The sequence below is a fragment of the Lontra canadensis genome, unplaced genomic scaffold, assembly GCF_010015895.1.
Source record: "Lontra canadensis isolate GAN:19392208 unplaced genomic scaffold, GSC_riverotter_1.0 scaffold17, whole genome shotgun sequence".
In the NCBI taxonomy this organism is placed as follows: domain Eukaryota; kingdom Metazoa; phylum Chordata; class Mammalia; order Carnivora; family Mustelidae; genus Lontra; species Lontra canadensis.
Window position 1 is genome coordinate 20,458,568 of NW_022631011.1, and position 72,089 is coordinate 20,530,656.

The following is a 72,089-nucleotide window of genomic DNA, read 5'->3' on the forward strand; positions in this document are numbered from 1 at the left end:
TTACATTTCAGATTCTACTCAAAAGGCTACCTCTTCATGCCACAGAGAGTCTGCTACTAAATGTTCAACGTGTACCTTGAATCAGACCCAGCTAACCTTCCTCTTTTCATGTCTTTTCCTCTGATCTTATAAATCCGTAGTAAAGAGCGAGTTATGAACTTCTACTGGTCAGTTCTGGAATACGTATTTCCATGGTGAAAGTTGGCACATGGTGTCTTTCGTAGCTTCCCTCCTTATTGTTCTGTTTGAGCAGTAGCTAAAGAGATTTTTATCAAACCAGGATCAGTATGTAAGACAATACTCCATGCAGGTGCTAAACGTTCTGAGTTGTGAAAAACAAACCACATAGACATTTTAAGTTGCCATTCAACTCTGGCTCCAAACCTTTTGTGCCACATATTTTTGGCTGAGCTCCTACAAGCCCACTTATTAAAAGAAGTGCCCCAGATGACAAGCAGAGTGGCCATTTCCACTTTCCCAGTCTAGGATTAACCAATACTTTCTGCATTCTGATTCCAGGTTTGCTTTGCAGCGTTTCTGCCTTAGGCCTCTCTGCAGAAGATGGTGGCTCCCCAAACATAACATCACGTCTCATCTTCACCCTTTTCTCCAAATTCCAAACCTCTGGAATGCTTCTCCTTTGCTCTATGTTTGGAGTTTTTTTGCACCTTTCCAAATACGATTCAGATCCTCCTCCCTCTCCCTGTCCACTTTCCCCAAACCCGAATGGCTGAGATGTTGACTCTGCCCATGAGTTTTGGGAAACTTTTCCCCTTTAGTGGCCCACATTGTGTATAAACTCTTTTTTGGGTGATCTCAAGTATTTTTATTTGATAATATTTGAGATCCCAAATATTTTAACCCTTCCTCTATCTCTGCTTATCTTCTCACCAGATTATAAATGCCTTAAAGGTGGGACATTCATCTGAGACTTCCCTGTCTCTCCCTACAGCAGCAGGTACACCTCAATAAAGGTTCCTTTATCTTATTATTACTGAATAAGAAGGGTTTCCATAAGAGATGGCCACCGCGGGTTACAAGGATGTCCAACTCTTCTTCAACTCTGAGATCATTTTTGCTCAACATAGCCAGTCACCCACCTTGGATGACCTCTGCTGCCAGAAGCCCAGAGCTGTGGGGCTAGCCTCAGCCCCTCAGCCCGCGAGGCGCAGGCGCAGTAGCACGCGGTCCAAGCCAGGTGGAGGGCTGTAAGGAGCTGTGTGAGATCCAGAGCTGGACCGCTCTATCAAACTTGGTGATTTCACCCCCTTGGGTTTCCAGGCCCTCCTCTGCAAGACTAGATAACATGAGTACCCACTCATGAGGATTAAATGACTTACTTAATAACCATAAACATTGTAAACTGTGAACCTTACCTGGCTCATAGGAAGTGCTCAGTAAATACTCGTTAGCATTATTATTACTTTTTTTTTTTTTTTCTTAAAGACTGGGTCTAACTCTGCATTTATGTGACCACTCTGTCCTTTAGTTTTCTCTCCCCAAATGCCTCTTTGGTGGCACTTATCCACTTCTGGGGCTCTTCCCCCACCCCCCACCTGTCCCGATGGTGGCGTACTGTGTGCAGACTCTGAATGATGACCAGAGATGGAGCCAAACCTCAGGTGGGCTGACGAGACAAATTGCTTGGCCTCCCCCATTTGCTGGCCCCATATGAAAGGTTTGCCCCTTTGGCATAAAAAAATTTTTCTAATAATAAATGTGAGTTTTCTACAAGAAAGTCACTATAAAAGCGTGTTGGTGAAGTCAGATGGAGAATTTTCATGGAGCAAGTGACTTCAAAGACTGGAATACACTTGCTGTGGTTTTTTAGAAATTCCAAGCCTTCAACCATTACTTGTTTCTCAGGGTGCTTGTTAACATTGAATCTAACCCAGGAGTCCCCAGATTTCAGCAAATGGGTCTTGTCGGCTCCCCCTCACTCCATGATGTGGGGTGGACAGGCTGTTTCTGCAAGAAACCTGTACCTTGACAATTGTAAGCATTGAGATTTATACAATGAGAAACCTTTTTCTCCTGGGGATGAGATTTATATATTGAACAATTCTCCCCCTGGGGCCTGTGAGCTGCCCTGCACACTTTGTACTCAATCAGGGAAGAGGGGAGGCTGCTGAGGGCTTTGATCGGTCCGTCTGTGGGCTGGAGTCCTGTCACCAGGAGCCACTCTCACTCGACTTTCACAGTAACTGTCAGTGTAAGAGGACAGCAATGACAAGAGAAAATAGCCAGGTACTCAAAAGTCCCAGCATTCATCCGGGAGTCTTGAGAACCATTTGCTACCAGAATGATCAATTATTTGTTCAGCTGCCTGAGAAACTTATAACTGGGAGGTTGAGGGAGGAGGGGAGAGTGAGATGGAGACAGAGAGAGAGACAGAGACAGATAGACAGACAGACAGACAGACACACACACACACACAGAGGATCTGAAGAACTCAAGGAGAAATAAAACAGTAGGAGCCCTCCGAGACCCCATACATCAGTGACAAGCCACACCGCCACCGTTGTGGGGACAGGTTTTGATGGCTTCATTCACAAGCCACACGGCAGACCCAGAGCCCAGGGTCCGGGCGCACAGCAGCTGCACTCTGCCTCTACCTGCCATATCCAAGATATGTCCGTAAGGTGTCCTGGAGACCACATTTTCATGAACTGCCTGGGCAATTGATAAGCCGTCAGTTGGGAAGCTGAGACATTCACAGGTTCAGACCTGAAGCCTGGTCCTTAAAATGAATTGGAAGCATCTGGCTGTTTTGCTGTCGGTAGGTAATGATGCAGCCGCGTCACACACCCAGATGTGATTCTACATTTCTGCAGCTGTTCTGGTGGGAGTTTCAACACCCAAAACATCTGCTGCTGGGACTCTGTAGTACAATTCTCACTCCATCTCTCTGGGTTCTTATTCTTTTCCTAGAAAATGTACTTTCTTTCTCCTCGGTATTTTCCTTTTTTCCGAAGGTGTTATTCCCAGCAAGGGGATACCCACCGAATTCCATGTAATGGGGAAGAGAAATCCGTATCTTCAAAATTCACAGCCAAACTGAGGGGGTGTGACGCTAATGCATTTTATGAGGTCTGATGAGATAAAACATTATGGCCAGGCAAAGAATTTCATACTTTATGACACACGTAGAAGGAATGGCTATAATGAAGTCACTTTTGTATGTTAAACACAATTGGCAGGGGAACACGTTGAAAGTCCAAAATGTTTATCTCCGGGATATTTGTGAGTATCATCAAACTGCACACATAAAGAGCTCTCGGTACTGCCTATTCAGTAGGAAAAAAGACCCTTTTAAAGCATGAGACCGCCAATATTTTAGGCGATATTACAAACTGACGTAACAGTTTTGAAGAGCAACAGGAAATATCGAGTCATAAAATACTCCTGCACTTTGATCCTGGGAAGTTATCCTAAAGAAATTATCTTATATATAGAAAAGTCTTATTATAAAGACACTTATCCTGGGATTTACTATAGTGAAAAATGGGTTTGATCTATTGCCCCCAAATATGGAAATAGTTAAATAAATATGATGTCTCTATTTCTATAGGAGACATGGAAAAATCAGTTGGAGGCACTGAAAAGTTCCAGCTGCTCAGGCAGCACTTAAAAAGATATTTACTGAAGTAATAATACTGAAATGCTTCTGACGTACGTGAAGTGGAAAAGCAAAATACAAAGTTGTTTGTATGTTATGCTTAAGATCATATCAAAACGTGGCATTTGAAAATGACCCAAAGTAATTGTCCCCAAACAATAATAGCTATTGTGCTTACGTGGGAGAATTAGGGGCAATTTTCTTCTTCTCTCTATTTTCCGAATTATTTCTGGAGGGGTTCTATTACTTGAGTCAACAAAGAGACAGATGTAGAGAAAGAAAAGGATGTATCCTTAAATGTAATGGATCCTTACACTAGGACCAAGACAGGAAGCCTGCCAAGGCAAGTGAATCTGAAGAAAAACACCACTGAAGGAGCCTGAGGCATGTTTTGAAAAGGAATCTGGACTAACAGACTTGAGATGGAGACCAGTTTCTCTGTCGCAAGCTCAGCTTTTGGCCCCTTTCCTCCAGAGTTTTAAGGAATCCAGAAGGAAACTAACCCAAGATTCTGACTCTCACAGGACAAGAGTTGGAAACGCAGGGACAGACCAAGAGAAAGCCAATCCTGCACCATATGAATGTTCGCGAATAAGCTCAAATGGAGAGACTTGTTTTCCTTCGTTTTAGGGATTGGAAAAATTTGGAAGGAGACTCCTATCTGGTTCTACCAGGTAACTTCTCCAAGCTCGTGAAACTTGGGAAGAGTGAATATAGCACTTCTGTCTCTCCACACCCACGTCTTTGCCAACCTCATATTAAGCCTGAAGGAGAAAAACAGATTCATCTAACAGTACTTGGGGCCTACTCTTTTTTTCTTTTTTAAAATACTCCACTCAAATTTTAAAATAGTATATTGATTTTTTAATATCCCCAAATAAATTGCTATTTCTTAGCCTTTAGGGGGACAGCTTTAATTTAGGAGTGAAGAGGGATGATTGAGTGATAATAAACTGATTAGTTTCAGGATTTCTCGAGGAAATGCTGACCTAGCATCATGGCCCTCACGCATGCCATTATAATTCTTTGATTTTCTGTCACGGCAGACAGTTCAAAAACGGAAAGTAAATAGGAGACATGGAAAATCAATGTGAGGTGCTGAATTGTTCCAGCTGCCGCGGTCTGTTAATTACATCATATTTTTATGGAGACATTCGGCTCAGACTTGCCAAGTGCCCACATCTGGAGGCCGTCGTCTGCCATCCTGTTGGGGCAGCTCTTCTCCCCCGGCATCTTGGTTAACTGCAAAAGGACAAGCTACCCAGGAAAGCCGGCTTGTACAGACCAACTCTCTGAGGCAAGATCCGGCCGATCGGCATGTCTTCTGTTACCATAGAGATGAGAGGTGCGGGGAGCTGGAGAGGGGCCACCGGAGTGGCAGGAAGCGGGTTAGTCAGTATGCACGGTGTGAACCTGAGGAAAATGAAAGTCTGTTCTACTTGGATAGACAGGCCTTGGTGGGCTAAGTGGGAGAGAGCCGAGAAGAGATGAGAGACCACAGGGAGCAGGCAGAGAGAAACACGGCGAGGGAGTGAAGAGCAGGGCTTAAAGCTGTGTGAAGAGCCAAGTCACTCAGGAGCCACAGTGGATTTCCAAGACAAAGTCCTTTGAGCACCTCCTCTCTTGCCAGGGCAATAAATGCAAGCTCATAGGACGAGCACAAACTTCATGGATTGTTTCAATAAAGGTCCTTCCACATTGCTTTATAATGTGGACCTTTCCAAAGTCCTTTCTGGTTTCCCTTCCTCCTCTCCATCCTGTAGCCTTTCTTTTTTCTTTCTCACATCCTTCCAGAAGGTTCTGAGCCCCCCCACCCCCATTTTGCACCTTCATGCATGGTAGGACTGGCTTTTTCCATCCAGACATCTCTAACTCATCACAACCCATTCTCCTTCCCTCTCTTTGTTTTTCTATGCTTTCCCTCATTGACTTCTTGCTATTTTTCCCAATTATAGCTTCATACACAAAAAGCTGGATGAAAGAAAAATCCAGTGCTTATCAAAGATGCTGTAAGACATTTCCTAATGTCCAGTCCCTGCTGTCCACTCCCCAACCCCCGCCTCGGTGACGGAGTCTGTCACATTCGAAGTCTTGGCCCAGGCCTCTGCTCCTTAGAGAGGCTCCGAGGGTTCCACACATATTTTATTTATAGCTCATTATTTAAATATGCATTTCAAATGTGTGACACCTATCTGATACTCCCTCTGTCCCCCTCAAAAAGTTGCACACTTTAATGTAAGTGAAATTTAAATGCACATACATGTATGTACGTGGAGGGACTAAATGTAAATGTGTATTGCATCACGTCTTTATGGAAATTCGATGCAAGTTTACAAACTTACAGACTTCAGCACATTGTGAATGGTGCAGACTGGAAAGAGAGATGCTTCTGTGGTTCCTAGCAACTGGGTCACTGAGTCGAACATCGTACGGCCACCCTGGTATTTTTCTCCGTTCGGGCCCTGGCATGGCTGTGTGTAAACTGTGTATGTCTGCCCCCCGGGCACATGTGTGAAGAGGCCGGTTCAATGCCAAGCAAGGCTCCCACACCATTTCAGGACATCCTCTCCTTGCAAGGCAATTGCACTGGTGCAATAGCAAAGCCAACCTGTCCTGTGTCAATGATGGTCTAACTCTTGATTTAATGTCCTGGTTGCTTTCTGAGTGGCTTTTCTATGAGAGGAATTTGAGTACACACTAAGCATCATCAGTGATCCGACTTGAAAATATAAATTTCCTGCTACTCCACATGTAAGAACCCAGATCGGTTTGATTAAGCGCTCCTAAAATTGCAAAGCCGGTTGTCAACAAGCTTATAATTTGCAAGTATTTATCTGATTCCAAAAGCTGATCTAACACTGGAACCGTCGTCTATAATTCCCCAATTCCTAATGCTCGTGTTCATTCAAATGCTTTCATTTTTGTAATTCACTGAAATTTGAAACAAAACAAATGTGTATTAATAAATCATCATTTAATTGCCTTTCTGTATCCAGGCTTCCATTTCCATTTCATCTGAAAAGAAATGCTTTGCTACCAAAAAAAAAAAAAAAAAAGTGAGAACGCCTCATTTTACCCACTGCCTCCTCATGCCCTCCTCCTTCTGGCACCCCCAGCAATCTTTGCTTGTCCAGGTTATTCTCTGTTCCCTAGGCTCTTCCTTTCAGACTTCATCCTATGACTCTGACTGTTGACTGTCCTGCTCTACCCTGATAGACTCATGCTGAGGTGGCTTATCTATGGCATAAGGGGTTCCTCGTATGTGGGAGGAGACTTGCATTTTGCCCTGAACGCTCAGGTCCTAGGGAACCAACGTAAGGGAGCAGGTCATCCACAGTGAAATTCCCGGCACTTTGGGAAGAGTCTGTCAGAAGCAACTCCTCGTTATTCTCATCCCTTTCCGTATCTCTCAGCCCACTGGCAGAGGATAGCTTGCCTCGAAACACCTTGTGAAGTGTTTAGGGGAAAGGCAGACTCCGGGTGCCTAACCCCCACTACCTGGAGACTAGAAACTGAAGCTGCCTTTTTAGCAACCTCCTCAAATAATTCTGCACTTTGAAGTTCAAGGGGGACCACCCTTAATCGTCCGCACACTGCTGCAGGAGGCAAGGGTTGAGTGGGGCTGCTGCCTGCCCTCCCTTTGCCTGAACTGAGAGATGCAGACTAAGAGGCAGCCCAGGGAGGCATCCAAGCAAAGAGAAGTAAGCAAGCAAGACGACAAATGCAGAGAGAGAGAGAGAGAGAGAGAAAGTATAAAACCCAGGGAGCAATTTTGAACAGAAAAAGAAAAATAATTCCAATTTCCTTTTCTCCAGCTCCAAGTTCATCGGTCAGCAGCGGCACAGCAAAAGTAGACTGGGGACAGTCTGCACGATGGAGGGAGCCCAGCTCCCGGCACATCCTGGAGGAAATGGTATCAGGGACATACAGCACCATGCGGTACAGTAAATACAGACGCAGCCCCGGGGACAGCTCCGTCTGCCCGCGCGGAAAGAGCTCAACACTTCTCCCAGAATTCCTGAAAGGCCCAGGTTGGCAAGCCCTTGAGCAGAACAAGCCCGCTCCCTGCCCTGGCCCCTCCTCGGGCTGTCATCCGTACCTCTGTTCTTCCTTCATAAAAATCCACTGTGCACTCCAAAAGAGTAACTAGGACACTTCGTTTTTATTCCGCATGCATCTCATTTGTCTTCAGTAGGTTATTCCATAATCTCATCATTATTGCTATGGCCCTCAGAGGACAGCTGACTTGCATTAATCAGCCAAGCCCCTCATCGCTCACCAGATTCTTTACACTTTTACCATGCCCTGGGGCATCCTAACTTACTTGAAAAATTAATAAACCTCCCCCTCTTATCTTACCTTATTAATGTCTGTCTTTGTAACCCATTATCCCCGCATATCATCAGAGATCACTGGAGGGCGCAGTGGTCACCGGCTTGCTTCCCTAATTCTATCCTGAAGCCAGAACGCCCCCGCCCCCTTGAATGGCCAGGAAGAAAATGGCCTTCATGGGCCAGCAGGGTATTTTTTTACCAGCTCGATGGCACAGTGGATGGAAAGCAAGAATTCTTCGGCTGCAGCTCAAGGCCATTAAAGTCCATTAAGTTGTTCTCTCCTCCCCACCCCCTCTCCCCCTCTTTTGTGCACCCTAGTAAATCTGACTCATTAGCTTTGGATGTTTTGAAATACTGGTACATTAATCACTTGTGTTTGCACACTGTTTATGTGGGTTGTTGGTCATGGTCTGTAGTTATACTGGCTGTCTCCCTTGCTTACTTAAAGGTACAATCCAATTGAAAATAAAGATTTTTGCAGGTTTGCTCATTACACACAGGGTTGACAGCTGGTGAGTGTCTTTTGCAATTCATCAGAGGCCTCCCAGACCACCTGCTCTCGGCATCCTGCAAACAGCTGGTTCTGGCTAAGTACCATAAGCTATTACCTTATACAACAAATAAATAAATAAATGGAGAGGGATGGGTAGACAAATAAATAAATACATTGAATTGTCAGCCTTGAAGCATTGTTTCTTGAAGGGAAAAGTCTATACCGAAAAGGGAAAAACACCTCTTCTTGGTGTCATTTAAATGAAAAAAAGGGGGGGGAGGGTGGTGATACCCCCAAAACTTCAAGTGGGAATATTTTGTCATTTGAGCACCAGGGCAGTCAAGAAAAGGTCTCTACAACGGGCTGGCTGTGTGCTTTGGTTTGGTACAAAGCACGAGAGGTGGGCGTGAGGGGGTTGAGCTGAAATCACTGTCGGGTTCTTCTTTTTCTTTCCTGAAAAAGTCATAAGGAAGCTTTGTGGAGCCTGAGCAAAGGCCGCCAGATGCCCTGGGATTAAGAAATCAATCCCCATTTCCCAGATTATCACCACTTTAGATTTTTGTGAACTTGACCCCAGTTTTTGGCCCTGAGAATGACCTGGGCGTCCATGGCCTGCTCCTGTCCTGACCCGGCAGCCCAAGGAAAGTCTATGGACCGTCAGAGCAGGAGCCCCGTGGCCAGGCACCTGCAAGGACGCAGGACAGCAAGTCCCTGGCTGCATGTTGCAGAGCTCGGCAACACAAAACTAGAATCTGTCTGGGCCCTGGGGGATGGGCATTCAGCAGGGTGTTATTTTGGGAGTCTTCTAAGGTTTATCACACATAGCACGAGACTTTCCTCAAGACTACTTGGAAACCTTTTATAATCTGGGCTGGATCTTGCAAACATTGCTCAATACAGCTACAATCCCCCAAATCATTTACTCTGGTTTCCAGGGGTCAGTCAGGACGCAGCTGCATCCTTTGCCTTGTCCTTGCAAAACTGGACGGGCATCCTGGCAGGGACCTCTCTGACTCACTGCTTACGAGCTTTGCCAATCAAATGCTTGAATGAACCTATTAGAAATCATTACTTTTATCTTACGGTGGGTTAAATTCCAATAATTAAGCTTTATCAGATTAACTTTATTAGGTTTATTAGCAGCCTTATTTTTTGTTACTTTTTATTTTTCTGCCAAGAGTATTTATGGGTTGAATCCATTTTACCAAATTTAAGATGAAGATACATCTACAGTCCTAAGTTTTTCTTCCTTGAATCCCCCAAGAACTATTAAGAAAGTAGCTGCTCCAGGCATTGGAAAACCAAGAGTATCAGCATCAACCAAGGGGCTTATGAGAAATCCAGACTGCATGGATCCGAATGGGGAGTTTAACACTTAAGATCCCCAAGTGACTTGTTTGCACATGGAAGTTGACAAGCACTGTTCTCCTAGGTCCTCGATTCTTTCTGGTCAGAAGGGTCTGACAGAGACTGCCACAAGCCATATCAATCCTAAGGTGATCCTAAAAATTTGAATAAGAAACTGCAAACCAAACAACTTCTTCCTCTACTACAGGGACTAAAACATCCCGTTCTTTAGCAAGGGAGTTCGATGGAGTAGGAGTCCGAAAAATCTGGGTTCATTTTCCGACTCTGCCTCTTAGTAGAATCCTGACTTTGGGCCAGTCACTCTTCTAAGGCTCCATTTCCTCACTGAGACTGAAGGGAACAGCAACTCAACTGCCCCCCTGCAGGACAGTTTCCAGAATAAAGGAGATCCTCCATGGACAATCACATGGTAAGTTCCAAAAGTCTTCCTGTACGTGTGTGATTAAACCATAGTCATCACAGCACTAAGTAGGAGGAATGTTGGACATGGGACAGCTGGACCAACCAAGGGGATGAGAATGAGGACCCTAACCTAGGTGGGTGGGGAGAGACAGAACTTGGAGGGCTGCAGGGCAACGACTGCTAGCATTTTCTCTAGGGAAACAAGTGGACAGGCTATGGCAGCATCTCTGGCCCTTGAAGAGTTAGAGGAGAATGTTAAATACAAGGGATCGAGTAGTCATGGCTGAGGGCCTTTGATTTACCAAAGAAAGGTTATGACAAGCTCAGGATGATGATTCAACAATTCAAGCAGTTCAAGCAAACTTACAGAAGCCTGAGGGTCCTCTAGGCAATGTTTAGGAAAATGCTGACCTCTTATAGCCAGTGGACCAGCAGAAAGAATGGTCAGAACTTAATCACCAAAGGGACAGAGTTTCAAAGAAAGTTAAGATCTCCTCCTGGGAGGTTTCCCCTGCTGAGATCAGGACCCTCAAAGGGAAAGTGTCAGACTCTGGGAGTCCAAATGGAGATCTCTGAGTAAGGCAGTTGAGAATTTTTAGCTCTCAGACCCCCCATTTTCCCCTGGGCCTACAGACAAGGCCCGCACTCCCACGGACAATGGCACTCCCACTTGTTAGAAGATCCCTCACAGGTTTCAAATGAAGCAGATGTCTCTACTAGTGTGTCAGGGGTCCCCAAGGCCACCCCAAGCTGGAAGATCTGCGAGGAGGACTCATAGACTCAGCATATCATTGTACTCTGTTACTGTTTACTATAGCAAAATGTGGCAGAGCACAGTCAACAGGGGAAAAGGCACATGAGGTAAAATCCTGAGGAAACCAGGTGCATCCTTGGAAGGGTCCCCTCCCAGAGGGGTCACACAGAATGCACTTGATTTTCCCAACAAAATGTTGTGACAACACGTGTGAAGTGTTACCGACCCAGGAAGCTCATCAGAGACTCAATACCCAGAGTTCTTGGGGATTGGGGGTGGGGGGTGGGTCATATCAGCAGCTTCTGCCTGGCACATACCCAAATTCCAGATTCCCAAAAGGAAACCAGGTGTTCAGCATAAGCCGTGTGTACAAATAGTCTACACACAGCCACTCTTTTCCATTCTAGAAATGGCAGGAAGCCGTCCAGAAGCCAAGACCTCAGCTGTCAAGCAAGGGCCAACCTTGTAAGCAAGACTTTCAAAGGATAGCAGGCATCCTTTGTGAGCCTGGAGCCACTTCTCCCTTCTCCAATGGTGCAGTATCTCTGCCAATAGAGGGCCCCAGAGAGACATCACCATAGCCACCGGAAAGGACTTCTCTTCCTGATTCCTTTGTGCCATTTTTCTTCGCCTCAGCTGCCAGCGGAGCAGCATGCAGGAAGCCAGCCCTCAAGGACGACCTCCAGCTTCTCCGATGCACATGCCGGCAATCGCCCCACCCCCAGACCGGCTCCAGCCATGCCACCTCGTAAGCGTCTTCACCACAGCTGGCTGTGACAACCACACCCTCTCCATGGAGGTCCGGGTCTCAGCCTTGTGGGAAGAGAACAGAGGACATGTTTCTTCTAAGTTCTCAGTCCTTCTTTATTCATGCTTCCTCGGCCCGGCAAGTATAGCTGCTTTCCACATGTACTATTTCTATGCTCCTCAGAGTCCTCTTTTATTCCTTTTTGTAGTTAAATATCTTTCACTAATTAATAATTCCTTAAATGAAGTTTTCTCTGTTTAAATTACTTGTGTGGTTTCCGACTCCTGACTGGACACTGACTGATGCTGTGCCTTGAAAGACAATGCTTGTCCCCACTGCCCCTCCTGAGAACAAGACCGATAATGAGGTTAGACCTCAGCAACCCCTAACTGGAATGTGCTGAGCCAGCTAAGGGAGAACAGGGACTCTACATCAAAGGCGTTGCAAGATCCAGCCCGTATGAGCCAGCAGGTGTGGGAAAGCTAAGTGTGGGAACGAATACTGGGAGGTGGGGGCACGGAACGTGAGATTGAATATGGTTGAGTTTATCAGCAGGGACCACTCTCCCGTGATATACAAATCTAGGCAAATACCATGCTGGGCTGCTAGGATGGCCTTTACAAGCTTAGAAAATGTGATGACCCATGTGAATGGCCCAGTGAATTAGAAATACCAAAACTGATATGTCAAGTGGCCCGGAAAGGCATCTCAAGGTTCAGAGAAGTGGGTATGCTAAAGGGGATATACCCCCATCAGCCAAGAGTGCCCCCACAGGACAATAGGAGCCCCCACAGGACACCCTTTTACCAAAGAAAAGGAATGTGCTTGTGAGAGGGTCAGCAGCATCATTCAGAAGCTCACTGGTGCCTCTCCTCCATAGCCAAGGCTGAGAGTAGGAAACGCAATCACAGAACTGAACTCAGTGAAAACAATGGGGATCTTGAAATGATAGAGGATTGGGGGGTAGCCCCTCACCATCAAAGCAAGGTCAGAGTAGCAGCCAGCGAACTGCAGAGAGCTAGGGATATGGTAAACAGAACATGGTGCTCCTATGAGCAGCCAGCAAGGGTATGACACAAATTATCCAACTAAAAGAAATCAAGAATGAGCCGTTAAGAATCTGTAGGCAGCTGTCCAAATAAAAGGTCATGGTTGCTTACAGCTTCTGTATCTGAGCCAGTTTTTATTTCTAGAACAACTGAAAGAAAAGTCAGGTCCCCATGAAAAAGACATTGGAACACCATAGCAAGTATATGCCGTAGTAATTCTCCCAGTTGTTCCCCAAAGCGACCTCTAGGCTTTTACTCACATAACCATCCAGAAGGAAAATGGGATCTTACAAGGATTGCTGGATCCATAGCCTGGGTTGACTTAGATTCCCAGGGACTCAGTGCACCCTTGTACCATCCATTATAATTAAGGAATATGGTCAGGTGCAGCTCACTGGGTGCATAAGACCCATCTAGCCATCATTTTCCTGCACCCAAATATGGAACTAGATATAACTAGAATTCTATAACTAGAATATAGAATATATAGAATATAGAAGATAACTAGAATGAGTATACATGAGAAATGGAAGAACTTGTATCAGATTCTTAATCTGTGGGATAAGATCCTATTGCAGTGAGGAGAGCCAAGTGGAAACCTCTGAAATGTCCCCCCACTGTCCCCCCACAATAGCAAATGTGAAAAAATACTATAGGCCAAGGGGAGGGGTAAAAATTAGTGCCACCATTGTAATTTTAAAGAATTCAGGAATGATGATCCCCATGATGTCCCCATTAATTTGTCTCTCTAGCCCCTACAAAAACTGTATGAATCATGGCAGACGACAGTGGACTACCACCAGCGGTGTGCTGATCAGTGTTCAGCAACTGGCTTTCCAAGGTTTGGGGAAGGTTTGTAGCCTTTGCCAAGTTCCATGGTATAATGCTTAACAACCAGCTCACAAGGGTCCTGAAAATGTAACAGTCGTGCTAACAGGTCAATATGGGGCTGCTTCGACACACAGATTAGCATAGACTCGACCCAGTACAAGTCTCAGTTGCAGCCGCTGTGCCTCATGTGTTATCTTTAACATGATCTTCAGCATGTCCATAGCTGTTAAACTGGTTAACTTCTTTTTCAATCCCTATGGGAAAGATCAGAAGCAGTTGTATTCCCATGGGATGGATGATAGTATATATTATCATTTTCCCTCAGGGCCTTGTTAGCTCTCTGTTAACACCTCAGGGTCTCTGTCATAATACAGTCCCAAGGGTCTAGGACGTTCTGGAGATTTCCCAGAACATCACATTGGTCTGCAATATCCATGATGGCATGTTAATCAACTGGATTTGCAGAAAGTGGAAAGTGTTTTGGAGTATCTTGGTAAGAGACATGAACTCCAAATGAAGATATAAGCTCTAAGAAGATTCAGGAAGCCACTATCTCAAAGAAGCGTTTTTAGGAGCCAGGCAGACTGGGGAACATTGGAGAATCACCCTTCCAAACTAAAAAACAGATTATTATACCTTAGACCTTTTAAAATTATTATTATGTAGGTACAATCAGCAGAGCTACATGGCCAGATGATCCCACAGAGTATTTGAGGCAAGAAAGAAAACACCATGCACTACGTTTGTGATGTGATATCCTGCCTTGTCTGAGGTCACGCTCCCCTCCACTGGGGTCAGCCCATAGTCAATGACCAGCTGATGGAGGAATATAAAGTCTTAGGCCTTGCTTCAATCTGGGACAATTCTGAAGAGTTTTGTTCCACCCAAATTCCCCAGACAGCTCCCAGGAGAATCAACTGGGGCCTCAGATGCAAATGGCCCAGAGGGCCAGTCTCTCCCTCTGCCTGCTTCTGCCATTCTCACTTCTTTGCAGCTGCATTTCTCAAAAACCTTGGGAGGATATGCAACTCTCCATCTCAGAGTCTGAGTCTAGGGAACCCAATCTAAAAAAAGCTTCCGGTGGAATTCTGAATCCCACTCTCTATCTGGAGATGTTCTGCTTTTTAATCTTTCTTTCTTGTTATGTTATTGTTACTGTTCGATGCATTCTGGTAAGATTTCCTCTGAAGGAAAAAAAAAAATGGCAAAAGTAGAATCAGCCAATGGCTCACACTTGACGGGACACCTTGGGTTTACTGCCTTGTAACAAACCATTGCCTGCTAAAGCTTGATCTGGAGTTTGGACTTCGCTACAAAGTACAGGATAGAAAATATGTCGTCTTTCCACATGCCACTGGCAAAGCCTTCCAGCAAAATTTCAAAAAGTATTCTGAGGTCATATTCACAGAAAAATGTACATAATCAATTAATCCTAATTAATCAACTTAATCAGTTTAGTTCATTAAACTTAATGAAGTCAACCTTGAGTCAGAGGTAAGCATATGTGACACATATTTGCAGAACTGTTTTAGAAATTGTGTTAGGCTAAGTACCAGAAACCGACATGAGCCGCAGAAAACACTGGGGTAGAACCCAGAACTGCTACAGAATCAGATGTTCCAGGAGAAGCCTGGGCTGCTTTCCTAGAGCAGAACTCCTGAATTAGAAACAGGCAGAACAGGTCTTCCCATGAAAGAGCTACAAGTATCAAACCCATGTGGCCATCGGAATAGAACAGCATGGTCCCCCTTGACCTTGAGGACACTGAACAGGTTGTTCTCGAATCCAGACATAACTAGGAGTACCAAATGCACGCTTCCTTCTGCGGCCATGCTGACCTAAGACTTCCCAGGAGCAGGAAAGCTCACAGGATGGGCCAAAGGACTCAAAATGAGACAAAAATCAGTCCTACTTATGACCCAAAGGAGTCAACTAAAAAACTGAAAGGTTTAGGACTACTTGAGAACCCAAAACAGTGACTATTCCAAAATAAATAAGTAAATAAATGTACAAGTGACAGTCCCAAATATACTACAAAATATTATAGGAAAATACATCTCATACTCAATGTGTATGTGGGTATGCACATGTGAGTGTGTAGCTATTTAGTTTGGAATATAATTTAGCAAATATATATATACACACACAGAATCTCTATGGCACAAAACCTATGTCAGTCCTGACCTGCTGCCCTCAAGCCTTTACTTCCCTGCTCTGGTCTTTGCTATAGAGTGGCTGACAGCTCCGGCATACATCATCCAGGTTCCTGTGTCAGCTTTCTCCAGCAGGATTGGGCCAATGGGAAGCACTGCTGGGAGATTAAAAGGATAAGAGAAGAAAGAATTTGGAGTCATTCACCCCCTCCTTCTGGGCCTCCGGAGACAGCTCAGCAGGGATGGTGCTTCTCCATTGTTCCAGCTCCCACTGCCTTCAAGCAGCCAGCTTCTGCAGGTGACCCTAGCCGCAGGCTCCAGGAACTTTGCGTCCAGCCTCTGCCTCTCCAGCCTGGGGGAGGCGGGGCAGGGGGGTTACTCCCTCTGTGGCCAACCTCCGGGTTGCCTCGCTATCCTCTTTGCCTTCTGAGCTCTTTCAACACCTGTTTAACTAACCCCCAGCCTTTAAGCTCCAGGTTTAAATACCTAAATGATTTTTCTGTCCTGCTTAGACACCAACTATTCAGAAAACTTTAAAATGTACTGAGGGTAAAAAGGAGATTCAATTATTAGAGAGATTGTTTTCTGGCCGCAGCTGCTCACACCCCAATTTCATCTAAGCCCTCCTCAGGCAGCTCAGCAGCTAAACAGAATATGTAAACACTGACATTCCAGGCTCCAGATCAGGGTGGACAGGAAGGATTCAAACAATTACTGAGTAAAGACTACAGTGAAACTATACAGAAGCTGTTTAGAATAAACAGTGATTCAGGAGAGAAATGTCCCATTCAGAAGAACCAACATGGTACCTAAGCAATAATTCTCCCAACCACAATGAAAAAGAGGGACTGGAAACTAGTACATAATGAATAAAGAACAGTTTAGATGATTATTTAATCTGGGAAATCAAAGAAGTTTTTAGACAGCAACTACTTTGCATTCCCAAGGCAATCAAAGAAATGGAATGAGAGATGATGGAACAAGATAAACTCGGATGGAAAGGCAATTAGAAGAGTTAAGTGAATATGTCTGAGACCAATAATAGCGTAGAATTCTAAGATGCTGTTAGAAGGAATATTAAGTCTATAGAATGATGATGATAGCATAGAGCATAGTTTTGTGAAAATCGCCCAGAATGGATGGGAAAAGAATTTAAAAAATTAAAGTGCTTGGATGGAATATGGTTTATGTGGCAGACCAATAATGGAGATCCAATATATGAATAACTTCTATACCTGGAGGAAATAACAACAACAACAAAAGCGACAATATTAAAATTCACAATAGAAGAATATCTTGATGAAATAAAAGATTTGTATGGAGAGTGCAGAAAGCTCACTCCATTCCAGCTAAAATCATAATAATAAACTCACAGCAAACCAAATCTGGTAAGTTGTTGAATTTCAAATATGAAGAAAGTATCCAATAAGCATTCAGACAGAAGTAAGTTAGTTATTGGCATAAGAAAGAAATTAGATAACTCTCAGACTTCCCTTGAGAAACATGAATGGCATTAAGTAGTGGAGTGCAGAATATGCAAGGGCTAAGGGGTGGACCTGACATGTACAAAGTTATACATATATAATATCTATACACACTTTGAATATATAATATGTACATGTAATATATATATAATATGTATATACGTGTATTTATATGCACATGATATATATATAAATACACATATATACATATATTATATACATATGTGTATATCTATACAAATATAATATACATATATAATATGTATCTACTTATAAACATGTATTTTATATATGCATAATTTATATATGTATACAAAAAGTAAATAATCCATGTTTAAAAGAAAGACCTTTAAAGGAAGATGTAATACACTAAGAAATTTAAGTTTAAATATATTATTTATGAAAAGAAGCAACAACTTAGAGTATATACACCTTTGATGTTACCAAGAACAAAAATCAAGCTAAAAAAGTAGAAAAGCTAAAATTAGATATTAGTCACCTTTTTCAAAGATTTACTTTTAATGAGTTTCTAAGTTACAGAAAAGTTGAAAGAATAACATAGGGAATTCCTACATATCCTCTGCCCAGATATCTACTGAAGCTTCACAATTGTCCCAATAATGCTCTTCAGAGCAAAGAATCAAACCCAAGACCACACGTTCTACCCAGACATGCTGAGTCTCTGGTTCCTTTTAATCTGGAACAATTCCTATGTGTTCTTAACTTTCATGAACTTGACACTTTTCAAAGATTACAGGCCAGTCATTTTGTAGAACATCTCTCAATTTGGATTTGTCCCATGTCTCATGATCAGACCCAGATTTTGCATGTTGCCTGGAATTGTACAGGTAATGTGTTCTTTTTGCCACACCCTGCTGAGTGGCACACAATATCCATTTGTGCCCTTACTGGCGGTGCTGGCTTTGATGACTTCATTAAGTTGGTATCTGTCTGCTACCTCCTGCAAATATACCTTTTCCCTTTACTTACTTACTGATGAATATTCTTATGGGAGGTACTTTGGAATTATGTAAATTTGTCTTCCTCAGTACACATCACACACTGATTTTAGCCACATTGATATTTCTGGTGTCCATTATTATGATGAAAACTGCTGTATGGTGATTTCTCTATTACCATCATTCCTTCTACCACAAAGAATAACTTTCTTTTCTTCCAATTTATTTGTTCATCTATTTATTTAGTAAATGTGAACTTAAGAATTTCTATTTTATTCAATGGTTTGTAATCAGTTGCTATTTTATTTATTTTGGTGCCTAAATGTCCTTGAGTTGGTCATTGGGAGTTATGTCAAGCTGGCTTCTGTGCTCCCCAGTATTCACTGAGGACTTCCCTACAGTCTGGCACAATAAATTGTTCTGTCCTTTTCCACCTTGTCCTTTTCCTGCCCCAGCCCTGGAGTAAGCCATTTCTCCCAGAAGCCCTGGTAAAGGAGCCAGGATTCTTGGGAACATTTGGAAACCAAGATCTGGACACTAAGTGTGCTCATGGCCAATACAGTGTCATTGTCCCCAAACCCTCTGAGTGGACAGAGCTAGAAAATATACATGTGAATACATCACCCACACATGCATACCATATTTACATCTATATTTACTTCTATATTTATCTCTCTATATTAAAAACCATGAGTTCACATTGCTTCTTCTACATTATGGTCCAACATTACAGGGTTTATTCTAGCTAAAGTTGCCAAATAAAATACAGGATGCCTAGTTCAATTTGAATTTCAGATAAATAAAATTTTAGAATAAAAATCACCCAAATGGTACCCTGTATTTTTATTTGCTAAATCTGGCAACCCTAATTCTAGTGGTCTCTATTTCCTTATATATGTTCTCCTTTTCCAATAGCAAGCTTGCTGACTTTCGTTATCCTGAACACATTGCTCAATGTCCTTACACATGGCTAATCTCTTAGCCCCACAGAGCCCCCATCCATACCTTGCACGCAGGCCCTGATCCCCTCTTGGAAGGCCTACCTCATTCTAGTCTCCTAATGGTTCTTTGATGATGAAGAGATAGAAGAGAAGGAAGAAAAGTTTTCAAGAATGGATGGGAAGGGTAACCTGGGTGGCTCAGTCATTAAGCATCTGCCTTTGGCTCAGGTCATGATCCCAGGGTCCTGGCATCAAATCCCAAATGGGGCTTCTCCAAGAGAGAAGTCTACTTCTCCCTCTCCCACTCCCCCTGCTTGTGTTCCCTCTCTCGCTATTTCTCTCTCTGTCAAATAAATACATAAAATCTTCAAAAAAAAATAGATAGAGAAGGGGAAAGGAAGTGCAGTGATGAACAACCCAAAATCTCAGTGGGTTATTACAATAAGCATGTCTTTCTTGCCTGCAGGTTCCCATGCTGGCAAAGCTCCTGGGCACAACCAACTCTCTTGGGCCCCCTGTGTCTTTTTATTCTCTATCCCAAGATGAAGAGGCACCACTCCCTGGGCTTCTTATACAAGTGGACAGAGCTTAAGCGACAAGCCAAACTCAAGGTGCTTCTTAAAACCCCTGCTCAAAACTGGCTGCCCTCACCTCTATCCACACCACATTGGTCAGAGCAAGCCCATGGCAAAGCCCAAAGTCAAGGAGGCAGGAAGGAGAGTACAGGACACTGCCTACTAGGAAGCATGGCTAAAAGGGTGGATGAATGACTGAAAACAAGTACCACCATCCACCACCAATGCAAATTAAGTCAGAATAAACCCAACCAACAGAACCACCATACAGAAAGGCTAAATCCATCAATGGGAGAAATACTCATTCTGAATCAAAACACCAAACTTAACTGCATTCTGAACCTAAGCGATATCTCTAAAATAAGTAACTCAGCACCGTCAAAAGGAAAACAAATAATTCTTTTTTTTAAAAGGTGATGAAGTTGCATATTATGATTATCTGAAAATTTGCTCCCAAAACTTGGTGCAAAACTCTCTAATAAAATAATGGTGATGACTATAGTTAACATTGCTGCATGGTACATTTGAAAATGGCTAAGAGAATAGATTCTAAAACTCCTTATTATAAGAAAAAAAATTTATAACTATCCGAGGTATTGGATGTCTGTTAAACATGGTAACCATTTCACAACATATATGTGTGTGTGTATGTGTTAAGTCATTCTGCTGTACACCTTAAACTCCTACAGTGTCCTATGTCAACTGTATCTCAATAAAACTGGAAAAACAGGCGCTCTCCAGCAAATCAAGCAATTACTTAATCTGCAGGTCAAAAAGGACTCCTTCCCCAACAAAGGAGGTTTCAGAACACAAAGCCCTCTTCTTGAAAAAGCATAAACACACACTTAACAATGACAGAAATTACAGATGTGAGAGGAGAGCGAGAGGTGGATACTATATAGAGATTGTGTCTTCTTGTCAACGTCTACAAAATAGGAAATGTACCAAAATAGAACCATAGTACATTACAGAGAAAGCCTTAATGAATTCCAACCGGTTCAGATCATACTCACTGACCACAGCAAAGTGAGACCAGATATAAATAGATGAATATCACAGAAAGAAACAATAAATGAAGCTCACTCCTCAGAGACTTGGCCATTTTCAATTATGCTGGTTAAGGAAAAAAAAGTCAAAACTGCAATTGTAGAATATTTTGGAGAAAAACAATAATGGGAACACCCCTTATATTTGCTACAGCTGGCATTTCTTATTAAAGGGAAAAAGATGTTGGAACAATTAGCTAGCCTTCTGGGGGGAAAAAGTAAGTTTGGATCCTTACTGCATAACTCCTCATGCCAGATGAATTCCAGATGGATTAAAAACTAAAATACAAAAAGGGAATTTGTTCTCAGCCATAGATTTATTTTCTCGTTCAGCGGTGGCCAAAGCCTTTCTTACCTTAAGCCAAAGGCAGAAACTAAAAAGATAATATTGGTATATTAGACTCCATTAAAATGTAAAGTTCTGAAGAGAATCAAATGGCCAAAAGAAATTAAATTCTGGAGGAGATATTGCTAAAATTTTTAAATAAAATATTTAATATCCTTAAGTATGTTAAAACGATCCTATAAATCCATATGAAAAATTGAAACCCAACCAGAAAAAAAATGCAAATTGCATGAACAAGCCCTTCAGAAATGAACATTTCAAATGTCTAGAAAGCATATAAAGAGATGTTCAGCCTTCCTGGGAACAAGTGTATGTGTACATGAGCATGTGTGTCTGTGCACAGGAAAATGTCTGAAGAGACGTGTTAGCAATGACTTTCCCTGGGCAATGGGATATCTTCTCCCTCTTTTCAAATAGCCTTGATCATTTTAAATTAGCATATGTTAATTGTACATGTTTTATGGTGAAATTACTCGGCCTCCTAAAAATAGACAAATAAAAACAGATGGTTTTTCTTTTGGTTTTTTTTTTTTAACAATAATTCTTAAAATCTGTTTTTAATTACATGGTAGAACAATGCTACTGACAAGTGCTAGAGACTGAATGTTCATGTTCCTCCAAAATTCATGTGTTGAAACCCCATCCCCAATATGATGGTATTAGGAGGTGGGGGGGTGGGCTTTGGAAGGTGATTAGGTCATGAAGGTGGAGGCCACAGGATGGGATTAGTGCCCTGTTGAAAGGAAGCCCAGAATGCTCCCTTGCTCATTCAGTCAGGTGAGGACCCAGTGGAAGAACAGAGAGCTAGGGACCAGCAAGCAGACAGCCTCACCTTGATCCTGAACTTCCCAGCCTCCAGACCCACGAGAAATAAATGTTAAGCCACCCAGTCTATGATATCTCATTACGACAGCCTGAACCCTCCACAATACGCAGGAAAATGTTCACTTTGTATTAGAAGATAAGGAAATAGGTACAAAATCATGATTTAATTTTTGTCTAATAAAGGAGATATACTACATTTTGGCGATTTTCTCCAAGGAAGGACGTGTGGGTCACTGTATGTTCTTTTTGTTTTCCAGTTATCTACAATAAACTATTTAGAAGAAAGCCAACAGTTTTTAAATAAGAAAAGTTTATCGGCTAGGGATCCCAGACTATAAGGCCCTTATCATCATTGCGAACAGCTGGGCTTCCTGGTTTTCCTCATCAGGAATGAAGCAAGGCCTATCAGAGATGTGGAGTATTAAGGGATCCATAGTGTTGATTCTTAGGTAGAAATTTCTGCCTAGTCATTCCAGAGACGGCAGTTGGGAATGAGCTGCTCCTCCAGCTGCTAAGCCAGGCCCTTATGGGGCACCTACCAGGACCAGGAATGAGGGGAGAGAAAGCTACATCAGACAGAGGCTCTTTCTCCATGGAGCCCACAGACTCACAGAGGAGACTGAGCCCAAGGTGTGAAGTGTGTGGTAACAGATTTGCAGCTTCAGGAAGGAGAGGGTCATGGGGGAGGGTCACCAACCATCCTGGTTCACAGGGGACCTGGGGTGGATTTCTGGAAGACAGAACTTTCTGGGCTAAAAAAAAAAAAAAAAAGTAGGGGGTGGGGGAGGGGGATCCTGGCCACACCAGGACAAGTTGGTCACTCTAGACAGAGGTCAGGGACAGCTTCAAAGCAGAAGTTCAGCCTAAGTAGGGTTCTGAGAAATGATTAGGCATATTTCTAGAAGAGAGAGGCCCTGCCCTCCAAGTTCCTCCCTCCCAGGGTCTTTGGCAAGAAGACAAAGGACTAGAGAGAACAGAACTGGAGATGCAGCAGGTCATTTTCTGCTTTTCGGGGTTACCAAATCCCTTCCAGAGCTGAGGAGTTAAGAGATTGTAGCCTGACAGGCCTCTAAAATTCGCCATCCCCTCCCCACAAGGTGAAGTTGAAACAAGCATCATCGTGATGGGGGGAGGGGGACACAGGGAACTTCGGCCCTCATGGGAAGCACCAGTGGCCAGGCTGCCATGCTGTACACCTCCGGGGCGCCCATGCATGGAGAGCACAGCAGTCCCTGTTAGGAGGGTGCCCGACAGGTCCTGGAGGATAGTAAGTGTTACCTGTCTGGTCAGCTGGGGGAATTTTCTGGAAGAGCCCCATACGACACTACCATTTGATTCCCAGTCACCCATTCATCTTTGCCCAAAGAGGAGTCCTCTTTTTGCAGGAGGAATCATGACAAAGCAAGTTCTTCCACTGTGTGACTGCGGAGGAGATAAGGATGGAATGATGCGGCATCAGGAGAGCTGTGGGATCGTCACAGGGAGTTACTGGTTCAGCTTGCTGTCTGAGCAGACACCAAACCACAGAAATGGGCTTCATGGGGGGACCCAGGAGAGTTGCCAGGTAGCCAACTCTACAAAAAGTGGGTTGGGGGATTTGCGGGGGGTAGAGAGAGCCCGTAACTGATCACGGGGCTTCTGCTGGGTTCTCAGGACTCCATAGTATGCCCCGTTCACCCTGAACCACTACGAACCCCACCATACATACTGGCTTTCATCCAGGATAGCTTGAAGAGACTATGTGGTCTCGGACCACTACACACTGACCTTGGGGTTACCCAAAGAGTAATCTGAGTTCCCACCTTTTCTATTTCTAAAGAACAAGCCAATTCTATGATGATAAAAGCTCTCTTCCCAAGTCATTTCTCCCCGCAGTATTCCTACCATACCCCACTCTTACCGGAACTGGGGTGCGCATTGACATGCCCTTACCTATCTCAGGGACCCACCCCGCTGAGAACAGGAAGGAGGATAGTCTGCTCGCCTCTGAGTGGGAAGGGTTATTACTCCCTGTGACTGCAAGAAAGCAGCCAGTCACACCTGTAGCCCTAGAGCTCCTCACTGGCTCTTCTCACTCGGGCACCTGCACCTCCAGGGGGAGGCAAGAAGCTGGCCAGGACCTTTGCCCTCCTTCCCTGGTCCTCTTCCTTTGCTGGGATACTATGTCAAAAACTATGGTATATCCTCCCTCAAGCCCAGCAAAGATTTGCTCAGACATTGTTGAAGAAAAAACAGAGGTCCAGAGCAATTTGTACTGAGGCATCCTTGGCGGCTTCTCTAAAATAAGCAGGTGGCTCCCACTCGGTCTCCACCAGCCTCCTAAATTCCTGCTGTCTGTAAGCCGTTGAATGCGCTCTACCACCTCCCCACCTCCGTGAAATGCGCTCTGACCGGGGGCTTTGCAAAATGGGCTCTGTGGAATACTAGTCTCCTGAGATGCTCCCCACCAAGAATGGATTCTGGGGCCACATAAGGTTGGGCAAGCGCAGCACGCAGAGCCCGCCTTCCAGAGGCTCTGGGAGACCTCCTGTGGTCCTAAACCAGGAGGCATTCCATGTCTCTCATGGGAAGTAGGCAGTGAGAATAAACTGTGACTGCTCTTTGATATTTTCACATAAAGGACAGCAAGGACCTCTGTATCCTTCCTAAAAATATAGCAGACCAGCCAGGGTCTACCAAGATGTAAAATCCAACTCGGATCGTCCAAGAGGCTTTAAAAACTGGCTGGGACTCTTTGCAGAGCTGTAGGCAGAGGGAAGGGAGGGCTCAGTGGAGGGAAGGGAAGGATTGTGTCCCCGAAGGTTAGTGGGGGCTGGAGCCATGGGGCAGGGCTGTAGTCATGGGGGAGGGCTGTAGCCATTGAGGGAGGGGCTGCCCATGGGAGGTGGGGTTCCAGAGGGACCAGCCTCTTCCAGAAACAGAACACAAAAAGCAGGAGCAGGAGACAAGGGCCCCAATCTGTCTTCTCCAAATGGGAAGGGAAGCAAGAAGAGAAGAAGGTGCCAGAGGAGGTATCTGTAACGGTGAGCCTCCTGGGGCACAGAGCAAGATGGGGGCAGGGGTGGGGTGGGCTGGACCATTAAGCTTATAGATCAACAAGGGATCAAAACATGAGAAGTTGGTGATTTCCCTGTGAAAGTCCCTCATTGTTTAGAAGTTAGGTTTGCATTTTGAAGTGTTTTACTGAGAATAAAGGAGAAAGGGACCTGCCTCCAAGTGTCCTAGATGTGGTAAGAAGGTAGAGTTTTGACGTTCGGGCCGCCATTTCCGTCCTGAGGAAAGCAGTAAGAAAGATTGAGAGCACGTTTCCCTTTTTAGAATAACTGCTCTTTTGTGCTGGCAGGGGCTTGGCTTGGGGAAGGAGGTGCTTCCTCTGTCATCCCCCCCGCCCCTCAAGGATACAGTGACCTGAGCCACTTTCAGGCACTGAACACTTTGGAAACCTAAAGTCTCTCACCTGCAGGCAGAGAATAAGAAATACCCAGATAGGATTTAGCACTGCGTGGTGTGGGAAATAAAAAGACAATCAAACCTCTTTTGATCAGTCTCTATCTCTTGATGTCCTGAAATTTACATCTCACTGCAATACAAAAGAATCAAAGGAGGGCTGACCCAGAGAGGAGAGCTATTCCTAATTCTGGTGGATCATAAAACCATCCCTTCTTGGAGATCTATAATGTACATTGTTAAAATCTCTAAATAGTCCTCCAGAAAGAAACCCATTTAACTCCGCTTAATCCAGGATTTCCCACACTCATGTGAAAATCGAACCTTCTTTTCTTCTTCTTCTTCTTTTTTTTTTTTTTTTTAAATCTAAGTACCCTTTGGAAAGTACTGTGGTGTCCCGTAAGCCATGTTTCTAGGATCTGTATGTAAAAGCACGGAGGCTAAGGAGGCTAAGGCTGACTGTGTAGTCATTGTCTCATACAGCAAAAGAGTAGAGTTAAAAACGGACAAGGAGAAAGCCATCAGAGGTACAGGAAAGAGCGTGCCTTCCCAATCAAATGTAATAAAAGGGATGAGATTTGTCTTGTAGCCTACTGAGAAGAAAGCCTGTGGTAACCTCCATTCATGGCGCCTTAGCAGGAGTGGCTAAGAAGTAGCTCGCCTGATCCTAACAAGGAAGACCTCCAAATGAAAAGAAATCTGAGGCATAAGTGGGAGAGGGTGGGGGGGGGGGATGAGATTTCAGGTAGAAGCAGTGGTGTCTGCTACTTCTCTCATGTGGCAATAAGTAAATCACGTGTGGAGTGCGGTAGGGCTGTTTGCCCACGAGAACAAAGGCGAATAAGGCTGCACCTGGTGATGAGGACAGAAGGACCCCTGAGGAGGTCGATGATCAGCCGAGAGCCTCCCAGTCCAGGATTAGCATTTTCAATCTGATTGTAGGAGCAACCGGGAGCCATACAGACCTTGGAGACTTTTCAAAATGAAAGTAATGTAGAGCACAATACAAAGGAGGGCTTGCAAGAAAGGAGAGTTCAGAGAGCCAGGTAGAAGGTTGTACTCATCCTTGTTAAAGAAGCTGGGGACACTGGGACTGGGACTCTAAGTTACACAGGTAGGATGGATCTGAGAGGTAACAAAGCCAGAAACTTTGTGTTTTCTGGGTAAAATTGTTCCAAGAGGCTCAGGAGGCAGGGGAGTTGAAAATGAACAAAGTTTATGAGTCCAGTATGGAATTCGAGCTTTCAGACTCTAAGCTATCCCAGCTCAAGTTTCTTAGCAGTTCTTCATCCCATTGTAGTGGTTCTGTTGCACTGTACTCTGGGCAAGTTGGCTAGCAGCCACACTTTAACACTTTCTGTGCCCGTCAGCTCTGATGCCTGGAGAAAAGGCAGCTGGATGAGGAATAGACAGCCAGAAATAATAGAAACCCAATGAAAAAGGGAGGCTAGAAGGCATTTTTGTGGTACTAAAAGAAAATTAAAAGGAGGCCTGAAGATAATCTAATAAAATACGAGCTACGGATCAATTGTATCCCATGATCTTGGGCCCAGAATCTCTCCAGCACCTCAGGACTAAGCTTAACCCAGCTGCCTCCATGAGAGACACAGAAAGCTCAGCTGTCATTTTAAATGGTCCTGAAATACATTGACACCCAAATAGATGATCTCTAAGTCATCATCTGCACACATCTGAAGATCATCTTATTCCATGCCCGAGTAGCTCCCAAGCACACTCGGATAGCGCTTAAACCCAATATTATCATAAGAGCTAAGAAAGCTCGTGATGGAGAAGTACCTCTCCAGGTGCATCGTCTCTGTACCAACACATCATCACTATTTTCCCAACCCTCTTTGGTCTACCATTGTGTTGGCGTGTGTGCAGCCATCCTCCTAATAACCCAGACTCAAAAGTCTGTGGTCGTCTTTGACCTCCCTCTCTTCTTCCTTCAAGTTTTATGTCTTCACATGTCACTGACAGTGGTTCTCTCCTCTCCATTTTCACAAAACACATCCCATAGTTAGCCCTCCAGCATCTCCACAACGTTCTACTGTTGCAGTGCCCCCAAGTGATTTTTACAATCCACTTTGTCCCCCGAGTCCACCATGCAAACAGAGTAACTTCATAAGCAGAGTTAGGTCAAACGGCCTGGCTCCAAAATGTCCAAAGTCCCCTTAGTACAAGATATATTTGTATGGCATTTGGGGGCTTCCATTTTACATGCCCTCTGTCTCTCCACATATCACTGACGAGTACCCCCCTTTTTTTACTTTGACGACACTCTTCACCCCGAATATGCTTCCATTGCTTCCTACTTGCCTTGGTGGCCTTACATGCGACAGAGCATTTTTAAAGATTTAAGAACTTGTAAGCAGAAAAGTATTATCTTGGGGCACCTGGGTGACTCAGCGGGTTAAAGCCTCTGCCTTCAGCTCAGGTCATGATTCCAGGGTCCTGAGATCAAGCCCCGCATCAGGCTCTCTGCTCAGCGGGAAGCCTGCTTCCCCCTCTCTTTCTGCCTGCCTCTCCGCCTACTTATGATCTCTGTGTGTCAAATAAATAAATAAATAATCTTTTAAAAAAAAAAAAAAGAAAGAAAAATATTATCTTCATCACCACCAAAATCAAAGCCCTTCTCAAATGTCATATATTCTCTGATGCCTTTCCTAAATCCCTTTTACTAAAAGGAATTTCTCTCTCTTTTGACCTCTCGTGGAAAGTCCCAAGAAAATCTGCATTGTATTAGAGTTAATTACACTCATACCTTAACTCCCCTATTTGAACATAAGCCCCCTGAAGGCAAAGGCAATGCCTTACCCATCATCGCGCCCTCATATCCCCTAGCAGAGTGCCCTGCTCCATACATGTTTACCGAGTGATTGGATAAATAAACAGACTTAGCTAGAACTCACACCCTCTTAGCAAACTGGAAATAGATGGAGAATATGGAATATCAATGGGAGGCATGGCTCCAGCTGCTGCTACAACACTGTTAATTACACAATACTTTTATTGAGCAATTCGGTGGTAATTCCTGCAGCTATTCCTCCTTAATAAGATCCATTGTGCACCATAAAATAGTAACTGGGACGCAGTTTGTATTCCACATACATCACATTTCTCTTTAGCAGGTTCTTCCATATCCATAATCTTATCATTATTACTATTACCCTCAGAAGACAGTTGACTTGCATTAATCAGTCCTGCTGCCATTCCCTTGCCAGATTTTCTGCAGTTTTATTGTGCTTTTGGACATTTTAATTAACTTGAAAAATTAATTTTAAAATCTTACCTTATTAATACTCTGCCCCCTTGGAAATCCCTTCTTCTTGTTTATTATCACTGACCACTTGAAGATGAGGTCATTAGTGATTAAAGCTCCAGAGAACTTTCACACCATCCTGTCACAGACGGTATGCTATATTTAAGTGGGATGAGAATAATAATAATCCAAAAATTGAAGGGGGGGGCAGATTTCTGTTGCTCTGGGAGTTAAAAGACTTATTTCAATTATGCCATAACATTTACTCCTCAACTACCCGCTCTCTACTGAAGCCCAACGATGTTAGTTTATTAATGCCATCCACAGAGCTGAAGGTCTTTTTTTTTCTTTACCCACTTGACAAGCTGAAATGAATAAGACACCAGTTTCGTGACTCAAGAACACGGACACATAGACAAATGCCAGGACACAACCGCAAAAACCAGTTTCTTGTTCCTTAATGGTTTTTCTGGACTTTAGGAAACATAAAGGGATGGTCACAGAATGCAAGTACTTCTTTCTCTGAACAAAAAATGGCGACAGCTCACAGCTAACTGCAAAAAGTTGGTGGTGGCTTCCTTGTCACTATTAATTGGGTTATGAGGCTATATCAGGATCTTCCACAAGGAATGTCCTCCTCAGTAAGAGCTGCCTCCCATGCAGATAGGATGAATGAGTGACAGAGAGCCACAGAGCTGCCTTCCCCATTACAAGTATTCAGGACTCTTTTGGTATAATTTACAATAGTGATTTTCAACTTTTGATTACGAGCATCTAGTCTTGATTTCACAAATAAGATGGACTTTCACATAATCCCACGGTGTTTCTTGGTACAGAAAATATATGACAAAAAACTAGTATGAATTCAGTTAACTACTGTACGGGTCTTATTTTGTTGATACTAACAGCCCCTACACATATTTAGAACACGTGGTCCATGCAAGCACAGGATGTATTATTCGCTGAATTTCCAGTCGTTGGTGTGTGTATATGTATTTGTGCTCTCTTTGTATGAATTCCCCACACAACTCCTCCTCCGTCAGCCAGAAGTCAGGGGCTCACAAAGTGGAAACCCCTCATTTTAGTCCTACAACTCAAGAAATGAATATGCGAGCTGAATCACTGACAGGGATGTTTACTTTTGAACAGTCTCTTTTTTTCTCTTTTCTTTTCCTTCTTCTTTCTTTCTTTTTTTTTTTTTTTTTGTGGCTTTAAGCTAAAATCCTTTTATTAGATCGAAGATTTTCAAGAGAGGGCTTATTCTGCTCTGATTCCATTTAAAATGCCTGCGGTTTTCTATAATAACGGAAAGGTGGAGAACTACTTCTTCCTGCCACCTCCAGTCTGAGCTTCATTAACCGGCTACCTGAGGTATCTGTTGACAGGAAGGAACAGGCACCCAACAAGGCTGGTTTATTACAAGGATATTTTAAGGACGCAGAGTAATAGGATGGACCACATTGGCAAAGAGCTCAGCCTACTTCCCTTCATGTCACTAACTAGCTGGTGTTCTGAAGTAACTCGCCTCCCATCTCAGAGCTTCAGTTCCTTCCCAGGTAGGGTGGAGGTAGTGCGAGTACCTAGATCACACAGCTCTGGACATGATTAGCTATGTATCTAGAGATTCGCCCCGCGTTAGGATCATGGTAAGTACTTCACCTAGATCAACCAGTAACAGCAGCAGCAGTAATAATGGTGGTGGTGGGGAGGAGGATGGACACGTAGCTGGGCCCCGTGAAAATGATGAGTCAGAATCTTCAAATCTCTCGCCAAGGGCTGAAGAACGTCTTGCTGATATGCTTGGTTCCCTTTGCTGCAGACTCCCTTCCCCTTCGCCTCTTCTGTAATTCTGCCTGAACACCTTGAAAAGGAAATCCTACCACTAGAAGAGCCGTGGGGATGGGCACGTTGGTTGATTTTGCTCCCTATTGCCTCATATGATGCCAGGCACATATTAAATCTTCTGTCAACCAATATCGGCGGCATGCATGGGCTCTCAAGGCACGCACTCTGAACACCACTCTACATGGTCTTATTAATGCCAGTAACTCAGCACCATCCAAATGACTTGGTGTCTGTTTTCAACAGTATATTACAGGGAAAAGAATATGATGGGCCTAACCATCGACAACTACCAACTCTAATCAAGTCAGCGGGGGCCACATGGGCACGATCACATCTGGCTGCCCATTCTAGAATAAATTCTATAAGGAATGGAAATGAATAGAGCATTATGAACATCTTTTGTTTATACAGAATTAAAATTCAGAAGAGAGATGATTTAGGGCTGGCAAGATAGATGAATCATGGCTTCATGGACTAAGTGATATTTCAGGTTGGTTTTGAAAGATAGATAAGGTTTTGATAGGAGGATTTTTTTCATATGTATAAGGTTTATTAAATGTTGCTTAATATTTTACAGTGAGAAAAAGCACACTCTACCATTCTGACACAATTTTTGTTTAATTTCTATTATGTACAAAGCTCTACAGTAAACACGGTTAGTTATGCAGAGACATATAAGCAGGCCCTGCCTTCAGGATCTTTCCATTGGCTGAGAGGAGACCTAGACATATGAAGACAAGGGCTCTAGGAGTTAAAAAGGTGAAGAGAACCTTTTAGGCTAGAACAAGAGTACAGTTGGCTCACAGGCTAAGCATGATTAGCCAGAAAGAATAAAGGAGGAGTCCTCTTTCTTCATGACTTACAAAACGAACCCCCATTCCCAACCCTCTTGTCCCTTCCCATCTCTATCACAGGGCCTTGGAGAGCCACATGCTCACTTTCCCAGCCTCACAGGACTTCCAGCCAAGGAGACACAAGTAGAAGATGATGGGGCTTCTTGCTCTGCTAATGAAGGTAAAATCACCACTGGAGAACTTCTGACTTGACCAAGGATATGATGCCCAAGACTGCAGTAATGTTTCTCCAGCAGTGAAGCTATTTGTACAAGAGAAGTGAGCTCCCTCAAACGGACCCAGGCACACAAATTGAGGAAAGCCCCCCTCTTTAGGTCTTTCTTTTGAAAATTCGCCAAAAATTATTTTATGATCCTACACTTCAGACTAAATGTTTATGTCTTCCCAAAATTCTTAAGTTAAATCCTAACACCCAATGTGATATTACTTGGATGTGGGCCCTTTGGGAGGTAATCAAGCCATGAAGGTGGAGTCTTCATGAATGGGATTAGTGCACTTACAAAAGAGACCCCAGAGGGCTTCCTCACCACTTCTGCCATGTTAAGTTACAGTGAGAAGACAACCATCTATGAACCAAGAAACAGACCCTCATCAGACAAATCTGCCAGTGCCTTGACCTTGGACTTCCCAGTCTCCAGAACTGTGAGAAATAAATCTCTGTTCTACAAGCCATGTGGTCCATGGCATTTTGTTATAGCAGCCTAAACAGACTAAGCCATCCTAAATGTTCAATTGTTTCCATTCCAAATTTAGATCCAGGCTTTTCTCTGTTTTCCTAAATGAATGAATACAATCTATCAACTGCCACTTCATATTTCTTTCATGATTTCCTAGAAATAGATGATGTCCTGTCAAAGATTCTCCCTCACCATATCAACACACCTTCTCTAACTAGATCTTGTCTTAAGCGTTCTTTGATGAGCACTCTGTTCATGACACATTACCTTTGTTTCTAAATATGATTTTTAAGGAAGAAAGGAAAAGGCAGAAATGTCTTATTAATTTTGAGAAGGAGAGAAAAGAATGATGAAATTTGGCTCAAAATATGGAAAATTGGCCATGCATTCACTGTTGGGTGACTTACCCATCACCATGATACACCGACTTCATCTTTATCTCCAGACTCAATGAGCTGAGGAAAGTGAGAATTTTAATAGAAACTGAAAATAATCTCCACAATAAGAAGCCCTGTGCTTTTTCAAGATCCTGATTGTCTCCATCATCAAATCCTAAGTGTGTAAGAGCTGCTATCATTTCGTGGGATGAAAAAAAGACAGAGCAGGGGAGAGCTTAGAAAATGAATGAGACCCATCTAGAAATTTTCACAAAGACAAAAGTCAACTGATCAACTACTTTTGAGTACATAATCAAGACTGGGACCTATAACCTGAGAGCCCCATCATCCAGAGCAGACAGGAAGAGAGGAAAGACCAACACCTGGTTATATACCCTCACCCTAGACTTTCACAGGTGACTGGCTGCCGAGGCCAATGGCAGACCCACTGGGGCCAGTGTGGAAGGCTTGTTTCAGGCCACAAGCTGGCTCTATCCACATGAGTATGCTGACAGAACATAATGGCTGTGGAGTCAGACACCAGCTCTTCCACATTCCAGCTGTGTTACTGTGAGTCATGTTACTTAATTTCTGTGAAGTAATGGCACTTTCCCATCTGTAACATGGGGCTGTTTGGACAAATTGCTATAATGCATCTAAAGTAGTGTGGCATGTGACAGGTTATAAGAACTCAACAAATGTTGTCTCTTACTATATTGCTATTGTTGTGGTTAAGACCTTTGGGTCCAGAGGTGTCTCTCATATCCACATGGCACTTGGTAGATACTAAGAGAATGAATGAATGAACAAACAAGTGAGCAAACTAACACAAGAATAAGCAATAGGAGAATTGTCACAGGCAATACACAGTTAACCATGGATTCAGTGAGTTCTGGGGTAAATCATTTTCTTTAAGCCTCATTTCTCTTTTTTAAAAAAGTATGTTCATTTTTAAATAATTATTACACTATGCAGATTTTTCTAATATACTTCTGGCACAAAACTCCTTTTAATATCCAAAATATTATAAGCATAATGTTTGTCAAATACAGGGTTACTAAGAAATGGGAAGCAGCCTTTATTAATCCTCAATGTAGGGGAGTCTGTTTAAAATTCTGTTACGATTTGTTGAGGGCTGAGAACTCAGCTTGTCACAGTCACCCAGGGAGTATAGCTCTTAAGGAATAAATTAGAAATTGGATACACATCTTCGAAGGGACTGTGTGTGTTTTTTAAATGTTTGTTGAGATGTCCTCATACAGAAGAGGAAAGAGATCTGCAGAGTTTGGCCATTACACAGCAGGTCAAGAGTGGGAGGAGCTACTTTGAAGAGAGGTTATTTAGAACTCTCTGGTCAGCTCAGAGTGAGCAATTAACAGCAGCAGCATTTTAAGCAGATGTGAAGGTCAAGCTGGTATAGAGGATGAGACAGCTGACAAAAATGACCTGGAACAACCAACAGATAGGAGAACCATAGATAGTTCTGTCTTAGCCCTTCAAAGCAAAAATTAAGTTAGCAGCAAGAAAGTCATTGCTCTTAGGTACTTTCCTAAACACATCACCCATGTACCATGCAGATTATGTGTAGGAAATGAGATGTATGTGCTGTTATCTAAGTAAAAATACCTTAAGTTTCAAAGAGACACACTTGCAATTTTAGCCTAACATTATTTCTTGGAACCTAGATCTACTTCTTTGGTGAATTCTGTCCCCCAGCTAAACCCCCAATAGGAGGTCAGCTTTAACTTTGACTTGGACCAACTCAGAATGTCTTTTCCAGTTACCTACCTAACCATAGCCTTGGATTTCACTTCTGACAAGACGAAATGCATGGCATGTTCAATAAATAATAAGTATCCCTGTGTGAGTAGAGCACAGAATGCCCAGAAATAGGGAGTAGGTGGTAAGGCTGGAAGGGGAGAATGGTCCAAAGATAGAAGCCAGTGAGGCCATACTGAGGAGTTTAACCATAGTTCTAGGCGTGAGGTTTTGTCTTTGTAGTACCAGATGATACTCTTTTCTACAATTAGCTTTACAAATCGACTGTTTGTATACAAGACATTGTTTAAAGTTTATTTTTTTAAATGCAATACCTAATGTCAGAAATAGGCAAATATCATTTTTACCTTTTTTTAATTGGGGGGAGGGGCAGGAGAGGAAGAGAGAACTTTTTTTTAAGATTTTATTTATTTGTCAGAGAGAGAGAGCACGCATGCACAAGTAGGGGAAGCAGCAAGCAGAGGGAGAAGCAGGCTCCCTGATGAACAAGGAGCCCGATGTGGGGCTTGATCCCAGGACTCTGGGATCATGACCTGAGCTGAAGGCAGACGCTTAACAGACTGAGCCACCCAGACGTCCCGAGGGAAAGAGAATCTTAAGCAGACTCTATGCCCAGCTCAGAGCCCAACCCAGAACTCGATCCCACGATCCTGAGATCATAACCTGAGTGTAAATCAAGAGTCAGATGCTCAACCAACCAAGCCACCCAGGTGCCCCTTACCTTTTATTATTATATATTATATAATAACTTCTTTATCCACATGTTTGCCTCCTAAGAAGGGCATGTTTTTAATTTATACCATATTTGCTCACATAATTAATTGAAATTGAAAATACATCTTTCTGTAAAATTCCACACTGCTCCTCTCTCACCCAGATTCTCCTCTCCCCTGTGCAGTCTTAGACTGTCCAGGTCCCTGAACCTCCAAGACCATCCATCCCAGTGCTCAGTACGATCTGAAATGCTTTGGAACCTCATGGTTAGTATTATGCCGAGAGAAAGAATCTGATTGAGTCCATGTAAATCAGGTATCTACCATCATCCCATCAGGTTGGGGAAACCAGGTCATCTGGCCTACAGTTGGCCATAAGACCCCCTCAACCACAACCGAAGGATTTGTGTGAAGAACGGAGCACAGGCTGGTCATGAACGACGGGTATGCCTACCACCTATCTCTTTTTCAAACATGAGTGCTTCAAGGAAACATTTACTTGTGGGGGCAGTTTTGTAGACGCTAAAGAACTTATAAAGAAAAAGAAACCCATTAACATAATTTGATTCTGACTAACTTGTCACTGATTGTGGTTTAATTCCGGATGGGTTATTATTCTTCAGTTAACCAAAGAGGAGAGATGTAATAATTCTAGGATAAATGGTAAGATGGACCATAATTCGAATTATCTCACTAAAGGCTCTAGGCCTGAATTAGAGTGATAATATCAGGGGAAAAGAGTGTGTTTTGAAAAGAAATCTGGTTTACCATATGTAAGCAAGACATCACTGGGGTTTCCATAGCTCTTAAGAGTTATAGGAGATGTCTTCAGTCCCATTTCACACTTGTAAAAAAATCCAATATCTACCCCAGGGCTCTTGGGGATTACTAGTCACCTCTGCTCCAAGCCCCCATTTCCATAGATTAATTCAGTTTATGGATATCAACATACCACTAACATCTTCTCTCCATACCTGTCCCCTTCACATGGTATTAAATTTGGCTGTGGGGTCCGCCCCTTCCTTTGCACCAAATCGAAAAATCTCATTCAAGGAATAGTGGACCTTGATGAAGATGTCAGGAGACAGAGGACAGCATTCCTGCACTGGACCCCCCTCCTTCAGCTGCCCCAGGTGGCAGCCAGTCCAGAGAGAGTGGGCTCTGCCTCAGATCAGCAGAACCACCCAGAGAAGAAGCTGGAAACAGAGACAAGAAAGCCTGGGAACTGAATCGGCCTATAGAGACAGGAGGTCTGATGGTGGAGTCCCTAGAGTTTTATCACCATTATAAATCTAGAAATCGTGAGAACAGCAGCACAGCAATGGGAAATCCAGACTAGGGTCAGATAGAGCTGAAGCTCTTTTAGCCATCCTCTCCCATGCCCCCCACCCCTCCCCCCGACCCATGGATGACTTTTCTGTGCAAAGCATTTTCACTGATGCCCACGGCATTCTGCAGCCCCAACACCAAGAGGCTACACAGTCCAGTAGCCAAATGTCTGCTAAGAGTCCCTGCATTTGTTCTTAAATGTGTTTATACCATGTACATATGCCCTGCATGACTGTAAGTGAGAAAAGAATTAGAACTGGTGTTTCTGTCTATGGCCATACCACCCTGAACGCGCCCGATCTCGTCTGATCTCCGAAGCTAAGCAGGGTTGGGCCTGGTTAGTACTTGGATGGGAGAACTGGTGTTTCTGTGAAACTAAGCTGAAGTCTTTGTAAAGACTTAAGACAACTAACAACTTGCCAGCAAATGAAAAGACACTTGCAAAAGACTTGGAGAAAATTATAAAAATCCAAAATGATTCTGCACTCAAACTTCTTCTAAAGTCTCAAGGTTTCTTTCCACGAAGAAGGGAAAAATGTGGAATGTGTAAGCGGTGCACTCTAGGTGTGATTTATACACATAAACTCCAAAAATCAGAGCCATAAAGAAGAGGGCCTAGCCTTATGCAAGGATGAGGATTTACTACTATGTATGCTTTCCTTTTCTCGATGCCTTATTTTAATTGTATTTTTTAAATTAATTCAACACCTTGACCATGTCAAAGAAGAGGGCTTATGCTGAGCTTGGAAGTTTGGAACGTGGAATTTTCGAGCGTGGAAATGTGGGGCGCTCCGTGAAGAGTTCTCTGCATCCTAAGGATTCTCAGTCAGAAATTGTAAAATATAGGATCCAGGCCCAAGGAGGAAACTAGAAAGGACTTAGGTAGAGAATCAAGGCCTATGTCAATGGGTGTGGGACTCAGGACGGGGCTGTAATCTTAGGAACACACTAGGCAGACACAGAATGGAATACCAGAGAGAAGCCGAGGCCTGTACCTAGTATGCGAAACAGAGATTAGTACAGTTGAGTGTCCCAGGCTTGCTCTGAAAGTCGAAATCCTGAGTCTAGCTGGCACCAGAAGAGACGTGGGGCTGCAGCAGGAGTGTTGGGGGAGGGGCACATGGAGGGGCACATGGGGGAGCCCCACAAGCCTGGCTGAGCTGCCCGGTATTGGGAGGGGGACCTTTGCTCACACCCTCACTGGACAGGAATGGAGAGGATCAGGATGTCACAGTTTCACTGATCTATGTCTTGGCTTAGTCAGGAATGCCTCAGCTGCTGGAGTGATTCTCAGAGCAGCAGTGAAGGAGTGATGGAACCAGCTGGAGGAAGAGGATAAACCATCCTGGGCTATAGAGCTCAGGTATTGGGGCATATCAGGGATCACTCCCCTTGTTGCCTCTCAGGTGTCCTTGGGACTCAGAAATCCCTTGGTGCTCAGAATGGCTCTAGGACCTACGTTGCACTCAGGTTGAGTAGCATCAGGATCAGGGCACTGGACCCAGATTCAAACTCTGGTGGGCTCAAGGTCCAGGGGAGGGTAACAGTGTGCAGCCGCTCTGTGAACTTAGAGCAGTTGGCACTGTGAAAGGTGTTGCCTTAGTTAGAGACACCCATGTCCAGCCTAGGAGCCTAAGAATCATTTAGAAATATGTGGGGTTTTTTGAGGAAAAAGCATCTCTATTTCCATATATAATAAGGTGTCACCAAATCAAATTATCCGTCTCCCACATACACACAATCCTATGCACATCATAGGTTTTTTTAAATTTTGTTTTGTTGTGTTTTTAACTCATAAGGAGAAAACTGAAAAGAAATGATGTTGAGTTTGGTTTGGCACTGCATGGCATCACTTCTCACTGATTAATCCAGGTCTGGGGAAATGGATGTCAGAGGTGTGGTTATCCTGTTCACGCCGTGGGGCCAGACAATAACTTCATGGTTGGATGTGTGACTCTACCTGAATGGAATGAACATTTGTGGGGGACAATCATTTCAAGAAAAGTTCAAAAAGATGAAAAAATATGCAGAAACCTCATACAGGGAAGAAGGAAGACACTTATTTCTCTGAGTCTGGAAATCCGTAAGGATCAATAAGGATGTGTGGAGGGATGGAAACATCGGGAAATGAAGACAAGCTCCCTTCAGTCATGTGGAAATAGGCAGAGAGCTGACCTGGTAGAGAAGCCCACAGCAGGTCTGGGTGTGGGTGGCTGCTATAAATGATTCTCTCTATGGTGCTTCCCTCTGCTTATTAGTCAGGATGACTCTGGATTTCTCATAATAGAAACGCGATTCAAGCTAGCTTCAGCAAAAATGTAACGTATGGGCTCATAGGCTTTCAGGAACTGCTGAATAACCACAATTGAAAAGGCAGAGATGGAGGTGGAGCTCAGGAACATCTGAACCCAGGGATCCATGCACCTCCACAACTCCTACCCCATCACTTTTTTTTTTTTAAGACTTTTTTAATTTATTTATTTGAGAGAGAGTGAGAGAGAGCATGAGAGGGGAAAAGGTCAGAGGGAGAAGCAGACTCCCTGTAAAGCTGGGAGCCCAATGCGGGACTCGATCCCCAGACTCTGGGATCATGACCTGAGGTGAAGGCAGTTGCCTAACCAACTGAGCCACCCAGGCACCTCATCACCACTTCTATCTACACGATGACTTTATTCTCTTTCACCAGTTACTTCTTCATGCAGTGGTAAACATGGCCACCACAGGCTCTTGAATTTTACATCTTGAAAACTACTGCTCTCAAAGAGACTGCCTGGACCTCTCCCTTTGCCCCAAGGAAGAATTCTTATTGGTCCAGTTTGGATCATGTGTCTTTCACTGAACCAATCAGCTGAGGCCCAGGGTAGTAGGCACTGTTCCCACCACCACCCCTTATAGTTACTCTTACTGTTTCCTGGTTCGCAAAGCACAAGTGGTGAGCTGAGCTTACTGATATCTGCTACCCGTCTTCCTGACTGACATCTGAGTTCTTTAAGAATAGACACGTTTCTGATTTGTTGACCACTGTATCCCCAGCACCAACATAGTACTTCATTCAGCACATAAGAGCTACTCAACGAAGATTTCTGAGTTAATACATCATAAACCCAGTCAAAAATCAAGCCATATGTGAAATTCATGCGTCATTAAAAGCATGTTTTGGAAAAAACTGCTATGCCAAGCAAAAAAGAAATGGATATAAAACTCCATTTCCAATAGAACTCTAATTTATAAATAAGCATAACTCTAAAATTCTCTATCTCAAGTTGGAGGGGTAAAGCAAGCAGAACTCATCAGACTATAGAGTTTGCCCACAGACCCTCATTCCATGCAAAGGAGATGAAAAAGGAAACCAAAGGCAGAGGGAGTCTGTGCCCCACTGTCCCCTTGGGTCCCTGGTAGGGTTGCCAGATAAAATGCAGGATTCCCAGTTACATTTTGTTTTCAAAGAAACAACAAATAATTTTTAGTAGAACTATGTCCCAAATACTACACAATAATACTAAAAAAGCATGGATCATTTATCTGAAATTCTCATTTAACTGAGTGTCTAGTATTTGTGTTTGTAAATCCAGTGACGCTAGTCCTCGGTCACCCCAGTGCCCACGCAGGGAACCACAGAAGTGCTGAAATAGCAGTGTGGTATGAAGGACAAGGTCAGGAGATAGGGTCTGAGGTCCTCCTGGGCTTCAAGTTGACACAAAAGGAATGTTCCAGGTGTTCTTGCATGTTCACAAGGGAGATGCAAATGACAGCCAGCATCCCTGCCATGAGGAGCTGCAAGGTGACCCAGAGTGGAGACTGAGGAGTGGGATGAGTAGGCCAGCTGCTGGATGACCTGTGGCCAAGACTCAGAGGATCTGTGGACGTGGCAGAGCTGAGGTGGGGCTGAGCCAGCAGAAGGACCCCAACCCTGACCAAGCCAAAAGGAATTCCCCGGAGTCACACCGGCTCATACCTCTTAGCTGACTCTAACAGCATGCTGACAGAGACAACAGACATCTTTGCGGAGGCCAAAAGAGCTCCTGAGGAGCACACAAAGACCAGCCCATGGACCTTCCCAGTCACCAAGAAGTAACCTGGTAGGCAATTTAGAGCTTGGTATGCATATATCCCAAAAACAGTGATTCAGGCTGAGTTTACCATCTTTCTGCCATGAGTGAAAATGCGGACAGCAGAGAAAAATGAAAACCCATAAAGAAAATGAAGAACACTGCCCCTTTATTTCATTCTGAGTATCTACAGATACAAATAGGGGAGGGGAGAGAATTCTTCAGGAGGGACCTGATTTTTCAAGATAACACTTTTCTGGGCATTTCTTTGGTTGTGAAAAGTAAGGTACCCTGAAGATAGTGTGAAAAGATAGGATTAAGAGAAGGATTAAAATATTCCCTGGAACAAAGTAATCAGAATTTTAGAACTTTTTCCTAAGGAGCTAAAGCTTTGAGAGACCTGGCTAAGAAGTGGACTGTAGCAAAAAAGAAGGTCCCAAGAATATGATGATAGGTTGAGGCCTAAGGAAGAAGTAGCCTATAAGAAATAGTCTCCTATTCAAGATGCATTCAAGAGGGATGTTTAAACACTGTACTGTCTAATCTGCAATTGTAACTTATTCTCTGTTCTGGGCAGGAATATAATCTAGCTCCCCTCCTTTAACTGCAAGCCAGGAAAATCCATTAAACATGAAAGTCTATAGTAGGGCCACTAGAGACTTAAAGGATTGAGAGTGAAGAGATGAGTTGCCTTGCAGATTCTGCAGTGCACAACCTGCACGCCTGTGCATGGTGACCCTAACTGATCCAGGACTAAAATGAAGAAATCTTCCTTCCCTACTAAGTACATGAGAACAAGATGATCCTCAAGAGGGAGGGCAAGGAAGGCTAAATTGTATTATTACCTGGATTAGAGAAGGAATAAAATGTATCAAACTGTGAATAGTGATTATCTCCAGGTGCTGCAGTGGGGAACTATTATTTTCTGCTTAGTGCTATATCGTGCAATGAATTTGCTAGGAGGACAAAAAAATCATTAAGAATCAAGGAAACAATCACAAAACAGGCAAACAGTCGTGATGGAATGGCTGGCCATGCCTAGCCTCTCATCCCTGACACCAGCTGGGTTCTGAGACAACCGATGCTCTACCTGCCCTGGTTTTGGCTGGCTCATAAATTGGGAGATGTGAGGTCACACCTGGAAGGTGCCAGTGCCCTAGGAAGAAGGAGAATGCCTGCAGGGCGGCATTGTGGGTGGAAGGGTAGGACTGGGGCTGGGGGGACAGACTTTGCAGCAGCGCCCGGGTGGGATATGTTGTGCTAAGGAGCTGTGCTGAGATGTCCACTTCAGCATCCCAGACGCTCGCTAGACTGCCACTCAATCTCAGGCAAAATGTCAAGAAATGAGGAGGTGTTTTCATATTTTTTATCTAGTGTCTCTCTGGAATGTACTTTCATTACTCTTTATAAATATTTTACATTTCAAAATTAGCAGGTTTTTTAATCATGCCATTTTTCTCTCTAAAAGACCTTAGAGGGTATGTAGTACTGCTTCTCTCTTTACAGATTGCACACTTGAGCCTCAGAGAAGAGAAGGGATGAAACCAGGATTACATAGTACATTGGTCAGGATTCTCTAGAGAAACAGAACCAACAGGATGTGTATATAGAGAGAAAGAGATGGATTTTAAGGAATTGGCTCGTGTGATTATGGAGGCTGGCAGGTTCAAAGTCTGCAGGGTAGACTGGCAGACTGATGCTCCAGAGGAGAGCTGATCCTGCTATTAAAGCCTGAAGGCCCTCAGCTGGCAGAATTCTCTCTTACTTTGGGGAGGTTAGTCTTTTGTGCCATTTAGGCCTTCAACTGATTGGATGAGGCCCACCCACATTCTAGTGGGCAATCTGTCTTACTCAAAATCCACTGATTTCAACATTAATCTCAGCCAAAAACAACCTTACTAAAAACATTCAGAATAATCTTTGACCACAAATCCAGGCACCATGGTCCATGCAAGTTGATGTCTAAAATCAACCAACACATATAGTTAACAAGTAGAAATGGAATTAAAATCCAAACCTCCCGATTTTTAGAAACCTCACTCATTCCATCACGTGGCCTCAGTAAGACTTAGACTTATGGGAAAGTTAATTAATTGATAATTAATTAATTCTGGGGTCTTAAAATTTTCAATGCAAGAAGCTGGGGGTAGTGAAATGTTATGCTTAGCAAATGCATTCATTTATATGCTTTAAGTGATTTTCCCTAGCAATATGGCTACTTGGACACATTTCAAACCAAGAAAGAAACAAAACATAATTTAGAAAGAGTGAATCCAAGACCCCCAGCTTTATAAATCCCACACAGCATCCCAACCCCGCCATAAAATAATATTAATAAAATATTTTTGCAGCCCTTTGAGAGCCATTGATATTAGATCCAGAATATCATGAAATACCAGACAGTGAGAGGTAACAGCACCACACGTAAGCTCAGGACAAGTTCCACAGGCAGCCACTTTTCATCATTAATCCTGAATGTGCGATGTGATTCCTTATTGGAGGAAGAGCACATTAGTGTTCACATTTTCCACTTCCCTTGTATTTCAATTTTAGCACTTTGAATTGTACCTCCTACAGTCTTCTTTTTCTTCATTAAAGGGAAGAAAGAGGATGTAAGCTTTGAACTTAACACCTCATTGAGAAGGCTCTGTTATAGGAGACTTCCCACCTTCACTGCTCTAATTTACTGGAAGAATGTTTTATTCGCTAAAGAAGTAAAACTACCACTCTTTAAGATTTCCACCATACTTCTACTATAATAACATCATTACCATGCCAAGCTATGGATTTCAGTTCAGTATCATCTTTTTTCAGGACCTGGGTAATGAATCCACATAAACACTCTAAACACATTGGGAAATATTTGGAGACTGCTGTGAATTCCAGTATAGACAGACAGAAGAATTAACAAGTACTTCGACACACAAGTGTTATCAAGCAGGAAGCAATTGCTGAGAGGGACAGACCCATAACTGAGCAATGAATTATAATGCTGCCCGATTATACCCTGATAACAGCCAACCTACGAGACCTCAGGATAAAGTGGCAATCCATTTTCTCTTCAGGACTGCAGACCTGGTTAGGCAATGTCTCTGCCAGCTCAGACTGCCATAACAAAATCCTACAGAGTAGAGGGCTTCAACAGCAAAAAGGTACTTTCTCACGGTTTTGGAGACTGAGAGTCCAGGTCATGGTGTCAGCAGGACTGGTTTCTGATGGGACCTCTCTCCCTGTTTTGCAGCCGGCTGTTGACACCTCCCTGTGTCCTTGTGTGGCCTTTTCTCTGTGCACAAGCAGAGAGAGGAAGAGAGAGGGAGAAGGAGAGAGAGGAATCAATCTGTGCCATCCTAACCAATTAAGGCCCCGCTCTTATGACCTCATTTAACCTAAATGGTCTCCTTAAAGGCTCTGTCTCTAAATACAGTCACATTAAATACAATCACACTGGTGGTTACGGCTTCAACATATGACTTTTGAGGGGACACAATTCAATACTGTGTCAACCGACCTGAAAGGTCTTCTTCTACTGTTTGAACTTTATATGGAGGAATTTTTCTTTCCCTCCTCTCACATTTTCTCCTCCTCCTCCTGCTTCTCTTTCTTCTTACTTTGTTTGCTTATTAGATGCAGATGAGATAAGCCTTGTGGTGACGCAGAAAATGTTTCTCTTCTGTTATTTTTTTAATGCAGTGAGTATTCAGGAACTTTTCTTTAATGCAAAGGAAACGATTCACAGTTACCTCAAAAGAACCCAAAATATATCTTTCTAAACAATCTGAAGAATTTATGCTTGCTCTGACCAGATCCAACTCAACATGGCGGTCAAAACACAAGTTGGAACACCTACCAGCCCTGACTTCAGGGGAGTTCCTTCTCATATGTATTCAACTTACGCAAATTCAACCGTATGCACTTGAATGGCGCGCTGAGGATAGGGAGGGGATAGACATACTCTTTAGAATGTGATTCCTAATACTAGTCATTTCGCTTACCCAGCATTCGACTGAAAAGAAAGCAAAACTTTCTGATGAGCGAGGGGAATTTTACCACGGGTAGATTTGTTACAGCAGAAGATGCACTAAAACATCCATGCTATATTTGATGGGCGACTTAAAATATTTTCAAGGATACTTTTGACTCTCACTGATTTTCCCTAATGCTCCGTCCTCAAAAACAAACTCCAAAATAAGACTCCGTTTTCAAATATATCATGACAAGGTCTAAAGAAGAAAGTGGAAGTTCAACTGACCAGTACCAAAAAGATGAAGACAATTTGCCTGAGTGGAAGGAGGAAGGGAGGGCATTTCAGGCAGAGAGAACTGTGTAAGCCAAGGCAGGGAGGCAGGAGTGTGGTCAGAAGGTACTGGTAACGGCTTCTCAAAAGAATGTGCTCAGGAATCACCTGGGAACTCGTTAACGTGCAGATTCTCCCGAGAGTCTGTATGTTAATGAGCTCCCAGGTGGCACTGCAGCGGCTGTTCCAGGAACCTCCCTTTGATGACAAGGCACTTAGAAGATGATAAAAAAGATAAACTGGAAGGGTGTTTGTTGAGAAGGTAGCAAGACAAAAGGGAAGGTCATTTGTTGAGGTCAGGTTAAATAGGGCCTTGAAAACTAGAGCAAGTTGTTGGACTTGTGATAAGCTATTACTCTCCAAATACTCAGGTGGGGGAGTAACACTAAGTATTAGAAGGAAAGCGTTACAAATGTTGTCTGACAGAACTATGCGGGCATCAAGCTGGGAAAGAACAATTCAAGTTAATTAATACAGAAGATGGGAGGAATTTGCATCTCAAGGAGAAAAATTCCACTAAAGAGGGCAAAAATTTAGAGTGCTAAGAACAGTAAAAGCAGCCCACTTAATGAGATGTCATTGCAACTTTAATGTTCAAAGGCCCTAAAATAGGCTGTAATCTATTTTTAATAAATGTGTCTGAACAAACAATTATAATAAGTATGGAAGTTGGGGGGGGAAATTACATGTATGTATTAGAAATATTGAATTGCTTTTCCAGAAAGCACTTCCTAGAAACACCATAATGGGCAAATATTTATACACCGGTTGGTTTAAAACCTTAAAACTCTCTTAAGGAAAGGACAACATTTACAAAATTAACCATAAAGGCAGAGAAAAGTTATGTCAAAATACGGATTTTTTTTTAAACCTATATTCTATGTCAAGAACAACACTGGTAGGAACAAAAAAAATGCAAGACTGAAATCAGACAGTTGTCATGATTTTGCTACCAATTGCTTGGCAGAGCTGCGTTTTTAAAAAGCTGATTGGTACTTCAAGGTGCATTGTTTGGGCCCAACTCCAGATAAAGATAAACATTCAGGCTTCTGGGGACTGGAATCACAAGAGTGACTAGCAAAGTTCATAGGCACCGGAAGACCCTGGTGCCAATTAAAAACCATACATCCCATCACAGCAAGAAGGGAAGCTATTGAATAATTGAATAATCTCAAGCCATTCCAAAGGAGAATAAACAGATGATGGCCGGATCCCGTGGAGACTGGATGGGGCTGTGTGCATGGGAGTGCTCTATATTCTCTTCATACTTTGATTAATTATCCAGCTGTGCAACTGTCATTATCAAGGATAGCTGTGAATCATGTGGCTCCGACAGTAACCAAATCTGGCTGTTCCTTTCATTTTTTTTTTTTTCCACATGGGTAAGCGCCTTGCTGTTTGGAAGAGAGTTACCTAGTATGTCACTTGAAACAAGCAAAGTCTCCATTCACCGCAGACAACAATGGGTCAGTCTTAGATTGTATTCCATGGCACTGCCCATTGGCTGGTACAGAGGCTGACCTGGTAGATGAGAGAAATATACCCTCCTATACATCGATTTACCACTGGAAGAAGCTGGAAAACACCAGGCTTGAGGTTTGTCATTTTGAAATCTTATTTGCCTATTTGTTTAATCATTTGTCCTAGAAAACTCCACCCCATCCCATCATTCTAAAGATGACGGGAACCTCTAGTTCAGAATAAGTAGGCTAGTTCTCCAAAGACGACTTTAATTTTCCAAAAATCCAAGCCAAAGAAAACCATTTGAAATTGTAGAATTTCCACCTCTTTCAACCTATCCTGGGAGGGAAGAAAGACATGGGGGCGGAGAGGGAAGGAGGATCTTAAAATAATCTATCTTTCATGTCAATAGTGACTAAGTCCACACTCTCTTGGTAGCTGTGGCCAAGGTGACCATGAAATCTTGAGTCAGTTCATTTCTGTGCCCAAGTCTAACAACTGATTCAATCTGGATAACAATGCATATCTTCCCCACTTCCAGTGGGGGCAGCACAGTAGGACGGAAGAAACAGAATATTCAACAACATTCCCTCTGTTCCCTACATTTCCCAGCCCTCTCGCAGTTAGCCAGAACCATATGACTAGTTCTGGCCAATGAAATGTGAGCAGAGTGATGTGGGTCACATCCAGGCAAATGAAACAAAACCTTCATGAAGCATTCTCTTTCCTCTTGCTCATGTTCCAAAGGATGCGGCCAGAGATAGCGGCCCTTCAGCCTGGGTCCTTGAGTCAATGTGTGACAACAAGACCCTTTGCCAGTTACCATGTAAATACATCACGAGCAAGAACTAAACTTTTCATCAGTTGGCCATCCTTTCTCGTCTCTCCCAGGGGAAATTTTATCCATCCTTCAAAGGCAATATCGAGTGCCATATCTTTCATGAAATCTCTCCAGATAAGCATTCCCATAGCACTTTGAATCTCTGGGTTTTTTTAATATTAAATAATTTTGCCTAATACTACTGAAAGTTTGTAAAGCATAACTCAGGCTCTGTGGTCAAATGTAGCAGGATGCAAATTTCAGCACCAGGATACAACCTGCTTAGCCTTAGGCAATACTGAACTTGTCTAAACCCCAGTTTCCCTGCCTTCAAATGGGGTTAACAAGGAGTGTCCTGAGAGTTTTAATGAGATACAGGTTAACAGCTTGATACAGGGTCTGATATAAGACACGCATGAACTTTCAGTTTATTATTTTTATGATTTGGTCCTACAACCTTACAAGATTGCAAGATCCTTATGTACGGAAGTGATACGGTCATCTATCTTCTATCTTTTGAAATGCCTGGAACACACTCTCACTCATAACAGATACCCGGTAAATGTTGGAGGAATGAATGAACTTTAAAAAAATAAAATAAGTCATCGAAATGGGAAAGGAAATGATACAAATTCTCTAAGAAGCAAAATGGAAGACAAATGAGAGACAAAGTTGAAAAATATCGAGACAATGGAAAATTTTTAAATAAACCGTGCTGATTTTGGAAATGTCAATAGACATGTCCTGTGTTTTATAGGTGGCCATTTTTAGAAATGACCTCAGGTACAGAAAGCAGAGATAATCATACTCCTCCATTTCTAGCATTTTCTTCTTGCTTTTATAATGTTTCAAAGAAATATTTACGCTTCAAAATTCTTTGAGGACATATATGACATTAAACATAAGGATGCTCCGAATTCTTCTAGGAAAGGTCGCTAGGTATGAGATTTGATATTGCTGAGTAAAGTAAAACCAATAACAATAAATAAAAATAACACAAGGGCCTTGGGGAAGAAACGGAACATTGTCACACTTAGAAATGTCTTTTAAGTGTATAAAAGTGTGCCTCTCATTGGAACAGTTTTCCACCTTCCTGAAAACTTCATAAACTGGTTCTCACAAAAGAGGGACGTCCCGTCATCTAAATTTTTTAAGCAACAGCGACATCATGCGGCCACTCTGGTAGCTAACTTGGCTTTTCCTCCCAACCCTGAATTTCCCCAGGGAGATATCAATAGGTATGCTGCCTTCCCTTAAGACTAAATTCATTCAAAACACATTCAGTGAATTGAGTGTAGAATCATATACTTAGGAAAGGTACAGTGATATGCATCTCTACACAGTCTTATATAGAGGATCTGCCGTTGCTCAACTCTAAACCAGACACAGCCTCCTCAGAGACTAAACTAGTCACACAGCGATCAGATCAAGTTTGTCTGACAGAACATCTTTCGAACATTACTGGGATGGAGCCATTCTCTAAGCCAATTTCAGAAACAATGGCACATTGTGTCTCACTATCGTGGGAAGCCTCCTGGACCAAGTTGAGACCCTTTGTTTGGCACCCTGTGGCCCCGGTAATATGTTTGCAGAATGATGGCTAAGGTCAAGTTCCTCCTCCAACTCAGTGAATGCCCCATGCCTCAGCTTCCTGTTCATTCCTGTTTTGGCACCATCTGCTCTCAGTGGCGGGTCCTCACCCACTGCTTCCACAGAGATTTATCAAGTACTTACTGGGTAGCGGGAACTGTTGCAGAAGCTGTAGGTTTTGCAGCGAACACACAAGGCCCGAAAGGGAAGCTTCCAGTCCGGTTGGAGCAGTCAGACAATACACAAGTAGGGTGGGAGTGAGTGCTGTGGGGGCAGGAAGCACAGTCCACAGGGTGGTGCTCTGAGCTGGGTGCTCCGCGAAGGGTCAGCTGAGCAGAGACCTGAAGACTGAGAGGGTGCCAGTTGTGTGGTTAGTAGGAGAACAATTCTAGAAAACTGAAGTTGAACTTGGAAGGGAAGAAAGGATGGAGGGAAGGGGTGAAGGGAGGAGGGAAGAACTGGTGGGCTACTGGACACGGCGTGACACCTGGGTTCTGGCCCTGACCTTTCATAACTGACTGGGCAAACTGGGACTTTCCTTCTCTTTGAACCTCAGTTTTTGCCCTACAAAGCGAGGAATTTAGATGAGAAATCACATCAGTTTTAAGACTCTCTATCATGAAAAATCAGAGATTGTAACCTCTTGGGCATTTTCTATATGTAAGCACGTGTGCCTTTATGTGTGTGTGTGTGTGTGTGTGTGTGTGTGTGTGTGTTTCATCTCCCAAAGCAATTCTAGACACTCGTGTTCTTTCGAAAATGATCACACACACCACTGTTTGTTCACCATGTAGAAATTTCCCTGAAGTCTATGAGTCTAAAGCTCGGCTGGTCTCACACTAAGATATATACTTCTTGTATAGATTTGTCATTATGTGTCCAAACCCAGGAACTGCTCAAGGATCACGCACCGCAATTTGACCCCAATAACCATTTGGATGGGGTTAAAGTGAACAGTTAACTACAAGATATCAACACCCGTTACGAATATGACATCTTACTGAAAAATGAAGCCCTGATTTGGCAATCCCCTAATTGGATGATCTGAGCCATATTAACGTCTGAGGCTCTCTGTAATGCAATGGCAGCTCTATACAATATAAGACGTACACACTATGCGATAGATACAAGAATGGACAGAGGATAAAAGCAGAGTAAATGGGCTCCGGGTTTCAAATGGTGCCTTGGTAATATGCTTCTCCAACTTTCATCAACATCCTCACATGTGGAGCCAAGTGCAGCAGACAGGCTCGAGTCTGTGTTGGATCAGCATCAAAGGGCTCATCATCAAGATTTCAGGAATCAGAAAGGTCCATCTGCCCGAAAATGTCTTCTTCACTGGACCATCATTTTGCCTTAAGTGACATTATTAGAAGTTTATTCTTTGGGCTGTTATTGTTTCTAGAAAATTCCCGTTAACATGCAATGATGCACCTACGGGGAGATAACCCATTCCACTTTTGTGGAATTGTTACAAATGTCACAAATGCCTTAGGAAGAATGAGCAAGATCAGGAGAGAGATAGGAGGATGAAGGCTTGGACAGAGTGCTAATACGGGGAGGGAGGGAAAGGATCATGGAGCAATGCAAGATGGGAATCAAAGTAAGAAAAAGTAAGTCCCATGTGGCCCCATAGATTCTATCTATGCCAGGCTCCGCAGCCAGGATGTCTGCCTCTCACGCGTGGCAGACCATGCTGATACCGTTTTTACAGCAGAGGACTCGGAGGCTTGCCTAAAACCTCACAGGTGGTTATAGAACTGGGGATTGATCTCAGGTCTCAGACTCCCCAGGGTGCCAGAGGCACTGGACCCCTCAACAAAAAGGAAATATTGATAAGGGAAAAAGAGTGAAGGGGGACATAGGAAAAAGACGGATCTATTATCTGTCTTGAATTAGCCCTGCTCCCAGCTTCATGCCTGAGCCGTGGAGAGTTAACTATACTAGGGACAGCAGGCTCCTGGGGGGCAACTGTGCATTGTGTCAAACAGGCTTGTCACAGCCCATTCTGGAACAGTGCTGTCAAGTGCTGTCCACTCTCAAGTAAGAGGCTGAATGCTATTAATGAAAGAAGAGTGGATTCAAATATTAACCTCATCACTTCTGGGCTGGGAAGGTTTAGACATAACACTTAACTTCTCAGAGCCTCAGGTTTCTCTTCTGTAAAATGGGGAGAAGAGCGACCTAGGGGGGGTTTTGAAGATGTGCTGACAGACAGCGCATGTATCAATACATGTGATCCCATCCTTTTTCCCCTCAAAGAGGGGAAAGTGCAGTTTTTGCCCTAGCAAAAACTGAGCTCATTATAGCCAAGCAACTTCCACTCTTCTTGTCCCATAAGTTGTACCTGATCCCACCCCCAGCTTCCACGGGGCAGAAGATCTGGAGTCGGTCATCTCACTCCCTGGAATCTTCACTTCACAGAGTAGCCTGTGTTCATACAATTCCCTGGTCAGGGGAAGGGGAGCTCCTTCTCACCTCCTGCATATTTACACCAGCCTCAGAGAGAGCACCAGGGTCCATCCGGGCACACGATGAGTTAAGGTCCGTTGTGAGGGGTCTACTATATTGAGGAAAACGGGCATGCGAGGAGGTTGAAGAGCTGAGAATCTAAGAGAACAAACCTTCCCTCGCTGGTTAGAGCCAAGAAGTGAGACAGCTAACCTTGTAATAGGACCTTTATAATCTGCCCACCAGAACAAGGTCATCATTTCTCATGCTCACGTGAAGTTCAAGGATCCTTGACTGTGGGGAAGGAAACAGGCTGTAAGATAACTCTCTGCTCCTGGCCTTTTGTCCCATCCTCATCCCACTCCTGTTGGGTCTGTTTATTGAGTGTTTAGTACATAGTAAGCACCCAGTGAAATTTGATTGATGAATTACAAATAAATTAAACACTGGGTAGATGGAGGGATGAATAAATAGATGGATGGATGATCTTAATCTCCATAGTTCTGGTCCTACCGACTTTGAAACAAAGAGTTTTGTGTTTTGTTTTGTTTTTTTAATTGGGTCACATGCATCACGCAGCTAACAAAGATTTGTTGCAGTACTATGCCTTTGTTCACTAGCGTGAACATATCCCGACATATCAGACATAGCGGCCATATCCCAACATCCAAGCTAATTATTCTCATACCCTAATATCCTCCGAGCCTCAGAGCTTGACTGGGTAACACAGACATGTCAAAAGAGAGTACTCCAAAGAAATACGATTCCACTAACATTACAACAGAACCCCTGAAAGAAGAAAGCATTTATTCTCGAACTTAAGAGATGGATGCATGGATTTCAATTGCTTTATTGCTCTTTAAATTGTCCATAGACAATATATACGCTCTTTTGTATCTACATTTCCAAAACACTTTAATAAAAAATCTTTAAACGAAAGAAAGGTAAGGAGAGGGTTAACAACCAGCTCGAGCCTCCACAGAAAAGAATAAATCTTTAACCTAAGGCCTCATGCCTTCACTGTGGTGGGCAGCTCCCGTCGATGGCAGAGGCACAGTGTGGCGCCCAGACGAACAAGTAGACAATGAAAGAAAGAGATCCTGTGATCTTTACATCCTTGGATAGTCTTGAATTCCACACAGCTGTTTCTGGACAAAGGGACATTCTGGAACTGGAGTCTTCTCCCTCAGGATTGATCTTCGTGTCCTTTATTACCTAAGAGTGGCGGGTCTTTGGCGCCAATGATGAAAGCTGATTCACAAGCCGCGGTGGACAGAAAGGCTTTTTGTGATTTCCAAGTGTGCGAGGAGGCAGGCTAGGGCAGGTGCCCCAGCACTCCTGAGACCCCACTCAGATCTCGAGGGCACCGTGGAGTTCAGCTCCTCCCCGCTGACCTCAGAAGCCCTGACAAGCCACTTCAAGGAGATTACCTCGTTTCTATTTTGCAGCTTTTCTGGTTTTCCACGAGGTGGTTGTCTGGACATAACACATACTGGCAGTTCATCTTAATAGAAAGCAGGACGGAAACAGCCCAACTAAATCCCCACCCAGAGAAATTCACGGGGGCTGATTTCAGAGGGCCTAGGGCTCCCTTCAGCCAGACATCCCCAGGAGAGAAGGATACGGGGAGGTAGCACCCCTTGGGGTGGAGGGGGGTAGAGAGGGGGGGAGAAGAACAAATAACATGCAAATTCTCACCAACAAGAAACATCTTTTTCTTTGGCATCTCTTTTATGGAACTACAATGTTCCAACTTTAAAAAAAATTAAGGAATGACTATTACTCATTTTAGAATTATTTTTAAGTCTGATTTGATTGTTATTATTATTTTTCTATATTTGAAGAAAACTAAACACTCAAGGCAATGACTCATAGGGAACGTGTCCTCAATTACCCCTCCTCCTCTCCCAAGCTGAGCCACAATCACACCCACACAAATTGGGAGACAATCAACTGTCCCAAACTAATCTCTTTCACCCTTTCCCCCTCTTACCTGTATTTCTGAATGGGGTGTATTCATTTGCTAGAGCTATTATAACAAAGTATCATAAAAGAGGCAGCTCAAAAACAGACATCCATTGTGTCACAGTTCTGGAGGTTGGAAATCTGAAATCTAGGTGTCAGAGGGGCTGTCCCCCAACCCCAGGGGGATATGGCAAGACTCTGCTCCATGCCCCTCTCCTTGGCTTGTAGGTGGCCACCTGCCAGTGTCTGCTTACAACCTCTTCCTGCAATGTGTGTCTGTGTCCTAGTCTCCCCTTCTTTTTTTAAGATTTTATTTATTTATTTATTTAGTCTCCTCTTCTTATAAGGACACCAGTCCCATCAAATTAAGCCCAACCTAATGACCTCATTTTCATTTCATACCCTTTAAAGAACCTATCTCCAAATAAGGACACATTCTGAGATACTGGGGGTTAGGACTTCAATGTGTGAATTAAGGCAGGCACGATTTGACCAATAACAGAAGGCTTTGTCAAAATCCCCTTTCTAAGGGATTGAGAGGTGTGTTTGGGACTAAAGCCACTTCTTCCAGGTGGATGTAGGTGTAGTAAATACAGAGAGGTGTGTGCTCAAAGCAAGTCCTATGCTCAGGATACTGTGCCCTACAAATCACCAAGAAAAGGCGTGGGTTTGGTTGAAACACCAAGAGAAATGGGAAAGGTTCTTCCCAAAACAAAACATTTTTTTACACTGCCTAACAAGTCGCAGGGATAATTTGTATGTGTGAGGGAACAAGTCCATTTTCTTACTGCATGTCCCTGAGTATCCTATTTTTCTTTTTTTCAACTGTCTTTCTGTTCTCTACTTTCCATATCTATCCATGAACCCACACCTAGTGGATGTAGATTTAATCCACACCACAACTGTTTAGCAGTGCAAAGAGCATATCCTATATTCTTGAGATAACCAGGGACTAACTGGTTATGATCTTCCATCACATCCTCAGCAGGGGGCCAAGGGAGGAACGTGTGAGGAATTCTATCACTTCCAGTCCTCCCTCAGCTTATCCTCCCTTTAAGTGGAGTAATAAATGTCCAGCTAATAAATAACCCTAGAGAAGCATGTGATACCAAACTCCATGGCTTCTACTCTGTTGAACATCCCAACCGGGGCTAGAGTTTCACAGCTCAGTGACACTGTGCAGGCCTGCCCCACGGGAGACTTCCATACAGTGTGATGGACAAGGGGCTGTCTACCCTTCCAATGCAGCAGCCAAACCAGAAAACCACTTGTCTTTATCTTGGTAGTACCAAGATGAAGCAGGTGGGCTTGCCTCCCTTTCTGGGGATTCTTCTCACTTTTAGTTCCTTGCTCCCTAAGAAAAGCTGGGGTTCGTCTGAAAAAAGATAACCAGGGTTATTCAAAGGGAATGCCGTGTCATCTGGAAAGGAGTTGAAGGAACCAGCCTGAAGAAGACTGAGGAGGAAATTCAAAGATCTGTCAGAGGTGAGAGATGGCTAATTAGTACTGGTGGAAGTTATAAAGAGCCACAAAGTCAATACAAGGTCACTATTACAAACATGAACTATCTCTACAACATTGCCTACCACTCAGTGAGTTTCCGGTCATGAAGTGTGGAAAGGAACATCATCACACACAAGTACAGTGTCATTCCCAAGAGCATAGGCTACTTGAATTTGAATCCTGGCTCACTTCTTTCTAACCATGAGACCTTAGATAAATTGCTTTACCTCTCTGACCTGCAGTCTCTAGCCCATGGTAAATCCTCAAGTATTAAAATATACCCCCCAGACACCCCCTTCCCTTAATCTTTTCCATAGAGTCACAAGTCCTGGAAACTCTAATTTCCATTCCTCTCCCCGAACAAACTGAGAGAATCCAACATCTCAGCCTAAATGTTTGGCATTGCTCGTTGGGGCAGAATCCACCCTAAAATTCCTCTGGGTGACTGAGTTGTAAACAGAGGGCACAGGCTTACCACGTCTGTTCTCTCCTTCCTACCTGAAGGGAACCAAGACTTGAGCACCAGTTATCACATAAAACATTCAACTCCATCTTGCTGGTAGTTTTAACCATGTTTAAATATTTCATAGAGAACATTTTTCTTTGAAACACTCTCTTGTCTCATTTTTTACCAGTGAGTGACCTGAATTAATGTGGAGAGGCCAGAAAAAAGAGCAGAAGAAATTAATACACGGAAAGCTCTAGTGCCAAAGCAGTTGAACACTATTCCAGATTCTGTTTGCTTGCTTGTCCATATATATTAAATGTCCTAGCATGAAAGCCTTTCAGCCCTTCACAGCCGTCACTGACTGCATCAGTGCTTATGTGTCTAAGGAAGCAGGATATACAGACACTCATGGGTCAGCCTACCTCCCAGATTATATCAGATAGCTGCCCAAAAATACTTACTCCCTGCCTTCCTCCTCCAAGACAGGGGGATACTTCCCCACTCCCTTAGTTCAGGGCTCAGTTGTGCAACTTGCTTTATCCAATGAAATGTGGGCGGACACAGTAGGGTGCCTTAGTACAGCATATTCTCTCTTGTCCTTCTGCCACTGCCCTGAGAAGAACATCCCATCAGATCGCTATGGCCCCTCTGCCTTGGCCTAGAATGAATCCTCAGGAAGCAAATCTGAGCCCAGATGGCAGCCAAGAACTAAACGCAACTGGACCGTACCTGGCAGTGGAGCCACCCCACAGAGACTGGCCCTGCTCAACAGACAGACAGATACCTGAGCAAAAAATATGCTTCCTCCCTGCTTGAGCAAATATCACATTCTTCTCACTAGTATTTGTCCCATATGAGGGAGATTTAGCTACAGAATCAAGAGTTCATAGCTGTCATTATGCCTGGTAAGTATGATCTGTATACATATGCAGTGTGTGTGTGTGTGTGTGTGTGTGTGTGTGTGTGTGTAATAGGATCTGTTTCTACTGACAATATTTCTGACACCAAATGCGTGAGTTTCCATACCAAGGAATTCTCTAATTCTCTGCAGACACCAACTGGGTGTCTTACGATGTAGTTTAATTCTGACACTAATTACCCAGAGTCAGGACAGACCCCACAGCCTCAAGACTGCCTCCCATTTCAGACACCAATCTTAAGTAGTGGCTCCCCGGGTACCCCCACTTCTGTCTAACTTGGCTACAGATCCAGGTTTCCACAATGCCCTTCTTCAGGCTCAATAGTTTACTATAACAGCTCAAGGAATTTAAACACTTTGCTTGTTACTGGTTTATTATAAAAACATATTATAAATACAAAACTACAGCCAGAGGAAGAGGTACACAGGGCAAGGTCCAGAAGGGTCCCAAGGGCAGAAACTCTTTTCCCTTGGAGTTTGGGGTACACAACTGTCCCAGCACATGGTTGCTTTCATCAACCCAGAAACTCTCTGAACCCCATCATTTGGGTTTCCATGAAGGATCCATTAATAAGCATGACTGACTAAATCACTGGTCATTGGTAATTAACTCAATCTCCAGCCCCCCTCCACTGCTTAGAGGACAAGGAGTGGGACTGAATGTTCCAACCCTTTCATCACATGTTTGGTTTCTCTGGTAACCAGCTCCCACCCTGAAGCTTTCTAGAAGACCACCAAGAGTCACCTCATTAGCATTAACCCAGGTATGGCTAAAAGGGGCTCATTATGCATAACAAAAGATGCTCCTAGCATCCCTGCCACTCACGAAATTATGAGTTTTAGGAGTTCTGTGCCAGGAACCAGGGGTAAGCCAAATATACATTTATTATTACATTACAATATTGGATAACTCTAGATATATATCTTTTTATCAATAGGATGAAGAAATCAACCAGGTGAAGGACAACAATGTGGAAGCAGAGCCACAGAAAGAAAACAGCCACCTTCACTGTGGGTAATGGTGACTACAATTGTGGGTAATGGTGACTACAATGGGAGATTTAACCTGGCCCATTCTTGTATTTCCTAAAACAGTAATGTGTATTTGTGAAACCCCGAGACTGAGCCATGATCCAAAGGAGCTGTTGAATCAACTAATTTCTAAAATTCCATTTTTTTTTTCATGACCTCAGTGGTTCTGTGGATGGTTAAGTTCTGGTGGACCTCAGTACATGGATTTTGCCGTTCCTTCACCCTAGGGTCCACAGTTCGGAGGAGTTAAATATCAGATCTGTCCTCATCATTCACATGAACTGGAAGTCTGTGCAGAGCTCACTATAGAACTCAGGGGCTGAGTGCCTGGGATGATCTTGAGCAGTTGCTTAACCCCTGGGCCTCAGGACTTTGGGTCCCCAACCTAAGCAAATGCATTGATGTGATAATCCTTATGCTACCAGGCCCATGGATCTGTCCCACTAAGAAGAAAAGCAAACCACTGCCTCCTGTTGTTCCTGCTGGAGAACATGAGTGTTCAAGAGGCTGTTGAGAGGCTCCCAGGGGCCAGAGTGGTGTCCCAGGGGCCATAAAGGGGGCAAAAAACAGAACACACAGCTGTTTAGAACAGAGACCTTGCACCCACACAGTGAAGATGTGTCCTTATGGGGGGCAGTGCTTTCTCAAGGTGAAAATGCTTGTCTTTAAATCCAGAGCAAGGGAGGTGGAATGGGGAGTCACATGACATTTGAAAACAGAGCTAGCCTTTGAGAAAATGGCAGTTGGGGGTTTCAAAATGTGCTATTTAGTGACGGTATTTCACTTTTGTTGCAATAAGGAGGTGTGCTGGAAAAACCAAACAGATGGTGGGGGGAGGCCTGCCTCATATTTTACAATATCATATCCTGTATATAGCTGTTGTGAAGGAAAAGGACAGGAAAAAAGGAGCACCCCACAACTCTTTCCCCAGCCAGAGAATACAAGGACCTTATCTGAAAGTTACTCGCTGACTGACCTGTCTGAAGGGGAGGAAAATAATATAATAGCAGTGAATATGCAGAAACATTGTGACAACAGCAACAGAGAGTCATATTCTATTGCTGCTTAACAAACTACTGCAAACTTGGTGGCCTAAAACAACACCCCTTTATGAACTCACAGTTCCGTAGGTCAGAAGTGCTGTGAGATGGAACTGGGTGCTTGGCGCAGAGCCCCCCAAGGCTGCAGTCAAGGTGTTTGCAAGGAGGAGGGATCATCTGAAAGCTCCAGGGGAAAATCTGCTTTCAAGCTCATGCTTCGTGTAAGCAGATTCAGGTCCCGTGGCTGCAGGAAGCGAGGTGCCCATTTTCCTGCAAGCTTTCAGTAGGACAGAGCTCTTGGCTCTGGTGCACCATCCCTGCCCCTGGCCTCTTCCCTGACCCATAGCCACCCTCCTCATCGAACACATAAAATCCTCTCGTGCTGCGACTCTCTGACTTTTCCATCTCTTGACCTCTGAGTCCCGATTGAAAGGGCTCCTTGATTAGGCTCACTTGGATGATCCTCATCAAGGATCCTAATTTGGAACCTTAATTACATCTACAAAATCCCTTTTTATCATACAATGTAACATCATGGGAGTTGACACACAAGTAAAATCACTCAAGGGGAGGAGATGATACAGGGTGAGGGTCATTGGGGCTCATCGTAGAAGTCTGCTTCTTGGGGCTTCTGGGTGGCTTGCTCAGTTGAGGTTTGATTCTTAGTTTCAGCTCAAGTCGTGATCTCAGGGTGGTGGGATCGAGCTCCGCATCAGGCTCTACACACAGCTCAGAGTCTGCTTGACATTCTCTGCCTCTTCCCCTCCCCTGGATCGTGCTGTCTCTCTCTCTCTCTCTGTCTTGCAAATTAATAAATAAAATATTTTTTAAAAAATGAATTCTGCTTCTCAAATGGATGCTTCTGCTTTCCCCAAAGTTCCAGAACCCTCCATCTGCCCTTAGGTCCCTAGAGCGCTAGAGATTCTGGTTCCATTCAGGTCCATCCAAACTTAGCTCCCTGTCCGTTTCCAGCAGGTCTTCTTTAGGTCAGCTAACCTGGTAAACCACCAACACCAGTGGGTTACAGGGTTCAAGTGTCCCCTCCCTTTGACCATCACCTCTGACTTTTAATCAGAGCTGAGATACAGGGGAGCCAAAAGGCAGAGTAGACCCCAGACTGGCTCTATGACACCTACTGGTAGAAATTTTAAGCACTTTGGCAAACTGACACCCCTCCATGCTGGGGAGACCTGCCCTGCCTCTAACAGACCACCATCAGGAAGTCAAGTCTATGAAGACTTGAGTTTCATTCATGTCACCCAGCCTGGGCAACCCAGTGAGCAAAGGCTTTCTGTACAATATTGTCCTCCTCTGCTTCACTCACATTCACACAGAGCCGAGAATGTTCTGGCCACTCCTCAGGCTTTCAGTCTGACTGCTCAAAAACTGGGATAAGTATTGTACTAGCAGATGGTTTAATCTGCAAGTCGGCCTAAGGAACTTGTTTGGGGGATAGAAGCTTCAGGCAGCATTCCACAAATGGTCGTTGAGCACCTACTTCTTGCTGAAATCTGTGCATCAGGCTTGAAAGGGCAGCACTTGGCATCCCTGATCCACCCAGAGGACAGGCCAATCCACTATGAACCAAAATCAGCCAACTGCCAAAATAAAGTGACCTCCCGGTTTCTCAACAGAAAGATCTGAAAGAGAAGGTTTGGGCAAACTTAAATGTATCAATTTTCAGCTTTGTAGTTGACATAGAAAATGTGTATTCCTAATGTATCCTTTATAAAGGTACGTTCCCACACAGCTTCAAGATCACACTACATAAAATATTTAATTTGGGAACCTGACTTGTTTCCACTGGGTGGGGAGGGACAGAGGGAAAGGGAGAGGGAGAACCTCAAGCAGACTCTCTACTGAACGTGGAGCCCAGCATGGGGCTTAATCTTACAACCCTGAGATCATGACCTGAGCCAAAACCGAGAGTGAGATGCCTAACTGACTGAGCCACCCAGGTGCCCTTTAAATGGTCTTATGAAGGCTTTTTACAACATCATCCAAAACTTGCAGCTGTGAAGTCACTTCATTCAGGTCTCTGTTCAAAGATCTCTTCTCAGAGGGAACTTCCTTGACCACCCTTTCTAAGCAACACCCTCTGCCATCAACTACTCACTTCACCTGCTGTATTTTTCTCCATAGAACTCATCTTCTGAGCCCTTGTGTTGCCCCCAGGGCAGAAATCATGTCTCTTTTGGTACCATCTACCTCTATTTCTTACAACATGTCTGGTCCAGAGAGAAGTTGATATTTCTTGGTATTTCCAGGAATGATCACTCAATTATGCTAAATTACATTAAATTTTTTGATATATATCCAGTTTTGTTACTTATATGAAAAAATTCATATATCTATGTAAAACTATCATTGATTAAGATCATTTTAGGTTAATATGTGTTCTCTAAATAATATTTATATTTCATGGAAAAGTTAAAAGTTAAGCAGTCACTGAGAAAGCACCCCTTACTATAAGAGAAGAGTTAGGGGTCACCTTCTGAAAGGGGTGTCTCTTCTCACATGGGGCCCATAGGCAAGTACAGAGAAGTCATTTCCAACCATGAAAATTCCCTTCCCCTGTCCTCTGTTTCATCCAAGTTCTGTTCCCTCAGCTTTCAGGACAATCTCTCTGTAAACAAGATTTCCATGATGGTTTTTATACACCTGTTCCCTAAACACAAAAGTTCTCTGCTGGCCTTTGTCCAATCAGTCTTGTGCTGTTTTTCAATTTATTCTGTAGACAGATTTTTCCACATTCCTAACTTCCTGACAGACTTCCATCCTCCTCAAGTCAGATTCCTGGCTTCCATGCTGCTCCCAGGCACTTTTCCTTCCCCATGCCCATCTGGGAAGATGTTCCTTAATGTGTTTTCAGCATTCCCATCACTGACCCCATCCTACCCCCACCTCTGGGTGACATTATTATTTTGGTGCATTGCTGCGTTCCACCAGCCTGCACGAATTCAGATCCCTTGATAAAGTAAGCACAGCAATGCGCAGACATGAAAAGACAATGGGAGAGACATCCACACAGAGAGAAAAACGTTGTCCCATGACACCGGGATCACATCTCAAGAACCCGTAAGAAGGGACTGTTACTGTCAACACAGACCACACCAAGCAACACAAGTCCAGACTTTGGAAAGAGTCTGTGTGACCTGCAAATTTAGTCCATGAACTCCTGAGAAGAAACCAACCAGACTATGTGAGCACAGTGAGAGGCAAAGTAGTCCATTGGGCAGATCACTGTATATTCACGTAAGTGGGAAGCAGCAGCCAGCGGAGGTCCCCACAAGGCAACACAGGGTCCCGAACCTTATGGAGGTTGAGAGTTGGGGGCAGAGGGAGGATTAAGCAACACATACCCCCACAAAGCCATAGCCCCTAATTACCCACTTCCCACAGTTCTGTGATTTCTCACAGACACTCCATAAAGTTAATCCAACAGACTCTTGCATAGAATAAAAATTCCTCCCAGGACCCTCCAAAAAAAAAAAAATCACTGAGAGGGTTAGAGGAAATAGAGGTCCCTCTCTCCTGTACTTTGGAGTGCCAATGGGGAAGAATCACTGTGGTAGAGAAAAATTCAACCGTGCAGAGAAAGAGAGGAGTGTCAAAACACACAGCCCGGCTTCCTCTGAGAAGCTTTTATTTTGTTTCCCGATATGCGACTGCATGAAAAACGTCCTCAAGCACCCTTCATGTGGTTTCCCCTCTGCTCCGTTTCTGTCCCGGAATATAAGACAGCTGTGTTTACAGGGCGTAAAAATATTCTCGGTCAGTTTTTTCTCCATCTCAAGTTTTTGTGTGATGAATCTCCTGGACAATTTGTGTGTGTGATTTTTTTTTTCCTTGAAAAACTTGAGGAAAACCCCCGTTTGCACCCTTCTACTGCACCCAAAATAACATCTATGTGTAGTCAGCAACTACAGCTATTTTAATAAAAATATTGCCATTTTTAGGAGCACCTGGGTGGCTCAGTGTGCTAAGCCTCTACCTTTGGCTCATATCATGGTCTCAGGGTCCTGGGATCGAGCCCCACATCAGGGTCTCTGCTCAGCAGGGAGCCTGCTTCCCCCCCCCCGCCGCCGCGGGCCTACTTGTGATCTCTCTGTCAAATAAATAAACAAAATCTTTTTAAAAATTGCCATTTTTAGGCTTTGTTACCATTACGTACAGATATTAATCTCTTCATCTTCATCTCTCTCTTTTTTTCTTTTTGTAAAATTTTTAAGGAAGAAATCTGTGCAGAGATCATTTCCCTTATTCAGGCACACGAGTGAATTGGTCATGAAGCCAGTACCACAGATTATATGTGGAGTTAGAAATATGTTACAGGCGATGATTTACAGTCTTACGACAACAAAATTTATACAAGGAGAGATGCTAATTTCCACGCATCCTGATTTATTTCATTAATAATTCTTACAGGCAGTATATTCTGCTATTACTGAACTTATTTTAGATCAGTAAGTTTTCAAATTGGCTTATGACCAATTCATAAAAATACTGGAAGTAATCAGATACGTAATAAATTGTTCCATAGAGTCAGATAGAACTACCCTGTAACAGTATATTGAGATGATATTGGTTTTAATCAGCTACCCAAAAAAGGGAAAATTTATACCATTCTCTGTTTAATTTAGATTACAAAATTCACTAGGGAAATCAAGAAATCCGATAGCTGATAGGAGCTCTTAATAGCAATTGCAGTAAAACACATTTCACTGCTTGAAATTTGTGAGCCTCAATTAATCATGGGCTCAAATAGTTTTTAAAAGTGTTTTATAATCCAAATATTACTATCTCAGTAAGACACTCCCGTGTGTTTATTAATCCATATCTACTTGCATACCCTCCTTGACCTTCAGTCACATGCCTTACAGCTCAGCAAGCTTCAAGCAAGAGGCCAAAACTCCTGCCCGGTCTAATTGCATGGTTTTCAGTTACTCCCACCATTCCTTCCCGGAGAAGCTCTACAAAAAAATAATTCCTTGCCAGTTTAGTCTCCCCTGCTAATGACAACAGGCTATACATTCGTTACATTCATGGTCTATGAGAGCCTTTTCTTTTAACCTTCCTCTTTAAAAAAAATGACTTTCCTACTCCCAGCTCCTTTTCTGTTTTCTAAAATAAGACAACCTCTTTATTAAACTCCTCAAGAGAGATGGGAGTCTGTCCTCCAGAGAAGAAGATGCAAAATGCTCTCCTGTGAGCAATTTCGCTGACTCATCCCCATTTTCCCCCATTTCCCTACAACCACCCTCTAAGAGCCAGGTCTACACTGACCCTGCCTGTCAGGTACACCGCCGGCACACAGGCGCGTGCGCGGTCCTGAGTAGGTGAACGAATATGTCATCTTAACCCTCTGTTCTGCAGTTTTGGTTCTCTTCTCTTGTTTATCTTTAATAAAAGGGGAGAGAAATTCTGCAGGAATTCGATAAATACAAATTGGGATGTGGTATGACGCATTTATTAAAATACATCAGTCAAGACTGAAGACGGTCCAAATTCCTCCCCCTGGCAGGCAAGACGCGCCCCACTTCAGCCTCGCCTCCCACCACTTCTGGCCCGTGGCCTTTCCTACCATCTGACTACCCCTTATCTAATCAGCTGTTTCCAAAACACATGGAGCACATTTCCTGCCCTGACCTCTGTGCCCGTCCTGTTCTCTCAACCTGCAGTGCCTCCTCAGAAAACTCCCTGATCACAGCCCCCGCCCACCTTACACAGGGTCAGGTCGGGGGCAGAAGGGCACCAGCGCACACTTTCGCACCAGAAGAACAGAGCAAATTACCTGAATTTCCTGCACACTTGTATCCACAACAGAATAACGCAGGTAACCTGGATACTAAACATGCCTACCATGTGTGTAGAAAAGGAAAGAACCGGAACTACTTGGTGAAACATGAATGACCATCGTGCCTAATAAATTATAAACTCCTTAAGCAGAAAAGCTATCTTTTTTTTTTTTTTAACTTATTTGACAGAGATCACAAGTAGGCAGAGAGGCAGACAGAGAGAGGAGGAAGCAGGCTCTCTGCTGAGCAGAGAGCCCGAAGCAGGGCTCGATCCCAGGACCCTGGGACCATGACCACAGCCGAAGGCAGAGGCTTTAATCCACTGAGCCACCCAGGTGTCCCCAGAAAAGCTATCTTAAGTATATGTTACTCCTGACACTTTCAGAGAGTTTTGTACACTGTAGTCACAGAAAAATGAAAAATGAATGGGTGAATGGAAAATGAATGAATGAATGAATGCAGAGAAGAAAAGAGAAAAGAAGCAGAAGTGGCATTGGAAAATACAGAGAAGCAAAATAGGAAAGCATTCAGGATTTGGGGTCCCTAATGTTTCCTTGTGGGGGAAAGGGCACTGCAGTTCAGCTACAATATTCTTTTTTTTTTTTTTTAATTTTTTAATTTTTTTATAAACATATATTTTTAGCCCCAGGGGTACAGGTCTGTGAATCACCAGGTTTACACACTTCACAGCACTCACCATAGTACATACCCTCCCCAATGTCCATAACCCCACCACCCTCTCCCCATCCCTCTCCCCCCAGTAACCCTCAGTTTGTTTTGTGAGATTAAGAGTTTCTTGTGGTTTGTCTCCCTCCTGATCCCATTTTGTTTCATTTATTCCTTTCCTACCCCCTAAACCCCCCACATTGCATCTCCACTTCCTCATATCAGGGAAATCATATGATAGTTGTCTTTCTCCCATTGACTTATTTCGCTAAGCATAATACCCTCTAGTTCCATCCAGGCCATCTCAAATGGCAAGATTTAATTTCTTTCGATGGCTGCATAGTATTTCATTGTGTATATATATATACCACATCTTCTGTATCCATTCATCTGATAATGGACATCTAGGTTCTTTCCATAGTTTGGCTATTGTGGACATTGCTGCTATAAACATTCGGGTGCACGTGCCCCTTCGGATCACTACATTTGTATCTTTAGGGTAAATACCCAGTAGTGCAATTACTGGGTCATAGGGTAGCTCTATTTTCAACTTTTTGAGGAACCTCCATATTGTTTTCCAGAGTGGCTGCACCAGCTTGCATTCCTACCAACAGTGTAGGAGGGTTCCCCTTTCTCCACATCCTCGCCAACATCTGTCATTTCCTGACTTGTTAATTTTCGCCATTCTGACTGGTGTGAGGTGGTATATCATTGTGGTTTTGATCTGTATTTCCCTGATGCCGAGTGAAGTGGAGCATTTTTTCATGTGTCTGTTGGCCATCTGGATGTCTTCTTTGCAGAAACGTCTGTTCATGTCCTCTGCCCATTTCTTGATTGGATTATTTGTTCTTTGGGTGTTGAGTTTGCTAAGCTCTTTATAGATTTTGGATACTAGTCCTTTATCTGATATGTCGTTTGCAAATATCTTCTCCCATTCTGTCAGTTGTCTTTTGGTTTTGTTAACTATTTCCTTTGCTGTGCAAAAGCTTTTGATCTTGATGAAATCCCAGTAGTTCACTTTTGCCCTTGCTTCCCTTGCCTTTGGCGATGTTTCTAGGAAGAACTTGCTGCCGCTGAGGTCGAAGAGGTTGCTGCCTGTGTTCTCCTCAAGGATTTTGATGGATTCCTTTCTCACATTGAGGTCCTTCATCCACACAAAGAAATGGAAAAATGTTCCATGCTCCTGGATTGGAAGAACAAATATTGTGAAAATGCCTATGCTACCTAAAGCAATCTATGTATTTAATGCAATCCCTATCAAAACCCCATCCATTTTTTTTTCAAAGAAATGGAACAAATAATCCTAAAATTTATATGGAACCAGAAAAGACCTCGAATAGCCAAAGGAATATTGAAAAAGAAAGCCAAAGTTGGTGGCATCACAATTCCAGACTTCAAGCTCTATTACAAAGCTGTCATCATCAAGACAGTATGGTACTGGCACAAAAAAAAGACACATAGATCAATGGAACAGAATAGAGAGCCCAGAAATAGACTCTCAACTCTATGGCCAACTAATCTTCAACAAAGCAGGAAAGAATGTCCAATAGAAAAAAAACAGCCTCTACAACAACTGGTGTTGGGAAAATTGGACAGCCACATACAGAAAAATGAAATTGGATCAGCTACAATATTCTTAAAGATGTGATATGGAGATGCGCAGTGGGGCAAAGGTTAACCCTGGGTGTAGCAGAGAAATGCTTCTGGGTGCAAGCAGAGAGCAAGACGGGGAATTTTGTCTTTTCAACCATGGAGGGAGTTAACAATTCCAACCCCAGGATCATTCATAGAAACAAATTAGTTGGTTCCTTTCTATGTGTTTCCTGGACTCCAATAAGAAGACACCTTTCCCCCACCTGGCTCCCAAGACCTCTTCCCCCAACAAAGGACTATCTGGCCTCAAATTCTTGCATCAACTTCCATTTGCTAGACTTTGAGTAAAACGCTATTGTCCCCTAGCATGCTTTTTCAACATGCAAAGATAAAGAATTGTTCATTGACACTTCCACAAAAATAAATTAAGAAATCTATGACCTCAGCACCAGAAGAATCGGAGAGTAGTAAGAGAACAAGGGTACCAGGATCTAGATAAATGGAGGAGGATGAAATGCTACAAGGTGGAAAAGCATAGGACAGTCCCCTTCTCCATTCTTATCAACCCTCATCCCTGAACTGCTATTTCTAAGTAGGTCACACCCACAGCTTACATTTGCCCTCTCTTCACTAAGAAGTGACTGGCTCCTCATGGCCCCTCTACTTCCAATCCAACAAGTTCAGAGGTGACCCATGTATGTCCCTTCCTAACACAGCCTATCCCACCTCTACATAGACCAGTCCTATTCTCCATTAAAGACTGGCATAAACACTATCTTTGTTTGATAAAGCTCTTCATTTGGAAACAATCTCTTTCTTTTGAGATACACTTGAAGTTCATTTGTGCCTTGACAACACTTGTCACTCTCTACCTTGTACTCTTGCGATGAAGTTTCTTTCTCCCCGTTTGGACTGTAAGATCTTTTTTACATTCATAAATTCTCTGACAAAGTCTAGGCAGTGTTTTCTACATGGAAATGTTAGTTTCATTAATCAATGAATCAATCCATCAATGGAGAGAGAGAAATATTGAATAAGAACGGCCTACTTCACAGTCATGATTAAGATTTACAGACAAATGCCTCAGACCTGCTTTTGAAACTTTTGTCTGTATAAGAGCCCATGGAATTTTGCTGCATCCAGGGAATGATTAAGCTATTCACCTGAAAGATATTTTTAAAAACCATATAGTCCAGAACTTTTGTAAAGCTTTTAAAGTCACAAGAGATTTATATATAAAAATCAAATTCCACAAACTTAAGAGATAAAGTTTTGAATAAAAATATCTATACTCACGGGGCACCTGGGTGGCTCAGTAGGTTAAAGCCTCTGCCTTCAGCTCAGGTTGGGGTCTCAGGGTCCTGGGATCAAGCCCCACGTTGGGCTCTCTGCTCAGCAGGGAGCCTGCTTCCCCCTCTCTCTCTCTCTGCCTGCCTCTCTGCCTGTTTGTGATCTCTGTCTGTCAGATAAATAAAATCTTTTTTAAAAAAAAATATATATATACACTCATACAATATACACACAACAAACAATAAGAAATTGATACATCTTAAAATCAATAATATTAAGGGGAATTGAATTTTTAATTTATTTATTAGTGAACACGTCTACAATATTCAGTAGATGCCAGGCACTGTCCTAAACTTGTTATAAATATTAATTATTTATATAATTATATATACATAAAAATGCTAAGAACTAAGTATTATTATCCCTCATTTTACAGATGAGAAAATTGAGGTACAGAGAGTTTATGTGACTTCCCCAGGTCTGTGACTCATTACTCATAGGGTTCAGATTCAAACTCAGACAATTTGGCCCCAAAGTCCATACTCAAACCGAACAAGAAAGCCGTCATGTTTACTGTCATGATTGTTATTACTAGAAAAATAATAAAATGATACTGTAAATATTCTTTCCTTTTTTCTCTGAATGATAAACAAAGAGCAGAGTTAAAATTTGTGACTGTAGATGACAACATTTATACTCAGTTTCCTACTGTAATAATCATTCTTGATTGAAGTTTTATGAGCCAAAAGAGTATACAGGAATTAGGTTAGCCCATTATTTCATTACCATCCTTATAATTTAGAAGAACACTCACAAATTCATACACCTGTTTAAAGTAACTCATGGATCCTTGTCAAGTTTCTCTGGAAATCAGGAGTTCCACAAAACACTGGAAAATGTTACTGGTCAATTAGGCTCTTTCAAGGCAGGTGATCTCTACACTATCATGGAAAGCTGTGTGACCAGTTGTAGGGCCGGAACCTTGTCTTGTTTGTCTCTCTATCTCAGTATAACTAGAAGAGTGTGTGGCATTGTATACATTCCTTGTGTTTCTTGAATTGCATTTAACAATGTTTCTATGTGCTCTGCCTAAGGCTCTACAAAAATCCCAGTGTAGCACTAGTGAATGTCTTGAAAAAGAATCCCTAAGAACAGAAAAGAAAGCAGAATCCAAAGCCAGGGAAATCTAGCAAGGGAAGCTTACTGCCACATATAGAGGACTTTCCTTCCCCATGGGAAGCCAGCGGCAAGCATACCTCAACCCACCACATTATCACAAGCCTCTCACTGCTGACCAGCAAAAGGCAAATGGTCATACACCTGCCAAGAAGAGAACAAATCTCTGGAATGAAGATAGAGACCATAAATTATCAGCAGTTACAGGAACTGTTCTAGGGGGATATTTCTTAGATACCATACTGGAGGTCAGAAACAGGCAAAGAGGAGTGGGCTGGGTATACATGTTAGCAGGCATAAATTCCCCAAAGCAAAGTCCATCTCACTAGTGTGTGTCTGTGTGCATGTGTGTGTGTAAGAGAGAGAGAGAAAGAGACGTAAAGAAAGAGAGAGACAGCGAGATATAGGCAGAAAGAGACAGATGAGAGAAGGGAGGGGAGAAGAGAGAGAGCACAACCCACCTAGATGACAACCATATGGGACCCTAGGATACCCATGCCTCCACTCCATTCAAAACTGTCCTGCCTTACAAATTGTTAGAGATGAAGTTGTACAATGAGTTATTCATAGACACTTGACACAATGAAAGGGGCCTCAACACTCATCCAATACCTACTTTTTTAAAGATTATGCTACAAGAGGAAATTATGATCTACCCCAAATCAAAATTAGACCAGCAGCAGACAAGAGCACGCAGCCCAGGGAAGATGGGAAGATGAGGACCATGGGGTTTGATCCAAGTGGAGCCCCATTTTTCTGGCTCACTTCATCTTTCATTTTAAAGCAAACGCTCTAGACAGAAGGAAGGCCTTAAGCTTTATCCATCATTCATGTGCCATACTGCTTAAGCCCCAGCCATTCCCCTACCTCCTTTCCAACTTTTGCTCCGTTTGTATACAATTTGTCCTAGTCATTACCTGTTAGTTTTTTTTTTCTAAATTCATGTTTAAACTTTAATCTTCAGCAGAGATTGCCAACTATCCCCTAGTTTCCATACTGCCCTTTGCCTTTAGGCAAATACGACAGCCACATTGAGGATAACTTCTCTTGTATTTAAAATATTGTAGTTTGGGAATCCTTCTGTGTGATATTGTGATTAACAATGAGGAATACATATTTGGTCTTCATCTCTGTTCCTGGCACAGAGATCCTAAAACCTCAGTGAATTCCTAAGTGATAATGATGTCTTGTGTTATGTCAATGAGCCAACTTTTGCAAAGACCCTAAGTGGGTACAGGGGGCCACTAGAGGCGGGGGCATGGTGCATGGGGGCGGGGCCTGGCAATTGAGCTCAATCACCATCGGCCAATGGCTTAATCAGTCTTGCCTTTGTAATGAAGCCTCCATAAAAACCCAAAGGGACAGGGTTCAGAGAGCTTTGGGTTGGTAAACACATGCAGATTCAAGAGGAATGACGCATACAGAGAGCATGGAATCTCCCCATCCCTTTCTCTATGTTTCCTTATACATATCTTCTATCTGGCTGATTCTGAGTCATATCATTTTATAATAAACTGATAATGTAGTAGGTGAACGTTTTCCCGAGTTCTGTGAGTTATTCTGGCAAATTAATTAAACCCATTGAGGGGGACATGTGAACCTCAGTTCTATAGCCAGCTGGCTGGAAGCACAGGTGACAACCTGGACTCGTGATTGGTGTCTGGGATCGGTGGTGTGCGGTCTTGTAGGACCAAGCCCTTAACCTATGCGATCTGATGGTATCTCCAGGTACATAGTGTGAGAAGTGAGTTAATTGTTTAATGGTGTTGAAAAAAACACACAATGGACTTTGTTACAGCAACTTAGCATTTATACACCTAAAACAACATCCTAGGATATCCATGAGAAATCAGGACTTTATTTAATCTTTTTGGTAACTGCATTAAATTATGTAACAATTTCAGTAAAAAATAGTCCAAATACCCACGAAACATCATTCCTATCCCGCAGAAGTGTGAATACCTCACTTGAGGAAAGACTGATATAAGGGAAGACAACACGAGTTTTGATTAGAATAAGTGGCAAGGGCGTAGAGGCACTGAGAGAAGGGAAAGAATACTACAAACATGAAGGCTACTTTCCCCAGAAGTAACGTTTGCCTTCCTCATCATCTCTAGCCTTGGGCAGGCCTGGGTTCTGCCACACCATCCAGGGAAGAGGGGAAAGCTCAGTCAGGACTGACAGGCCACGAGGGCTTATCTCCGTCTGTAAGATGTAAGATCACCAGCATCCCAAGCAACCAACCAAATTGGGCCTTGAGAGCAGTAGGCACCATTTTAGGGGGCTGTCATTGCAGAAGTGTTTGGCCAGCGTCAGCTACTCCTCATGCCCTCATTCTCCTTTCCCATATAGACCAAGGGGGAAAAGCACAGCATTCAAGAAACCAAGTGAGAAAGGCAATACCATCTGTATTTTCAAAGAAAGGCAACTCTTTTGTATGATTTTTATGTTGAGCTTTCCTGTCCCCTGCCCTTGCTCCTACTCCCCAGGCAGCCACTCTCCCCCAGGGGATGAGTGTGAGAGGACACAGATTGGAAACACATGCGCCAGAAATCCACCTACCCTTGACCCACAGTGTGCCCACTGCCACCACTCCACATGGCCTCTCCCCTAACTTCGCTGGTGTCTTAAAACATAAAAATGCTGTTTTGCCTGAGGCCAACTTGGAAGCAGAAGAAAATGAGTTTTTAAACTAATTTTCGGAAAATGATATTCATCATGTTAGCTTCCCATCTGGAATTATTTTTAAAAAAAAACATACAATGGCAGGTTTTACCTTCATCTCTATCGTTACATTTGACCCCTGCACTGAGGCAGAACAGCAATGAGTCAAATAACTCTGTAACCTTTGCCTTAGAAGGTGGTTGTACAGGCTTCCCCCCCCACCAACAACCCCCTTCCAGCCCCCACCAAGGAGCACTTCCTTGAAGTATCCTTCAAGGCACTGTCAATACACAGACCCTGGATTTCCCTCCTCAGACCACATTCACTCATCAGAGTAAACATATAAAAGCGAAATTTTTGAGTAACGACTTTCATATGTATGAGCAGGAAAATCTCATAATTTTGCACCCAAGCTAAGCAAAGGAGACTAAAAAAACAAATCACCATGATTAGCAGAAAGGGTCCCAGACTTTAAGGTTGCGCAGACTTAGCTCTGCACTGGAGAGCTGGTTCAGCCCAAGAAAGTTAATGTACATCTCTGAGCTCATATTTCATACTCTGGACAATAGAGATGATGACATCTTTCACATAAGGTCAGTGGGAAAATTAAATGGGGTGACATGTATAAACCTGAATGACACAATGCCTGACAGATACTCTGTAAAGGCAAGTTATCTTCTTCTGTCTTTTCCCTTCCCCCTAAAATAAGCTTATATGTTGAATAGCTTCAGCTGGAAGTATTGGGGATGATTTTGATTTTGCTTTTTAAACTTTTCTATATTTTCCTAAAACCCAAAAGTGAGCATGTATTACTTTCCCAAAGAAGAACAAAGAAGTTATTTACAAAGGTAGAAATACATAGAAATACATAATCTCTATAAAGAAACCTACTTGTCTTGCCTTAAATTCATGTACTTTGTGTTTATTTTTTCCTCCCCAAACCAAACTTCAAACCCCTAACTTAGAGTAAATTATTTTCTCAACTGACAATAAAGATAAAAACATTCCTCATTGGGACGCCTGGGTGGCTCAGTTGGTTAAGCGGCTGCCTTCGGCTCAGGTTATGATCCCAGCGTCCTGGGATCGAGTCCCACATCGGGCTCCTTGCTCGGCAGGGAGC